General features: G+C 38.4%; 2 protein-coding genes across 2 annotated transcripts; both read left to right on the top strand.

Annotated features, from left to right (window-relative positions):
* Positions 1-22,216: 22,216 nt before the first annotated feature.
* LOC143616660 (uncharacterized) lies at positions 22,217-37,238 on the top strand. Its single transcript, XM_077089428.1, has 10 exons — positions 22,217-22,482; positions 24,797-24,874; positions 33,239-33,551; positions 33,639-33,865; positions 33,953-34,055; positions 35,327-35,427; positions 35,527-35,701; positions 35,789-35,959; positions 36,054-36,154; positions 37,063-37,238. Exons 1-10 carry the CDS (start codon positions 22,225-22,227, stop codon positions 37,111-37,113), a joined length of 1,578 nt encoding a protein of 525 aa, XP_076945543.1. The 5' UTR covers positions 22,217-22,224; the 3' UTR covers positions 37,114-37,238.
* A 7,954-nt stretch (positions 37,239-45,192) lies between these two features.
* LOC143617207 (uncharacterized) lies at positions 45,193-46,059 on the top strand. The gene has a single exon (XM_077089839.1). It carries the CDS (start codon positions 45,193-45,195, stop codon positions 46,057-46,059), a length of 867 nt encoding a protein of 288 aa, XP_076945954.1.
* The last annotated feature ends 26,030 nt before the right edge of the window (positions 46,060-72,089 follow it).

Raw genomic sequence — 72,089 nt, 5'->3', positions numbered from 1 at the left:
TCCACTTCTAAGTATTACTTATCTAGCTTAAACTAACTTGTTTACATATTGAGTTAGTGTTTATAACGATGTTATCACACAACACATAAGTCTAACACATAATTATCACATAATTACTATTTTGACGTTTTTCGTTTATTCACCAATCGTTTGCGTCAACTCGTTTGCGTTTCGGTGCAATTCCCGAAAGACTACACATGTAGTAAGTGTTAAGCGTCATTTAAACCCTAGTTTAAATGTAATGAGGTGTGCGTTATAGATTCAGTGATCTTAAGTTTGAATTGACGGAGTTGAGTTAACCTGAAATTGACGATTGTCACATCATTCCCATGTTAAAGAATTTTCGTCCCTAAAATTTGAGTCAAGTCGTGATGAGTGTCGGAAAAAGTAAGAAAAATTTTCAGTTTGTCATATCATCCCCTAGTAGAAAGAAATTTCGTCCCGAAATTTAATTCATACCTCCGGTGATTTCTGACGGTTTGCCGGGTTTCGCGGTTTTCTGTGTTTGGTCAGCCCTTCAAAAAGGTGAGGATACTTTTTCATCATTTGATCCTCGCGTTCCCACGTGAACTCCGGTCCACGTCTCGAGTTCCAACGAACCTTAACGATTGGAATTTTGCTGTGCTTGAGCGTTTTGGTTTCCCAATCCAAAACCTCGACTGGTTCCTCAATGAAGCGTAACTGTTCATCAACTTGCAGTTCCTCCAAAGGGACTACTTGGGTTTCATCAGATAGGCATTTCTTCAAATTGGATACGTGGAATACATTGTGTACGCCACTGAGTTCCGTTGGTAGGTCCAGTCGGTACGCCACCGGACCAATGCGCTCAGTTATTCGATAAGGACCAACATATCGCGGGTTGAGTTTTTTTCGCTTACCAAAGCGAACCACACCTTTCCAAGGTGAGACTTTGAGTAACACTCGATCGTTCACTTGAAATTCGAGAGGTTTTCGGCGCTTGTCGGCGTAACTCTTTTGGCGATCTCGTGCTGCTGCCATGCGATTTCGGATTTGAACAATCTTTTCCGAAGTTTCGAGTACCAGTTCTGGACCGGTGATTTGGCTGTCACCCACCTCTGCCCAGCAGAGTGGTGATCGACACTTCCGTCCGTACAGCGCTTCAAACGGTGCTGCTTTAATACTTGCGTGGTAGCTGTTATTATACGAAAACTCAACCAAAGGTAAGTGAGGTTCCCAACTTTTTCCGAAATCCAACACGCATGCACGCAACATATCCTCCAGGGTCTGAATAGTTCGTTCACTTTGCCCATCCGTCTGAGGATGGTATGCTGTGCTCATATCAAGTCGTGTGCCTAGGGCACTCTGTAGCGACTTCCAAAAGTGCGAAGTGAAACGAGAATCTCGATCAGAAATGATTGAGACAGGCACTCCGTGTCTAGACACTACTTCCTTCATGTAGACGCGAGTCAATCTTTCCATTTTGTCCGATTCCTTAATCGCTAAGAAGTGTGCAGACTTAGTCAACCGGTCAACGATCACTCAGATGGTATCGCATCCCGTCGGTGTCTTAGGTAAACCCGTGATAAAATCCATTGAGATGTGTTCCCATTTCCACATTGGGAGTTCCGGTTGTTGTCGTAGGCCAGATGGTTTCTGGTATTCTATTTTGACTCTGGCACAAGTCAAGCATTTGCTCACGTAGGTGGCTATGTCAGCTTTCATGTTCGGCCACCAGTAAAGTGCCTTTAAATCATGATACATTTTATCTGAGCCAGGGTGGATAGAATATCGGGACTTGTGTGCTTCATCCATCACCAGAGTTCTCAACTCTCCGAACCGTGGAACCCAAATCCGGTTCTCAAAATATCGGACCCCGTCCGATCTGGTTTCAAGTTGCTTGTTCATGCCCCGCATGAGTTCCGATGGAAGATTATCATCTTTCAAAGCTTCGTGTTGCTCCTCGCGAATCTGGTCGGGTAAGTTTGCATGAATCGTGAGTTGCAATGCTCGCACTTGTCTGGGTTTATCTGTTTCTTTTCTGCTGAGGGCGTCGGCCACTACATTGGCCTTGCCAGGGTGGTACTTGATGGCACAATCATAATCCTTAAGCAGCTCGACCCAACGATGCTGTCGCATGTTCAGCTCCTTCTGATCGTAGATATGTTAGAGACTCTTGTGGTCGGTGTAAATGGTAAACTTGGTACCGTACAAGTAATGCCTCCATATCTTAAGGGCAAACACCACAGCTCCGAGTTCCAAATCATGGGTCGTGTAGTTCTTCTCGTGAACCCGTAGTTTTCGAGAGGCGTAAGCTATAACCTTCTCGAGTTGCATCAGCACACAACCGAGACCTTGTATTGATGCGTCACAGTGTACCTCAAAATTTTCCGTTCCCTCGAGGAGGGCTAGAATAGGGGAGCTGCAGAGTTTAGTTTTCAACAGTTGAAAAGCGGATTCTTGCGCGTCACCCCAATTGTACTTAGTGCATTTGTGAGTCAAAGCGGTGAGGGGTTGAGCGATCTTTGAAAATCCCTCGATGAAACGTCGGTAGTAGCCGGCCAGTCCTAGGAATTACCGCACCTCAGTCGGAGTCTTAGGTGCTTCCCAGTTTTTGATGGCCTCTACCTTACCGGGATCGACATGGATACCCTTCTCGTTGATCACATGTCCTAAAAAGTGAACCTCGCGAAGCCAAAACTCACATTTCGAGAGTTTAGCATACAGTTGTTCCTTCTTCAATAATTCCAGAATTACCCTTAAGTGTTCTTCATGGTCAGCTTCGTTCTTGGAGTAGACGAGAATATCATCAATGAAAACAATCACAAACTTGTCGAGGTACGCCTTGCATACTCGATTCATGAGATCCATAAATACGGCTGGTGCGTTGGTTAGGCCAAAAGGCATAACCGAAAACTCGTAATGACCATACCGTGTTCTGAAATCCGTCTTTGAGATATCTTCTTCGCGCACTCTTAGTTGGTGATAACCAGATCGCAGATCGATCTTCGAGTAGTAACTCGATCCTTGAAGCTGGTCAAACAAATCATCAATTCGGGGTAAAGGATAACGGTTCTTGACCGTCACCTTGTTCAACTCCCGGTAGTCGATACAAATACGGAAAGTCCCGTCCTTATTTCTGACAAATAAGACAGGGGCTCCCCATGGCGATAAGCTAGGTCGGATAAAACCCTTATCCAACAAATCTTGCAACTAAGTGGACAGTTCCTGAAGCTCCGCCGGTGCGAGCCGATAGGGGGCTCGTGCTATGGGTGCTGCACCGGGTGTCAACTCGATTTGGAATTCGACTTGTCGTATAGGAGGGAGTCCAGGCAAATCCTCCGGGAAAACTTCCGGAAAATCTCGCACAATCGGTATATCTTCAATTCGCTTCTCCTCCGCGGGTTTCTCAACAATCTGCGCCAAAATTGCCGGATGACCCTTTCGTAGGTACTTCTGCGCCTTCATGAGGGTAATGACACTGGTGGTCATGCCGCATCTCTCACCTCGGATCGAAATGATCTAGCCGGAAGGGGTAGTAATGTGGACTATCTTGTCGTGACATATAATCTCCGCTCGGTTCTCGGATAACCAATCCATACCGACCACGATATCGAAACTACTAAGCGTAAAAGGAATAAGGTCGATATCAAAGACATGACCTGACAGTCTTAACTTACATCCCGCAAGTACATGAGTCGTTACTATAGTCTTACCGTCAACTAATTCAACAAGAAACTTAGCATCTAACGGAGTTGGAGTTAAGTCTAAGAGTTGGCTAAAGGCTTTCGACACAAAACTCCTATCAGCTCCAGTGTCAAACAATACAGAAGCAAAACAATCGTTCACAGGGAACTTACCAGTCACCACGTACGGATCATTGCGGGCTTGACCCGACCCAATTACAAAAGCTCTTCCTTTGCCATTGCTTCCACCACTACTGCCACTTCCATTACCTCCATTGTTGTCGTTTTGTTTCAGCTTGGGACAATCTTTCCTGAAATGACCTTCCTGCCCACATTCGAAACATCCCTTCGTCGTCATAGGTGGTTTAGGAGCACCCTTTGCCGCAAGGTCTCCTCTACATTCCTTCGCCTGGTGACCCATCTTTCCGCATCTTTGACACTTGACACGGTCACACGGGCCAACATGATGATAGTTGCACCTATTGCACTTCGGATATTTCCCAGCATATCCGCTCGAACCCTGCCCGCTACTGTTGTTATTGTTGTTGTGACTCTGATTGTTAAAGCTCCGAGTTAATTCGGGCTTACGGTAGTGTTGTTGCTGTGGGAGGTTCGAGGATGAGGATCTGGTGTTGTCAAACTTTCTCTTTCCGCTGCTCGGGTTGCTGTTGCTGTTGGTGTCATTACTCGGGTTGTCACGGGCTTTAGCGGTTGAACCCCGAGGTGGTAACGCACCTTGGGTCACAGCTTGATCCGTCAGTTTGTGAGCTAAACGGATCGCTTGATGAATCGTGGCTGGTCTGGAAGACGTCACCATGCCCTGAATTTACGGTGCTAACCCATCAATATACATTTCAATCCTCTTACTCGGCGGATCTACCATCAGCGGACATATTACCGCTAAATCGTGAGAACGGGTAGTGTAGGCTTCGATTTCTGAGTCCACCATCTTCAGTGACCAAAATTCTGACTCTAACTTTGAAATCTCTTCTCTCGGACAATACTCTTCTCGCATCATGTTTTTCAACTCCTCCCAGTTCATAGCGTTAGCCAGTTCCAATCCAAGGATCTGTACGTTCGAATTCCACCAAGTGAGGGCAGAATCCTCAAGGTTCCAGCAGCGAATTTGACCCTACTGGCAGGGGGACAATTACACATCTCAAATGCCGACTCGGCCTTCTCAGCCCAACGCAGGAAGCCTATAGCTCCCTCGGTGCCCTTAAACGAACTGGACTTGTAGTCAAGGTAATTCTTGAAAGTACACGTTCCAGTTGGACCTCCAGCTTGATTCTGAACGTGTGCGGCTAGGGCGGCCGCCGCATGGTCGTTCAGCAGAGTTTGGAGTTCAGCTGCAGTCAAGTTGATGTTACCGCGTCCGTGTCCAGCGTTTCTTCCAGCCATTTCCTAGAATCACAGTATAAAATGTTAAACATGAATTTTTCTTTCATATACAACACACCATACATGTAATAAAAAGATAGGTAAGAAAGAAATAAGAAACAACATCACATCACAACCATATATTAATCTAATTAATAATTCATGATTAAAACCATTGTATTCGCTACAAAGTATTTCCAATCAATCCTTAAAATCATAGAAAATAATAGTTCGGATGGAGACAACCCCTCCATCTAGGTGTCATCATCACTAGATGTCATTATCTGAGGACACCTCTGAGTGTGCCTCCTCCTCAGCCGGTTCTTCCTCCGGTTCTTCTTCGGGTTTCTCCTCGGGATCTTCCTCGGGATCCTCCTCAGGCTCCTCTTCGGGATCTGCCTCAGGCTCGGCCTCAGGCTCTGCCTCAGCTTCGGCTGCGTTCTGAGCAAGTTGCATTTGTAAGACATCGCAACGCTCTAGATCTATCTCGGTTCGGGTCCTTGCTACTTGGAGTTGCTCTTGCAAGTCAATCATCTCGGCTTGCATCTTTCTCATAATCTTCATCTGTTGATCACTAGCCTCTTGCATTTCCTTCATTGCCGCTGCCATGCGGGCAATTTCCTCCTTAGTCTCGGTTCCGTCTTTTAACAGTCCGGAAACGTTCGCTCTCGTATAGCGCATGTAACCCACGTCACGCTCCAAGCATGAAACAACAGCTGCGAGAACTCGCTCTACATGTTCGGTTATGGGTGGTAGGGTGTTGGGATAAGCAGGGTGGTTCGGGTGAGGTAACGGGGGAACTTGTTCGCGATAGACCATACGTCTGATCATATTAGGGTACCAATCCCAGCTAACTTCGTTTTCGTACATGCCTCCGGATAAGCGGTACCTCTTCGGTGCGGGAGCTTCGAGTTCCGGGACTACACGGGGTGGCGATGCGGTAGGTAACTGCGGTTCCTTCCCGTGAGCATGCGTCATCGGATCGGATGATGATGAGGATGGCGGCGTCGACATTCCTACAGGTAAGCCGTGTATGCGCGCGCGTATGAGTGAAAGAGGTAAAGAGATAAGATAACAAAGACTACACAAATCTATGCAGTGCGTATCATTATAACTAATGGGTCGTCGCGGTTATAGTCTAGTATGCATGCAGCTTCTAGTTCGCTATAACCAATGGCTCTGATACCAATCTGTCACACCCTCAAAATCCACTAACGGAGTTTTACCGTCAGAGGGTGTGAACTAACAGGATCAGAATCATTGGTTATAATCAAACCATAAAAACAAAGTTTCAAAACCATGAAAACGTTTACGAGTAATTAAGTGCGGAAGCGTAAAACCATAGAAAACAATGTTACGTCACGCAGGACGACTTAAAACCCAATGATAACAGTTAAAAATAAGTTTGCATAGTTAAAAGTGTTTCAAGCAATGCATGATCCTAAACCGCACGCCCGCCTCGGCTATCTGAGAATAACATACTAAAAGTGTCAACACAAGGTTGGTGAGTTCACAAGTTTAAATAAAAATAAAGCGTTTAGCGTTTGCGTTCAGCGTTTTGCGTTAAGCGTTTTGCGTTACAGCGTTTTGCGTTACCAGATAGTGTTATGTCAATTATATATCTATAGGTAGCTAGCCTATAAAACAAGTATCACTAAGTGTTCGACACCGAAGCTGACTGTTTATCATTTGCCTTGCCACCAGGTCATCCAGACCATGGTATGTGTTTAGCCAAGATTACACCCGCTCGACCTCCAGTCGAGTTTAGCGTTCGGTGGGGTTTGTCAAACCCAGTAGTACTACTCAACAGTGACTCGCTATTATCCAAATATTAACCGGTTCGATGTGAATGAAGGACTTTAGTTAACGCGTTTGCCACTTAGTCTTTACAAGTGATATATAATCTATATTAACAAAATCTTAAATGCGTTTCCGGAGTATGTTATCTCCCCCAAGTGAAAAGCGTTTAAAAAGTTTAAAAAGGGGAAAGTGAAACTCACTGTTTGCGAAGTATTCCCAAAATAATTCACCAAGATGCGCGTCACAGAAAAACTCTCTCTAGCGTTCTAAAACAACAAAGAGATTTTTCTAAGTGTCGGAATATTATCGAGTCTCTAGACCCGGCACATAATACCTATGCACACAACATGTTTCGTGTTTCGTTTGTGAATCGTGTGTGACTTTAACAAATGTATTTGTGATACGTTACATGTGTAAGCAATTATTTACGTGTCATGTATTCATAAAGTACATCACTAGCAATTACTCCCCGTAAGGGCAATTTGGTCAACACATAACAATTAACTAGCCATTATTCCCCACGAGGGCAATTTGGTCAAATCATGACAATCAATTAGCAATTATTCGCCGCAAGAGCAATTTGGTCAAAACATAACAATTATATAGCAAGTATCATGTTTCATGCATTTTCACAAAATTCAGCAGCTAGTTTCACCGAGCCAGAAATTCTACTTGAAAGATTGTACTATCTCACCGATCATAGCATCACAATTAATTTACCAAAAATCATCACAAAAGCATATATGTCTTTGGTTTCCAGAACATATTTTATTATATTTTTATTCCACATAGGTTTCTCACAATCATCAAATCATTACAGCAAACTCATAACAGTCAAATTCATGCGCAACAGAATGTTATTTGAAATTCCCGTTAAACGAAAAATTCAATAAATGCAAGACCACTTGGGTTAGGTTCCTAACTCAATAAGTCAACTTCCAGAAGTGGAACCAACCCAATTGGTCTCGTAGTTCATGAGATATAACATTTACAAAACAACCTAACAGCAGGTCTAACAACTCAGCTTTGCACAATGTTTTTGTAAAATCATAAAATTTAACTTTTACATGTCCAAAAATTGCAAATTTATATTATTTAGAAACTAGACTCAACCTAGTTTACTGTAGTATCAATAATCTCAACCAATTCTCACATTTACACCTCGTTACAGTCAATTAAACATCAATAACACAATCTGTCCCGAAACTGTTTGCATCCAAACTCCACATATTAACTATCTATGGACCATCATGCATTCATATAACACTCTAGACTCCATAATCACTATCCATGCACATAAATTACACATTACATACATGATTAGGGTTTTTGTTTGAACTCAAATCAAAGACACAAGCAATTAACATGTAACAATATCCAATCTAGTTATCAATTCATCATCAAATCAACACAATCATAAGAACTACATACACACATAAAATCGGCCTCTAGGGTTTTCAATTAACCCATTAAACATCGAAATTAAGTATAAAGGATGCATAGGATAGTCGTTTATACCTTCCTAGCACCTTAATCTTCAATCAAAGGCTTGAAATTCTAGTTGTATGTGTGTATATAGGTGGCGGCAGCCGTGAGGGGGGGGGGAGAGAAGTTCCGATCGGGATTTTGTGTGGGAGAGAAATAAAAAGTTAGGGTTTATTATTATTATTATTTATAATAATACTATGTTACACTTTGGCCCCTCCACTTCTAAGTATTACTTATCTAGCTTAAACTAACTTGTTTACATATTGAGTTAGTGTTTATAACGATGTTATCACACAACACATAAGTCTAACACATAATTATCACATAATTACTGTTTTGACGTTTTTCGTTTATTCACCAATCGTTTGCGTCAACTCGTTTGCGTTTCGGTGCAATTCCCGAAAGACTACACATGTAGTAAGTGTTAAGCGTCATTTAAACCCTAGTTTAAATGTAATGAGGTGTGCGTTATAGATTCAGTGATCTTAAGTTTGAATTGACGGAGTTGAGTTAACCTGAAATTGACGATTGTCACATCATTCCCATGTTAAAGAATTTTCGTCCCGAAAATTTGAGTCAAGTCGTGATGAGTGTCGGAAAAAGTAAGAAAAATTTTCAGTTTGTCATATCATCCCCTAGTAGAAAGAAATTTCGTCCCGAAATTTAATTCATACCTCCGGTGATTTCTGACGGTTTGCCGGGTTTCGCGGTTTTCTGTGTTTGGTCAGCCCTTCAAAAAGGTGAGGATACTTTTTCATCATTTGATCCTCGCGTTCCCACGTGAACTCCGGTCCACGTCTTGAGTTCCAACGAACCTTAACGATTGGAATTTTGCTGTGCTTGAGCGTTTTGGTTTCCCAATCCAAAACCTCGACTGGTTCCTCAATAAAGCGTAACTGTTCATCAACTTGCAGTTCCTCCAAAGGGACTACTTGGGTTTCATCAGATAGGCATTTCTTCAAATTGGATACGTGGAATACATTGTGTACGCCACTGAGTTCCGTTGGTAGGTCCAGTCGGTACGCCATCGGACCAATGCGCTCAGTTATTCGATAAGGACCAACATATCGCGGGTTGAGTTTGTTTCGCTTACCAAAGCGAACCACACCTTTCCAAGGTGAGACTTTGAGTAACACTCGATCGTTCACTTGAAATTCGAGAGGTTTTCGGCGCTTGTCGGCGTAACTCTTTTGGCGATCTCGTGCTGCTGCCATGCGATTTCGGATTTGAACAATCTTTTCCGAAGTTTCGAGTACCAGTTCTGGACCGGTGATTTGGCTGTCACCCACCTCTGCCCAGCAGAGTGGTGATCGACACTTCCGTCCGTACAGCGCTTCAAACGGTGCTGCTTTAATACTTGCGTGGTAGCTGTTATTATACGAAAACTCTACCAAAGGTAAGTGAGGTTCCCAACTTTTTCCGAAATCCAACACGCATGCACGCAACATATCCTCCAGGGTCTGAATAGTTCGTTCACTTTGCCCATCCGTCTGAGGATGGTATGCTGTGCTCATATCAAGTCGTGTGCCTAGGACACTCTGTAGCGACTTCCAAAAGTGCGAAGTGAAACGAGAATCTCGATCAGAAATGATTGAGACAGGCACTCCGTGTCTAGACATTACTTCCTTCATGTAGACGCGAGTCAATCTTTCCATTTTGTCCGATTCCTTAATCGCTAAGAAGTGTGCAGACTTAGTCAACCGGTCAACGATCACTCAGATGGTATCGCATCCCGTCGGTGTCTTAGGTAAACCCGTGATAAAATCCATTGAGATGTGTTCCCATTTCCACATTGGGAGTTCCGGTTGTTGTAGTAGGCCAGATGGTTTCTGGTATTCTATTTTGACTCTGGCACAAGTCAAGCATTTGCTCACGTAGGTGGCTATGTCAGCTTTCATGTTCGGCCACCAGTAAAGTGCCTTTAAATCATGATACATTTATCTGAGCCAGGGTGGATAGAATATCGGGACTTGAGTGCTTCGTCCATCACCAGAGTTCTCAACTCTCCGAACCGTGGAACCCAAATCCGGTTCTCAAAATATCGGACCCCGTCCGATCTGGTTTCAAGTTGCTTGTTCATGCCCCGCATGAGTTCCGATGGAAGATTATCATCTTTCAAAGCTTCGTGTTGCGCCTCGCGAATCTGGTCGGGTAAGTTTGCATGAATCGTGAGTTGCAATGCTCGCACTCGTCTGGGTTTATCTGTTTCTTTTCTGCTGAGGGCGTCGGCCACTACATTGGCCTTGCCAGGGTGGTACTTGATGGCACAATCATAATCCTTAAGCAGCTCGACCCAACGACGTTGTCGCATGTTCAGCTCCTTCTGATCGTAGATATGTTGGAGACTCTTGTGGTTGGTGTAAATGGTAAACTTGGTACCGTACAAGTAATGCCTCCATATCTTAAGGGCAAACACCACAGCTCCGAGTTCCAAATCATGGGTCGTGTAGTTCTTCTCGTGAACCCGTAGTTGTCGAGAGGCGTAAGCTATAACCTTCTCGAGTTGCATCAGCACACAACCGAGACCTTGTATTGATGCGTCACAGTGTACCTCAAAATTTTCCGTTCCCTCGGGGAGGGCTAGAATAGGGGCGCTGCAGAGTTTAGTTTTCAACAGTTGAAAAGCGGATTCTTGCGCGTCACCCCAATTGTACTTAGTGCATTTGTGAGTCAAAGCGGTGAGGGGTTGAGCGATCTTTGAAAATCCCTCGATGAAACGTCGGTAGTAGCCGGCCAGTCCTAGGAATTGCCGCACCTCAGTCGGAGTCTTAGGTGCTTCCCAGTTTTTGATGGCCTCTACCTTACCGGGATCGACATGGATACCCTTCTCGTTGATCACATGTCCTAAAAAGTGAACCTCGCGAAGCCAAAACTCACATTTCGAGAGTTTAGCATACAGTTGTTCCTTCTTCAATAATTCCAGAATTACCCTTAAGTGTTCTTCATGGTCAGCTTCGTTCTTGGAGTAGACGAGAATATCATCAATGAAAACAATCACAAACTTGTCGAGGTACGCCTTGCATACTCGATTCATGAGATCCATAAATACGGCTGGTGCGTTGGTTAGGCCAAAAGGCATAACCGAAAACTCGTAATGACCATACTGTGTTCTGAAAGCCGTCTTTGAGATATCTTCTTCGCGCACTCTTAGTTGGTGATAACCAGATCGCAGATCGATCTTCGAGTAGTAACTCGATCCTTGAAGCTGGTCAAACAAATCATCAATTCGGGGTAAAGGATAACGGTTCTTGACCGTCACCTTGTTCAACTCCCGGTAGTCGATACACATACGGAAAGTCCCGTCCTTATTTCTGACAAATAAGACAGGGGCTCCCCATGGCGATGAGCTAGGTCGGATAAAACCCTTATCCAACAAATCTTGCAACTAAGTGGACAGTTCCTGAAGCTCCGCCGGTGCGAGCCGATACGGGGCTCGTGCTATGGGTGCTGCACCGGGTGTCAACTCGATTTGGAATTCGACTTGTCGTATAGGAGGGAGTCCAGGCAAATCCTCCGGGAAAACTTCCGGAAAATCTCGCACAATCGGTATATCTTCAATTCGCTTCTCCTCCGCGGGTTTCTCAACAATCTGCGCCAAAATTGCCGGATGACCCTTTCGTAGGTACTTCTGCGCCTTCATGAGGGTAATGACGCTGGTGGTCATGCCGCTTCTCTCACCTCGGATCGAAATGATCTCGCCGGAAGGGGTAGTAATGTGGACTATCTTGTCGTGACATATAATCTCCGCTCGGTTCTCGGATAACCAATCCATGCCGACCACGATATCGAAACTACTAAGCGTAAAAGGAATAAGGTCGATTTCAAAGACATGACCTGACAGTCTTAACTTACATCCCGCAAGTACATGAGTCGTTACTATAGTCTTACTGTCAGCTAATTCAACAAGAAACTTAGCATCTAACGGAGTTGGAGTTAAGTCTAAGAGTTGGCTAAAGGCTTTCGACACAAAACTCCTATCAGCTCCAGTGTCAAACAATACAGAAGCAAAACAATCGTTCACAGGGAACTTACCAGTCACCACGTACGGATCATTGCGGGCTTGGCCCGACCCAATTACAAAAGCTCTTCCTTTGCCATTGCTTCCACCACTACTGCCACTTCCATTACCTCCATTGTTGTCGTTCTGTTTCAGCTTGGGACAATCTTTCCTGAAATGACCTTCCTGCCCACATTCGAAACATCCCTTCGTCGTCATAGGTGGTTTAGGAGCACCCTTTGCCGCAAGGTCTCCTCTACATTCCTTCGCCTGGTGACCCATCTTTCCGCATCTTTGACACTTGACACGGTCACACGGGTCAACATGATGATAGTTGCACCTATTGTACTTCGGATATTTCCCAGCATATCCGCTCGAACCCTGCCCGCTACCGTTGTTATTGTTGTTGTGACTCTGATTGTTAAAGCTCCGAGTGAATTCGGGCTTACGGTAGTGTTGTTGCTGTGGGAGGTTCGAGGATGAGGATCTGGTGTTGTCAAACTTTCTCTTTTTACGCTACTCGGGTTGCTGTTGCTGTTGTTGTCATTACTCGGGTTGTCACGGGCTTTAGCGGTTGAACCCCTAGGTGGTAACACACCTTGGGTCACAGCTTGATCCGTCAGTTTGTGAGCTAAACGGATCGCTTGTTGAATTGTGGCTGGTCTGGAAGACGTCACCATGCCCTGAATTTGCGGTGCTAACCCATCAATATACATTTCAATCCTCTTACTCGGCGGATCTACCATCCGCGGACACATTACCGCTAACTCGTGAGAACAGGTAGTGTAGGCTTCGATTTCTGAGCCCACCATCTTCAGTGACCAAAATTCTGACTCTAACTTTGAAATCTCTTCTCTCGGACAATACTCTTCTCGCATCATGTTTTTGAACTCCTCCCAGTTCATAGCGTTAGCCAGTTCCAATCCGAGGATCTGTACGTTCGAATTCCACCAAGTGAGGGCAGAATCCTCAAGTGTTCCAGCAGCGAATTTGACCCTACTGGCAGGGGGACAATTACACATCTCAAATGCCGACTCGGCCTTCTCAGCCCAACGCAGGAAGCCTATAGCTCCCTCGGTGCCCTTAAACGAACTGGGCTTGCAGTCAAGGTAATTCTTTAAAGTACACGTTCCAGTTGGAGCTCCAGCTTGATTCTGAACGTGTGCGGCTAGGGCGGCCGCCGCTTGGTCGTTCAGCAGAGTTTGGAGTTCAGCTGCAGTCAAGTTGATGTTACCGCGTCCGTGTCCAGCATTTCTTCCAGCCATTTCCTAGAATCACAGTATAAAATGTTAAACATGAATTTTTCTTTCATATACAACACACCATACATGTAATAAAAAGATAGGTAAGAAAGAAATAAGAAACAACATCACATCACAACCATATATTAATCTAATTAATAATTCATGATTAAAACCATTGTATTCGCTACAAAGTATTTCCAATCAATCCTTAAAATCATAGAAAATAATAGTTCGGATGGAGACAACCCCTCCATCTAGGTGTCATCATCACTAGATGTCATCATCTGAGGACACCTCTGAGTGTGCCTCCTCCTCAGCCGGTTCTTCCTCCGGTTGTTCTTCGGGTTCCTCCTCGGGATCTTCCTCGGGATCCTCCTCAGGCTCCTCTTCGGGATCTGCCTCAGGCTCTGCCTCAGCTTCGGCTGCGTTCTGAGCAAGTTGCATTTGTAAGACATCGCAACGCTCTAGAGCTATCTCGGTTCGGGTCCTTGCTACTTGGAGTTGCTCTTGCAAGTCTATCATCCCGGCTTGCATCTTTCTCATAATCTTCATCTGTTGATCACTAGCCTTTTGCATTTCCTTCATTGCCGCTGCCATGCGGGCAATTTCCTCCTTAGTCTCGGTTCCGTCTTTTAACAGTCCGGAAACGTTCGCTCTCGTATAGCGCATGTAACCCACGTCACGTTCCAAGCATGAAACAACAGCTGCGAGAACTCGCTCTACATGTTCGGTTATGGGTGGTAGGGTGTTGGGATAAGCAGGATGGTTCGGGTGAGGTAACGGGGGAACTTGTTCGCGATAGACCATACGTCTGATCATATTAGGGTACCAATCCCAGCTAACTTCGTTTTCGTACATGCCTCCGGATAAGCGGTACCTCTTCGGTGCGGGAGCTTCGAGTTCCGGGACTACACGAGGTGGCGATGCGGTAGGTAACTGCGGTTCCTTCTCGTGAGCATGCGTCATCGGATCGGATGATGATGAGGATGGCGGCGTCGACATTCCTACAGGTAAGCAGTGTATGCGCGCGCGTATGAGTGAAAGAGGTAAAGAGATAAGATAACAAAGACTACACAAATCTATGCAGTGCGTATCATTATAACTAATGGGTCGTCGCGGTTATAGTCTAGTATGCATGCAGCTTCTAGTTCGCTATAACCAATGGCTCTGATACCAATCTGTCACACCCTCAAAATCCACTAAAGGAGTTTTAACGTCAGAGGGTGTGAACTAACAGGATCAGAATCATTAGTTATAATCAAACCATAAAAACAAAGTTTCAAAACCATGAAAACGTTTACGAGTAATTAAGTGCGGAAGCGTAAAACCATAGAAAACAATGTTACATCACGCAGGACGACTTAAAACCCAATGATAACAGTTAAAAATAAGTTTGCATAGTTAAAAGTGTTTCAAGCAAATGCATGATCCTAAACCGCACGCCCGCCTCGGCTACCTGAGAATAACATACTAAAAGTGTCAACACAAGGTTGGTGAGTTCACAAGTTTAAATAAAAATAAAGCGTTTAGCGTTTGCGTTCAGCGTTTTGCGTTACAGCGTTTTGCGTTACCAGATAGTGTTATATGAATTATATATCTATAGGTAGCTAGCCTATAAAACAAGTATCACTAAGTGTTCGACACCGAAGCTGACTGTTTATCATTTGCCTTGCCACCAGGTCATCCAGACCATGGTATGTGTTTAGCCAAGATTACACCCGCTCGACCTCCAGTCGAGTTTAGCGTTCGGTGGGGTTTGTCAAACCCAGTAGTACTACTCAACAGTGACTCGCTATTACCCAAATATTAACCGGTTCGATGTGAATGAAGGACTTTAGTTAACGCGTTTGCCACTTAGTCTTTACAAGTGATATATAATCTATATTAACAAAATCTTAAATGCGTTTCCGGAGTATGTTATCTCCCCCAAGTGAAAAGCGTTTAAAAAGTTTAAAAAGGGGAAAGTGAAACTTACTGTTTGCGAAGTATTCCCAAAATAATTCACCAAGATGCGCGTCACAGAAAAACTCTCTAGCGTTCTAAAACAACAAAGAGATTTTTCTAAGTGTCGGAATATTATCGAGTCTCTAGACCCGGCACATAATACCTATGCACACAACATGTTTCGTGTTTCGTTTGTGAATCGTGTGTGACTTTAACAAATGTATTTGTGATACGTTACATGTGTAAGCAATTATTTACGTGTCATGTATTCATAAAGTACATCACTAGCAATTACTCCCCGTAAGGGCAATTTGGTCAACACATAACAATTAACTAGCCATTATTCCCCACGAGGGCAATTTGGTCAAATCATGACAATCAATTAGCAATTATTCCCCGCAAGGGCAATTTGGTCAAAACATAACAATTATATAGCAAGTATCATGTTTCATGCATTTTCACAAAATTCAGCAGCTAGTTTCACCGAGCCAGAAATTCTACTTGAAAGATTGTACTATCTCACCGATCATAGCATCACAATTAATTTACCAAAAATCATCACAAAAGCATATATGTCTTAGGTTTCCAGAACATATTTTATTATATTTTTATTCCACATAGGTTTCTCACAATCATCAAATCATTACAGCAAACTCATAACAGTCAAATTCATGCGCAACAGAATATTATTTGAAATTCCCGTTAAACGAAAAATCCAATAAATGCAAGACCACTTGGGTTAGGTTCCTAACTCAATAAGTCAACTTCCAGAAGTGGAACCAACCCAATTGGTCTCGTAGTTCATGAGATATAACATTTACAAAACAACCTAACAGCAGGTCTAACAACTCAGCTTTGCACAACGTTTTTGTAAAATCATAAAAGTTAACTTTTACACGTCCAAAAATTGCAAATTTATATTTTTTAGAAACTAGACTCAACCTAGTTTACTGTAGTATCAATAATCTCAACCAATTCTCACATTTATACCTCGTTACAGTCATTTAAACATCAATAACACAATCCGTCCAGAAACTGTTTGCATCCAAACTCCACATATTAACTATCTATGGACCATCATGAATTCATATAACACTCTAGACTCCATAATCACTATCCATGCACATCAATTACACATTACATACATGATTAGGGTTTTTGTTTGAACTCAAATCAAAGACACAAGCAATTAACATGTAACAATATCCAATCTAGTTATCAATTCATCATCAAATCAACACAATCATAAGAACTACATACACACATAAAATCGGCCTCTAGGGTTTTCAATTAACCCATTAAACATCGAAATTAAGTATAAAGGATGCATAGGATAGTCGTTTATACCTTCCTAGCACCTTAATCTTCAATCAAAGGCTTGAAATTCTAGTTGTATGTGTGTATATAGGTGGCGGCAGCCGTGAGGGGGGGGGGGGGGAGAAGTTCCGATCGGGATTTTGTGTGGGAGAGAAATAACAAGTTAGGGTTTATTATTATTATTATTATTTATAATAATACTATGTTACACTTTGGCCCCTCCACTTCTAAGTATTACTTATCTAGCTTAAACTAACTTGTTTACATATTGAGTTAGTGTTTATAACGATGTTATCACACAACACATAAGTCTAACACATAATTATCACATAATTACTGTTTTGACGTTTTTCGTTTATTCACCAATCGTTTGCGTCAACTCGTTTGCGTTTCGGTGCAATTCCCGAAAGACTACACATGTAGTAAGTGTTAAGCGTCATTTAAACCCTAGTTTAAATGTAATGAGGTGTGCGTTATAGATTCAGTGATCTTAAGTTTGAATTGACGGAGTTGAGTTAACGGAGTTAACCTGAAATTGACGATTGTCACAGGTTGTTATGGATTTTTCACCCAACTACGCATTTTAAAATAAATAAAAATAAAATATTGGAAATTTTTCCCGAATTTAGCCACGAAATCACCGTGAATTCGGGTTTTATAAAAAGGAATGTAACCGTCACATTGGTTACGTTGATCACTTAAAGTTCCAGTTGTATGATATTTGTTCCGTTTTGGCCTATAGGATTGAGTACTATGGTTAGATTATCCTCCAGGTAAGGAATAACGTTTTACCTTGGGTTCTCGGAATCGTTTTGCCAAGGCCCGACTCACAGTTATCTCCCCCTTACAGTAACTACAAGAACATGTCATACTCCTATGCTTTAAGGTGTGGGAGTAAAAACAAAACAACGGAATTCTTAAGAAATTTCCCAAAATAAAGTCAATCTACTAAATTTATAAAGGAATTTAAAATATTTTGAGAGTGAGACATAGTCTCGGAGTTTGTGTGTGCACAACATTAAAATAATAAAATAAATAAATAATCTAAGTAAGCTATAAACACATAATAATAATCACATAAAGCAATCAAGTAGGCACGTATATGGTCCTAAGCATATTTCTGGAACTTTTCTAACCACCTATTTTATAACCTTCGTCTCTAATACCAATCTGTCACACCCCAACCTAAGACGGATATGCCTGGGCGCGAACTGATTGTTCATAGCTCAAAGGTATTATCATAAATAAAAATATCACAATATCTATTAAATTAATTATTTCAAATTTCAAATAATGTGCACAAGTTTCAAATATAACAATAATAATCCCAAACTAAATAATAGATCAAATATTCTTTTTTATATTTCCTAAGGTCTTTCTATGTGTTCTTCACCTTAGCTTCAAATCAACTATTAACCTGCATATGCGTAGAAAATAAAGAGATTTTTCAACAACAAATGTTGAGTGAGATATCACTAGTTTTATGTACAATAATATATATATATATATATATATATATATATATATATATATAATAAATGATAAATGCGCAAAAAAAATAATGCGAGTAATAATCAATCAAACCATGAACAAATAACGTGACTGTCGGTTGACCATGCCTCACGAACAAAGGCTATGGCTACTAAGATGACGTATGATCATACTGGCATGCTAGACTTCTGATGGACCTCTCCGAATATGATAGAGTATAAACGTTTAAACAAGTAGCAATTAGCATTTAATTGAAATACACACAATAATTATGTTTCTGATATTGTGTATATATAAGATATAAAATATGAATTAGATAGGCATATGTCTCCAAAACGTTTAAAAATAGTAACATAAAAGGGGAATGATATCTCACCTTGATAATTAAGCGAATAAACCGAGAGGTAGAATAAACGGGCAAAGTTAACGTGACAAGTTTTCTAATCCAAACAGACCTGAGACTTAAGGATAAAGTTACTAAGCGTAGTCGTATACCGTTAGTCAAAGTGCGTTGGAAATTGAAGCAAGGAGCTAAGTTTACTTGGGAACGTGAAGATCAAATGAAGGAGAAGTATCCGCATCTGTTCGCTACAATTATTCTCTAATTTCGGGACGGAATTCCCAAAAGTATGGGATACTGTAACATTTCGGGTTTTACCGTATTCATATTGTTTTCGTTTTATCATTGTACGAACCTTATTGGATCTCTATCCCTAATATCACGATGCATTTATAAGTATTTAAGTTTCTAATATTCACTTTATGCCCTTCATACTTTACATGTTTTCCATTTCTTATTTTATGCATAAAAAGTTCATTAATCATCCAAATAACAAATTACAAGGACCAAAATCGTCAAAAATCAATTTTGTACCCCTTGGCACCTGAAGCGCCGCGCGAGGGCGGCCTCCCTTGTTGGCCGCACGGCGTGGTGGTAAGTCTGCACAGATTACACACATGATCTCCCTTCTTAACTCGTTTTTAGCATATAAATCGACTATTTTAGGTGTAAGTTGAGTGAGTTAAGGTCCAAGAAAAGGATTTTTAACTAAATAACATATCCACATTCATACCTTACTGATCAAGCACAAAAACTTTGGTTTTTTTCATTGATTTATTCATTAATTTCATATTTAGTTGCTTAAACGAGCATAATGACCATATTTGGTTCGTTTTTGTAATCCCTATATAAACATATCATATTTACCTGCCACAAACTTTACTCTAACCCTACGAGTGCCTCCTACAGTCTTCACCCTCTTTATCATCATAGAACTTCTTGGTTTTGATTTATTATTGAAGATACACTAATAATCGGTTGGCTTTGCATACGTGTGGATCTTTGACTCTTCGATTCTCTTGATTCTTTTACTTTCCGGGTAAGTTGTAAACTGAGTAATTGTCCATTTACATTTCCTAGTCAATAACCTTCAATCTATTTATGAGATTGAAGGGTGTTGACTGGTCAATTTCATTAAAACCCGTTAAAGGGCAAAACAGTCAACAAGTTTGACTTTACGTTTTCTCATACTTCTGGTCGGATTCAATGTTTGGTCCAGAAGACTTTTATTCTCGTAACGAAATTTTAAGGCTTCTGACCAAAACTCAACTTCTGACTCGCTGTTCGGATTCTGGTCAGTACTGACTTGTTTAAATATTAAAATTACTACTCAACCGTTTAGATTGATTCAAGCGGCATTAAGTTCATTTTTACTCATAGTTTTTATTCTCAAAGTTTCATGTTCTGATCATTTACATCGTTTGGCGCGTTAACGGACGATTGCTTATTATATTCTTAATTTTAGTTAACTTGCTTATTATTTAAGGTGAGTTTTGGCATTCCTCTATTTTACTTATTTTCAAACGTTTTGGGGATGTATGCGTACTATTTAGTATTTCGTATTATACATATCTTAAACTAGCAAACGTGATGTTGTGTGTGATTAACCGAATAAACTTGCTACATGATTACTCGTTTACTTTTACGCATTCGGAGAGGTCCAACATATTCTCATTATAGTATGATCATACGACCATCATGTTAACCGGCGCCCGATTCGCTTGGCAATGGTCTCTTGACACTTTACTTGCTTATGGTTTGGTTAAATTTACCGTAATTATGTATGTTTTGCTATCTTTCGTATTATATTATAATCTTGCAAAACTGGTGACATTCTCAGTCAACATATTGTTGACAAATCTATTTTATTTTATACGCATATGCATGTTATCGCTTGAGTTGAAGAATTGAAGTTATGGACACCTAGTCGAGACCCTAGGATTTTTTAAGGAAAATTTATTTTAAGTTTTAATTTGGATTATTATTACTAGTGCTTTGCTTTTGGATTATTTGTTATATTTGGATAATGTGTGCTATAAATGGAATAAATTAATTAATAGGTATTGTCACATTTATTTATGGTAGTTACCTTAAGCTACGAACAATCATGCTCACGTCCCGGCATTTCCACCTTAGGTTGGAGTGTAACATTATTTATCATAATTAGGCCTTATTTATCATCAATAGGCCTAGTTAACCGTCATTAGGTGTAAGTGATAGTCTAGGCAGAGACAACACTTATTCGTTTTTATAAGCAATTCTTTCGGGTTTGTAATTTCATCAACAATATTTTTAGTTATCAATCATCAAAGATGGGAGCAACATTTTATTATTATTATTAATAATATAAACACTTTATTCTTTCTTGTGAACACTGATTTTGTAGATTGGTTGTTTGGTTTCTGGCTGGTTAGTTCTTTTCAGGCCATCATGACCATTTGGTTATTGTTTAATCATTTCATAGGTTAAACTAATAAAGAAGTTAAAAAAAAAAATTAGGTTTGACTTGGTTATGTTTCTAGGGCTTGTACTAGTACTAAGTTAAAGAAAAAGTAGCAAAAGTTGGAAAAGCAGCTAAAACTACAACCTATTTCACATGTCAGCGATTAATTCGTAATAAGTTTGCATTTTGGATCAAATGAGCTACTTGAAAAAAATCACAGTGGTTGAAACCGCAATTTATTGTTAGTAAAATTATGGGATTGAGGATGGGGATAAGATGTGAATGCCCTTACATGAGTTATAATAACTTAGGTTTTTCTATTTAAATTTGATTATAATATATTCAAAACATGTTGAGTATAAGGGTGTTCAGTATTTGAATCGAACTTGAGGAACTTGAAATTCTACTTGGCTTGCATTCGAATTTGAAGGTTCAAGTTTGATTTTCAATAATTCAAATTCGATTTAGTAATCAAATTTGAACCGAATATGAATTTATAACTTTAAATTCAAATTATATAATTTTTTTTATTATAAATAAAGATATTTATAAGAAGATAAATTACAGAAATGCCTTAAGTTCTAAGGACTAAAAATTGTAAGTTCTATCCTTTTGGTTAGTAATTCATGTAATTAGACGTTACAATTTTAAATATTTAAGATGTTATAACTTTGAATAATTTATTGTTCTGTAGGCTTATGCATTTTGTTGTTAAAAGACTCAAATTTATAGTGATTTTTAAATTGGATTAAAAATAGATTTTTTTAACTGAATTTAATTCAAACCCATTCAAATTTCATTTTCGAATCAAATTTTGAATTCGAACAAAATCGAATCGAAATTTACAATATGTTTCAAATTCGAGTTCCGTCTTCAAAATTCAATTCATTGAACACCCCTCGTCGTCGAGTATCATAAAATTATTGAAATGAAAAATTAAAAGACAATAAAAATTGAGTAGTATTTAAAATGATTATTTATTTATTTCCTGAAATAAATAAAAAGAATAATAACATCTAATCATCTATCAACAAATGGAACTATGAAAATGGCTATGGAAGAATAAGCTTGGTTTCTTCAACAACATCAATGAACCTTTAATAAATAATTCCACAAACAAAGCAAACAAAAGAAAGATGTTCATGCTTCAGTCGGATCTCCGATCCGCCATTCAAATAGCAGCAACCTACTGCTATTTCAAACCCAATCGCCACTACGAGCCACCACCTGTTTCCATCCGTACGCCGTCACGCCTGAGACCGGTTCACGCGGCGGCGGCCGTGGAACGAGTCACCGACAAGCCTCCGATCTGTACGGCTGATGAGCTTCATTACGTTTCCATTCATAATTCCGACTGGCGCCTCGCTCTCTGGCGTTACAAGCCGCCTCCGCAGGTCTCTGCTCTCATCTCCAACAAAACCGAACAGAAATTAACCGAAAACCCAGTTAACCCAAAATGGGTTATCTTTTTTTTGTTGCCCTCTGTTTTTCTTTTACTCTTGGTTAACCGAAAATGGGTTATTTTTTTTAACCCTAGTACCCCATTAACCGGAAATGGGTTATCTTTTTTTTTTTGGTTACTTTCAGTTAACCGAAAATGGGTTATCTTTTTCTTTGTTACTCTCGGTTAACCAAAAATGGGTTATCTTTCATTTTAACCCTAGGTTAACCGAGCATAAACCAAAATTGGGTTATCCTTTTTTACTACCTTGGTTAACCGAAAATGGGTTATCTCTTTTTTTTTTTACTCTCGGTTAACCAAAAATGGGTTATTCTTTTTAACCCTAGTTTAACCATGTACCCCATTAACCGGAAATGAGTTATCTTTTTTTTTTTTGGTTACTTTCGGTTAACCGAAAATGGGTTATCTTTTTCTTTGTTACTCTCGGTTAACCGAAAATGGGTTATCTTACTTTTTAACCCTAGGTTAACCGAGCATTAACCGAAAATGGGTTATCTTTTTTTACTACCTTGGTTAACCGAAAATGGGTTATCTTTTTTTACTACCTTGGTTAACCGAAAATGGGTTATCTTTTTTTTTTTTTTTTGCCCTCGGTTAACAGAAATCCAATTTACTAAAAATGGGTAATCTTTTTTTATTACCCTCGGTTAACCTAAAACCCAATTAATTGAAAATGGGTTTTTCTCACCCTCGGTTAACCGAAAATGGGTTATCGTTTATTTCGGGTGATTCAGTGTATGCACATGATATAATGATAATTGAAATATTTAAGACCTCTTACACAACTTGGGTTTAATTGCAGCATGAACTTGTATGAATGTATGTGAATATGAAGAAGGTGTCAACAAATTTACTGGATAAAAAATGTTGAATAATGTTTATTTCTGGTGATTAATTGTGTATCAATCAATCATACCCAGTAAAATCCCACCGACAGCAGAGCTATAGGTAGGGTCTGAGGAGGGTGGGATGTAGGCACACCGTACCTCTATCCAAAGGAATAAAGAGGTGGCTTCCAGAGAGACCCTCGGCTCTAAGAACATGTGTATGAAGCAAAAAAAAGTAAATCAAAGTTTAACAGTTATATAAAAAACTACTACTAATTATAATAATATTAATAATAAGGTCACAGTTTAACCGCAATATAAAAGCTAATAATAATAATAATAATAATAAAATATGTAAGGGAAATACCATTATGGTATGGTATTTCTGGTGATTAATTGTGTGCAAATGATTAATGATATTGACATATTTAGGACATCTTATACAAGGTATATCAGGTTAGATACCCTGGATTCATAACTATAAATTATAATGATAACTAGGTGTATCATGAACACTAATGTTATAGATGACTGATATGATTCAAAAAGGTGGTTTTTGGTGATAAAATCATAGTGGAGATGTTGGGAGAAAAAGAAAATCTAGTTGTTACAGTTCATATGCCATAACTTTTTCTTAGTGGTTGATTGTTTCTAATCTCTATATACCTCAAAAGTTCAAAAACTTGAGAACCTAACAAAAAATCAAGTCTAGAATTTTCTGTTTTTTCTTTTTTATTTTTTCGTTTTGTTTTTTATTAAAACTTTAACCGGTAAATGCTGAGACGAAAGAAGATGTCCATGATCTATGATGCATATCTTAAGGCATAACTCTACGACTCTATCCAACAAGATCAAACATAGAAACTAGGCTGACCCCGCATATATGTGTATGCATACATAAGAACGAACATCCATACACACGCATATATGTATTGTATATATGTATATGTGTGCAAAGGAGTGTTGTATGCAGGCATATATGGATCTATGTATATCTAGGGTCGGGTTATCTGGAGAAAACCTCTTTGTAACTTATGAGAATAGCTTTTATGATTACAGCACGTTTTACTCATTCAAAAACCTCTTCATGCAGTAAGTGCAGCGTATTATTTGTCTATTTTCAAAAAATGGCCATGCTCAAAGATATTGATGGTATGGGCATAAAAGACCGGGGGGGGGGGGGGGGGGGGGGATTTCATGTTTTAATCTGAAATGGGAATAATGCTGAATCTAGTTCTGTATTAACTCAATTGTAATTTTGCTGGAGAATAGATAGTTGGGATGAGTCTGTATTGATCTTTTTATGCCAACAGTGTGTAAAACTATGTGATATTGAATCTACTATAGTTAATTTAGAGATCAATTCAAATATTATGGTTTATTCTGATTATATATGTACTTTGTTTATGCATGATATAGGCGCCTTCAAGGAATCATCCATTATTGCTTTTAAGTGGAGTTGGAACAAATGCAATTGGATATGATCTTGCCCCCGGGGTGAGTTAAAAGTTATATTTCTGCTTGTTCTTCATCCTACTTTCACAGTTTACATTACCAATAATCAGTTTTTTTAAGCCTTAACCATCATGGTGTCATACTCATACCCTTATTTTTCTTTTAGTTTTATAGGTAAGTATTAACAGTCTTTTATTTGTTATATAAGTATTATCAGCAGATAAGTTTTAGTTTAACTTTAGGTTAGGATTATTGTTAGTATGTTGATTAAGTTAAGGTTTTCTGAGGTCATGTAACATTGTTAGGCACTGAACCATATTTTAGTGAACTCACACAAGACTTGGTATTCAATTTCTCCCTATTGATTATATTTGCACATATAGACTATGTGTACTGGTTTTAACTGTCTAGTTAAAATGCCACCTAGGTGCCATGCAGGCACAAATTGAATTTACTAAGACTAGACGTAGTGGTGCAATGCCGGGCGTTAATATAGTGAGTCGGCTGCCAAATCATTGCTAGAGCATTTGCCCGCCATGCCCTTGACTGGTGCTAGTGGTACATTATAATTTTGAATTCCAAAGAAATCATTGCCAAAACACTCCCTTTTTTTTAATTCAAAATAAAAAGAAAAGAAAATATTGGATTCCAAAATCTTCTATTTGTTAGACTTGTTTTTGGAAATTCAAAAACAAAAAAAAAAGAAAAGAATTAATTATAATTTTCACACTATATAAAGTATAAACCAATAACTTTAACCATTTTCACCATACCAAAAAATACTTAACTCTATATTCTTTACATCTCTTGCAATCATGAACCCCAAAGATCAAAATATCCATGTGATGAACGCTTTCGACCCAAGCAATCCGCTTTACGTAAACATACATGCAGCAAATGATCCCAACAACCCGTACTACTTCAACGCAAGCACAAACGAAATCTTAGACCGACCTCTATCCCAATCCCCACAACTGAGACCTATACCCGTAACCCCACAACCAAGACCCAACTTCTTTTTCGACTAAAATGAATCCCAAGATTATATCTCACATGGAAAGCTTGGATTCTAAAATCGACCATGTACTCGAGTTTATAAACGAACAGCAAATCGGCATCGATTTTTCTTTTCTCGATAAAGACTTATCTCATTTACCACCCGAAGATCCCGCTACAAGGAAGAATGAAATCTGTGCTAAATATCATGCCAACGAGTAGTTTTTTTAATAGTATCTTTTTTTTTAATTTCAGGTTCCTGCATTTTTTAAGTATCATTTGTTTTTTCTTTTTATTTCAAGTATCCTTTTTTTATTCCTATGTGCTTGTAACATTTATTTTATTAAATATGTTATAGTATTTTATTAGGTGGTTTTATTATTTAAATTATTATGTTTATTGAATAATAAAATATTAAGTAAATAAAAAAAATGATTGAATAATAATTGCAATTAGTTAAAACCATTACACTTAATCTGAAAAAGGGCTTTAATGAATTCAATTTTTGCCTACATGGCACCTAGGCGGCCATGAATGAATGGTTAATGCCCCTCAAGGGGCATTTTCCACCGCATCATCATCAATTTTTTTAGTTAAAAGCATGTGTAATGAATAACACCCTTTTAATTATTACACTTCAACACATATATGGGCTTTATTGTAAAAATGCCCATACCCTTATAACGCCCCGGGGATGGTGTAGGGGCTTTATCCACCCATATAATGCTCCATTACACATGGCCTTAGTTAAAACCACTACACATAGTCTAAAGCCCATTTTAAATTAAGTGTGGTGGTTTTTAACTCATTGCAATTATTACTCAATCATTTTTTTATTTACTTGATATTTTAATATTCAATTATTATATTAATTTAAATAATGAAACCACATAATAAAATACTAAAAAAATTTAATAAAATTAAAGTTACAAGTATATAGGAATAAAAAAAGGTACTTGAAGTAAGAAGAAAAAACAAATGATACTTTAAAAAAACGCAGGAACTAGAAATTAACAAAAATGAAGAAGAAAACGACTACTCATATATTTGGCATGAATTTCGTTCTTCCTTTGCTTGAATATAGCACAATCTGGTAAATGAGATAAGTCTTTATCAAGAAAGGCAAATTTAATATTGATTTATTGTTCATTTCAAAACTCGGTTGATTTTAGAATCCAAGCTTTCTACAAGAGATAATATCTAGCGATTCCCTGTCGTCGAAGAAGTCGGGTCTTAGTTGTGGAAATATGGGTATAGGCGTTAGCTGTGGGGCTAAGGGTAGAGGTCGGTACATGATTTCGTTTGGGCTTGCGTTGTAGTAGTACGGGTTGTTGGGATTATTTGTTGCACGCATGTTTACGTAAAGCGGGCTGTTTGGGTCGAAAGCGTTCATCGCGAAGATGTTTTGGTTTTTCGGGTTCATGATTGCAAGAGAAAGATGTAGAGAATATAGAGTTGGGTATTTTTTTGGTTAATATAGTGTAAAAATTACAATTTTTTATTTATTTATGAATTTTCAAAAACAAGTATTAACGAATAGAAGATTTTGGAATCCGATTTTTTCTTTGTATTTTGAATTCTCCTAACGGATTGTTTTGGTAATGATTTCTTTGGAATTATAATTTACCTTTTGTAAGCCACTAGCGCCCGCCAAGGGCATGGCGGACAAATGCTCTGCCAATGATTTGGCAGCTAGCTCACTACTATGATGCACGGAAACGGCAAGCATGGACGGGTCCCCGTATCGGGGACGGATACGCCGGAGAAACGTTTCCCGGCCGCTTCTGAAAATCTGGGACGGTTGGTAATACGCTTTCGGGCTTGGGTACGGATTAATAAAGGTTTAAGAAACGTTTCCGGCGACCTGTAGTGAACTCCGGCGGTAAATTCCAGCGACGGAGCACTGTTTCTGCCAGATTTCATAGGGAGAAGGAGAAGAAAATGTGGCTGTAACTGAGTGAAATAAATTAGGGGCTTTTAGGTTTAAACAAGTTTAGTTTTTTTTAACATTTAACCCCTTTATCTTTTACTTGTTTGCAACTACCCCCTAAAACTTTTAAACTTTTACAAAAAAGTGTTTTTTCTGTAGTCTATTCTCTCTAGGTTTGTGTATTTCATTTGTAACCCTAAGTAACGTATTCCATTCTTAAACAATATATATCTATTTTGGGATATGTTTAATATATTTGTATTTTTTATATATTCTTTTTGCCGTACCCATATCTTGAATTTTTGATTTTTGCTGTCTCCCGTACCCGTAACGTCCCCGTATCCTGCTCCCGTACCTGTTCCCGTGCTACTTAGGCTCACTATCTTAATGCCTGCTATTGCACCACTACGTCTAGTCATGCTTTTTCTTGCCTCTTCTAGTAAACCAAAGAAAATATATCATCCACACTCCAGAGAATTAGTGATAATGTTGGGGAATATCTGAATAAAACGGGTATCTTGGATTTCTGAGAGTCGTGATCACATTTTCAGATTAAAGCTATTTGTGGTTCACAAATGAATTGATCGGATAAAACTCATAATTTTGAAAGCAAGAGATTGGTATGATTATTGTGAGAGAATATTGTACCAGTCAATGATCTCGTATGATCAAGAAGAGTATTATTAGGGTTAGGGTCAGTGATGACATGTTTTGATATTCAAAACAATAGACACTTCTGTTAGTTATCATGAAAGCTTATGAACGGAATTTAATTAAATTGCTGATACGATTTTAATGAAGTAACATATGTCCAAAATAAAAAATTTCTAAGCTAACCTTCTCCAGTTTATCAAACTTGCTCGTCATGTCCTTAAACGATTGCCCGTCCGTCGTCTTCACAGCAAATAGTTTTAATCTTTTGTTAGGGAATTTCGAAATAAAACGGGTGTCTTGGATTTCTGAGAGTCGTGATCACACTTTCATATCAAAACTATTTGCTGTGAAGATGGTGAATGGGCAATCTTTGAAGGACATGACTAGCAAGTTTGACAAACTAGAGAAATTCGAAGGTCAGGACTTTCGCAGATGGCAAAAGAAGATGCACTTCCTTTTGACTGCCATGAAAGTGGTGCACGTGGTTGAGTACGCCCAGGCCGGTGGTTGAGGAAGAAGGAAACCTGGAAAAATTTAGGAAGAAATCAAAATGGGAGAATGACAACTACATCTGCCTCGGCCTTATTCTGAACGATATGTGTGATTCGTTATTTGATTTGTATTAAAACATTGAAATCGCTAAGGAACTGTGGGATATACTTGAAGCCAGGTATATAGCAGAAGATTTTTCAAGTAAGAAGTTTCTTGTGAGTAATTTTAACAATTACAAGATGGTTTGAGTCCAGGTCTGTTGTGGAACAATACCATGAATTGTGTTGAATTTTAAGGCAGTTTTCCTAACATAAGATGAACATGGATGAATTCATTTCTGTTTCATCAATCATTGACAAGTTACCCTTTTTTCATGGAAAGATTTCAAACACAATTTGAAACATTTGAAGGGTGAATTAAGATTGGTTGAACTTGGAAGTCATTTCAAAATTGAAGAGGGATTGAGAACATTTGAAACTATTGATGTCAATGATGTTAAACGCCCTGTTTGCGGTGCACGCATACAATGTATATATGTGTGAACCCTCGGGTGGGCAAAAGTGAAATTGCACTAATTTTGACGTTATTTTACTAATCTCGTGAAAATAACGTTAAAAGTGACGGAAGGTTAATCAGGCATCCTGTGGTGGAGTTGATAGCCGAAAGACAAGGTACATGCACCAATCTACCGGTGTGCCGATGGTTGAGTGTTATGTGCCGTATGTCGAAGGCTTGATGCAAAACTACTATCGAGCCGGGGGTCTCACTGGAAGCATCCTCTCTATTCCTACGGGGTAGAGGTAGGCTGTCTACATCTTACCATCCTCAGACCCTACCATAGTCTGCTATTTGTGGGATATACTGAGTACGATGATGATGGTGATGATGGTGATGGTGGTGACGTGGTGGTGGGATATACTGAGTACGATGATGATGATGATGATGATGATGACGACGTGATGGTGATGGTGGTGACGACAGTAAGAGTAAGTACAAAGGGAAACGTAAGTTTCAAGGAAACAACATGGGTCCAAACAAGAAGGAAAACGAGGGCTATTGGAAATGTGACAAACCGGATCTACCTTAAGAGGGATTATCGGGTTGGAAAAGTGAACAATAATGGTTTGAAGAACAAGCATGATTCAGGTCCAAGCGGGTCTAAGGACCAAGGAAAGCAACAAGGTCAGAATTTAATACACAATTTAATTCGGTTGAGAATTTATGTTTCACTAATTTTTGAAGCATGTTTTGTGTAAGATGATGTTGCTGGGTCTGTTGATTCAGGTGCAACTAACCATGCATGCAAGAATTTTCAATGGTTTGAAGAAATTGAAGATGGATCTATTTTAAAAATGGGGAATGCTGCAACCAAACTGATCAAGGGATTAGGCAAAGTCAAGCTTGCTTTTACTTCTAAAAAATGTTTGTGTTAGATATTGTTTTATATGTTCCCTGGATTCGAAAGAATCTCTTGTCTGGTGTTGTTTTAAATAGTTGCGGTTATAAGCAAGTGCATGAAAGTGACAAGTATATTTTGTCAAGACATAGTACTTTTGTTGGTTTCGTTATCTATGTAATGGTATGTTTACGTTGAATGTTGATGTTCCATTTGTTAATCAATCTATTTTCATGGCTTTCACTAGTTCTAATATTATTTTAAATGAATCCGAAATGCAGCGTGCTAGATTAGAACTAGTGGAAGCCATGTAAATAGATTGATTAACAAACGAAACATCAACATTCAACATATCATTACATAGATAACCAAAGTACCATGTCTTGACAAGATATATTTGTCACTTTCATACACTTGCTTAAAATAACACCAGACAAGAGATTCCTTAGAATCTCGGGCGCATATAAAACATTGTCTAAACACAAACATCTTCCAGAAGTAAAAACAAGCTTGACTTTGCCTAGTCCATTGACCGGTTCGATTGCAGCATTCCCCATCTTTAAAATAGAACCATCTTCAATTTTTGGAATTTTTTCAAACCATTGAAAATTCTTGCATACATGGTTAGTTGCACCCGTATCAACCCACCAAGCAACGTCATCTTGCACAAAACATGTTTCGGAAATTAGTGAAACATAATTCTCAATGGAATTAAAATTGTGTATTAAATTCTGACCTTGTTGCTTTCCTTGGTCCTTAGACCCGTGTGGACCTGCATCATACTTGTTATTTGAACACTTATTATTCACTTTTCCAACCCGATAATCCCTCTTAAGGTGGACCCGGTTTGTCACACTTCTAACAACCCTCGTTTTCCTTCTTGTTTGTATCCATGTTGTTGTTTCCTTGAAACTTACATTTTCTTTTGTACTTATTCTTACCCTTGGATGTTCTAACATCCTCAACCATGTTAACAGATTGACCAGCCTATTTTTTAACATCAACAGTTTCAAATGTTCTCAAGTCCTCTTCAATTCTGTAGTGAACTAGTGACTTCCAATTTCAACCAAACTTAGTTCACCCTTCGTGTGTTTGAAATCTTTCCATGAAGGTGTTAACTTGTCAATGATTGATGAAACAGAATGGATTCATCCATGTTTCATCTTGTGTTGGGAAAACTATCCTAAAATTCGACACCATTTATGGTATTGTCCCACAATAGACCTGGACTCAACCATTTTGTAATTGTTAAAATTACTTACAAGAAACTTCTGTCATATACTTGGCTTCAAGTATTTCCTACAGTTCCTTAGTGGTTTCAATGTTTTGATAAAAATCAAACAACGAATCACATATACCATTCAGAACAAGGCCGAGACAGTTGTAGTTGTCAATTCTCCCATTTTGATTTCTTCCTAATTTGTTACATGTTTCCTTCTTCCTTAACCACCGGTATGGGCGTACTGAACAGGTGCATCACTTTCATGGTAGTCCAAAGAAAGTGCATCTTCTTACGCCATCAAAGTCCTGGCATTCGAATTTCTCTAGTTTGTCAAACTTGCTAGTCATGTCCTTCAACGATTGCCCGTTCGCCATCTTCACAGCAAATAGTTTTGAAAGTGTGATTATGACTCTCAGAAATCCAAGATACCCGTAAAGATCAAAACTATTTGTGTGAAGATGGTAAACAGGCAATCGCTGAAGGATATAACGAGCAAGTTTAACAAACTGGATAAGGTTAGCTTGGAAATTTTTTATTTTGGACATGTTGCTTCATTAAAATCATAACAGAAATTTTAATTATATTTCATTCATAAGTTTTAATGATAACTAGCAGGAGCGTCTATTGTTTTGAATTTCAAAACATGTTAACTGCAAAACCCTAATAATACTCTTCTTAATCATACGAGATCACTGACTGGTTCAATATTCTCTCACAATAATCATACTCAGTCTCTTGCTCTCAAAATTACGAGTTTTATCCGATCAATTCATTTGTGTGAACCACAAATAGTTTGATCTGAAAGTGTGATCATGACTCTCAGAAATCCAAGATACCCGTTTTATTTAGAAATCCCCCAACAGGTAACATATAAACAAGTATTCATATATCATGACAACCTACACAAGATCACAAATTTATGAGTTTTCTTTGAGTATCTGTCACGCCTTCGTCTCAAAAGACCTCACCAGAATTTGCCATTAAATCAATTCATCAGATCTCTTTCTGAGGAAAAATTAGATTATTTCAGGTGGGTGGTTGCTTCATGATAATTTGGAAGAGAGGGGGGCTATTTTTAGTGTAGTTGACATGCGAGATATGAACCTGAGTTTGTTTTGAGTTAAACAACATGATTGATTGTTTCTTAAAAATGCATCTGATTGATTATGCTAAATTAGTGAGGGAGGTGATTTGTACACAAGAACTACATGCTATAGCATAACAATCACTCACAAAGGATTGCCGTCTACATATTACCTCCCAAATCCCATTCAATAATGTAGAGTGTTACGAGTATAGAAAGTACAGGGGTCACTTTGTAATTTCGTGATAGTTATGACAGGGATCGTTTTGGTAATTGTTGAATAGTTGGTGTCTGTTTGTAAAAGAGTCAGTTGGGTCGTTAACAATTGAGTCTGTATAATAACGAATGGAACGATCATAATGGATTACGCTTGATATGGTTGAAACCTTCTCTCTCTGTTTCTTTTCGATTCTATCATAGAGATATTGTACACATGTTTATAGTTCTGATAGCCTAACCATAGGGGTTCTCGTTTAGTAGCTATTCTAGTATAGTATTGTTTTATTGTATAAATTCCTGATGGAAAAGACGACAAATATAAAAAAGGGAGGATATCAATGCATCCTTAGCAAGCTTTTAGTTTCTATTCAATATGACATTTTGCTTATTAGACACTTAATTTAATTTTGCAGTCTTCGTTTGCACACCACATGTCAAGCCATGGATTTGACACATGGATACTTGAGTTTCGAGGAGCTGGATTAAGTGCTGAGGTGGCATCCAAGGAAGTCAAACAGCCAGTCAACCTTCCTTCTGAACGGATGGACACAACTTCCAAAAATCCACAAACTGTCACTTCTGATTCTCCTGCACAAAGTAAAGTTTCCTCTGCCGAGGAAAAGAAAGAGACGGTTGAACTTGAATCTGATCAATCACAGTTATTGACAACATTTACAGAATCTTTTAAGCGTTTTTCTGAGCGATTATCAAATCTAATCAAGGAAGGTCAATAAGTAATAGCTTGTTATTATGTTGCAATTAAAGTGTTATAATTATACTGAAACTCACAACATGTTTGTGTATAACTTTCAGGTTCACCAGAAGCCTTACAGAATTCAACTTTAGCTACACAAATAAGAGATTTAAGTCAAAGGCTTGTGGATATTATGGAAGAAAGTCAAAAATCAGTGTCTCCACCGTTCACTGATTTTCTAGATCGGTTTTCTTCAACAGTTGAAAACCTCCAAACTCAAGTTGACCTCCTTGGGAAATACAACTGGGACTTTGACCACTATCTGGAAGAGGACGTGCCTGCTGCGGTATTGTCACAAATCAATTACATTAATTTTTTTACTTTTAAATCAGTTCTATTTCTTAATTAGCCGGGTCTTTATTTTATGAAACAGATGGAATACATCCGAAGACAATGCAACCCGAAAGATGACAAGCTGCTTGCAATTGGCCATTCTATGGGTGGTATTTTACTATACTCCATGCTCTCTCGGAACGGTATGATATGAAATATACTATTATTAATTAGAGGTGTTAATTGAGAACTGTCTGGTATACACACCTTGCGTGCTGCTGTTGCTTGGTTTTAAATAAAGTTTATATTAAAACGTAGGTAGAAATAAGCGTGTCGGTATTTTTGGAATTTGGAAAAACATTATGGTGTAGTGGAAAGAAGATTAAAATATATCATAATTGCCCCTGGTCAGTTTTGAATAAAACTTTATATCCAAACATAGATAAAAATAAGCATGTCATAAGTCATAACGGTGTGTTTGAAATTTTGTTAAACAATATATATTAAAAAGTTATAAGGGAAAAACAAAATATGTCTAAATGTAATGATAATGTGAAAATAATAGTAGCTGTTAAGAGTTGTACTCGGGTCAGTGTTGAAAAAATATAGAAACGTAGATATAAATAAGCATGTTAAAATGGCGTACTCGGAATCTTATAAAACATTATATTTAAAAAGTTAAAAGAGAAAAAAACAAAATATGTTGTAAGAAGTAATTACAAATATTGAAACAGTAGTAGCTTTGTGGAGTTGTACCTTATGCTTGCTGAGCTTGTGAATCACGATTCATAACGATTACTAATTGTATACGTGTGTGTATATATATATAATTTATTCAAATGCCCGCTTTACAGAAAAAATTAAATTGCTACTATAAAGTTACAATCTTGTAATCATTTTTTAACACATTAACTTCTTTAAAACTAGAAAAACAAAAATAAGGTGTCTTTCTTGTTATGATCTAGGATAGCTTTTCTATATGCATCAATTACTATATGCAATGTTTTGTATTGTGAATCATCATCATCATCATCATCGTACTCAGTATATCCCACCAATAGCAAAGCTATGGTAGGGTCTGAGGAGGGTAAGATGTATACAGCCTTACCTCTACCCCGTAGGAATAGAGAGGCTGCTTCCGGTGAGACCCCCAGCTCGATGGTAGTTTTGCATCAAGCCTTGGACATAAGGCACATAACACTCAACCATTGGGACACCGGCCGATTGGTGCATGTACCCTTGTCTTTTGGCTATCAACGCTACCACATGATGCCTGATTAACCTTCCGCCACTTTTAACGTTATTTTCACGAGATTAGTAAAATAACGTCAAAATTAGTGCAATTTCACTTTAGCCCACCTGAGGGTTCACACATATACACATTATATGCGCGCACCCAAGCAGGGCATTGTATTGTGAATCATGAAACTTCAAATATTTGTGTACTGAAATATGGTTATTTTATTTTTACCAGCTTATGAGCAAAGAGAATCCCGGTTGGCTGCAATCGTTACTTTGGGAGCTTCACTCGATTACACTACTTCAAAATCATCACTGAAATTACTGACACCCCTGGTAAATACCCACAAATTTTCATAAAGCCCCTTAAACTTATTAGAAGTTTTGATACAGACCCTCAAAACTTTTAGTAGTTGTGTTTTTTGTGATTTACAGGCAGATCCGGCTCAGGCGTTGAATGTGCCAGCTGTCCCGTTAGGTGCATTGCCGGCAGCAGCTTACCCTCTAGCTTCTCGTCCTCCTTACGTTATGTCGTGGTTAAACCGTCTCATTACTGCACAGGATATGATGCATCCTGAACTCATGGAGAAGTTTGTCATGAACAACTTCTGTGAGTTCCTTAAATATCTTTGAATCTGTTTACTTGATCCGTTAAATATAAAACACAATCCATTTTTATTGTTTGACCAATGAGCAGGTACGGTGCCTGCAAAGCTGCTTTTGCAGTTAACAACTGCCTTTCAAGAAGGCGGATTACGTGACAGAAGTGGAACTTTCTTTTACAAAAATTATATCAACAAAATTGATGTTCCGGTCTTAGCCATTGCTGGTGACCTTGATCTCATTTGCCCACCTGAAGCTGTATATGGTACATCATACTGTCTATTACAAATAAACGTAAAAACATTTATTTTTCTGTTTTCAGTTTTTGTTAACTTGAGTCAATTGGACCAATGAAACAGAAACAATCAAATTAGTTCCTAAACATCTAGCCGTGTACAAAGTTTTTGGTGAGCCAGATGGGCCACACTATGCTCATTATGATCTTGTCGGAGGTCGTTTGGTATGTCATTTGTTATCTTTCCCTTCTCGTAGCACTGGTTAATTATGCCAATTCAGACCCGTTTACTTCTTAATGGGTTGATTCAAGTTATCCGTTATGGAATAATAGTTTTTTGTTCAAAACTTGTGGGCCACATGGGTTAAAGGGCTTAAACAAGTCAAAATTAGCTATATTTAAGAGGTGATAAACACTCGTATATAATGTACCAGTTTCCAAACATGGTCAACACATGTTCTTTTTAGCTGTATTTTTTCAGCATTTTACCCGTTATAAAATACAACTTGAATTAACTTTTTTTTATAGGTGACAATCATGACCCGTTCAAATAATGGGTTAATTTGGGCAAAACTTAATTATGTATGGGTTCATTTGGGTCGCCTTAAATTAGCCAACGGGTCAAAATTGATCACCTTAAATTAATCAGTGGGTTAAATTGGGTTACCTTAAATTAGTCAACGGGTCAAATTGGTTGCCTTAAATTAGTCATCGGGCCAAAACATACCAATTTTTATACAGCGTGACTTAAAAAGTTCCAAATGGGTACTTTTTTTTTCTTTCTAAATTGTTTTGACCCCAACAAAATTAAATTGATACTTTTTCTAACAGCCCGTATTGACCCGATTTCATTTTGCTTAGAACCCATTCTCACTCGTAACCCGAATCCCCCCAACCTGTCCAGTTTGCCAGACCTAACTTCCTCGCTTCACATTAATTAACAATGACCTAGATCTGAACTTTTTTTCCTCCTCAGGAGTTGTTCCAAATTTGGGCCCGACTCATGATGCCTTAATTATCTTGAAAATTCAGGCACCAGAACAGTTATATCCATATGTAATCGAGTTTCTGATAGCTCATGACTCGACCTAGTTTCACTATATACTCATTATATACAAAGATAATTTGCATAGATCTACATTCTTTGGAGGAGTAACCTCAGTAAACACACGGGGGATGAATGACATCCATGGAAATGATGCATATTGAAGGATATATTATTGTATCATCTTCTAGCGTATCTATACACCGAAAGGCGGATCTAGAACGGGTTTGGTGTATCTGAATCCATGCCCAACTTTCTGTAGAGTAAAAATGAAAAAGTACAAAATATTTTTTGGTATTTGAATTATGTATTTATTGTAGTCATGCATGCCATGGTTATAAACCATGGATTGATTCATTGATAAACTTTTGTGATGTATATGGAAACTTCATGGTCATTTACAAATGTTTTCAGAACTGGGCCGGGTCGGCTACATAACCCTGTTTTCTATTTGAACCGGATGGTTACTGGTTGGACTGCTGACCCGCATAATAAATTTATAGTAGATCTATTTGTATTGGATTTAGAATCTGACAAGTGGCAGAAAACAATGAACATCAAGATGCAGTACACATAAAAGACTTGGTTGATCTGCATGAATGTTAATGCACATACTTTCAAGGCACGACTGATGGCAAAATGTTCAATCAAACTTTCATGGTATTAATTACGTGGAAATTTTATCTCAAATGTCTATGCTTAAATCGACTATACTTATTGTCGCAGCCATATATTATGACTATAAATGTGGAAAAGGGATCGTTAAGACCACTTTTCGAAGAAAATTATATATATATATTTATAAACAAACCTGAAAGTTTAAAATAGGTTGGGTTTTCAGGTTTAAAAATTAACGAATATTACATGTGACTTATTTTATAGACAATCCAGGAGCTTTCCTGGAGAAGCTTAAGCTTCTATTAGAGGATGGGCCAGCTCATTCTTTTAGCTCACTCAGACAAGTTATTTATTTTTTATGTAACTTGTAGTCTGCGTTGAACCTGCAAGCCAACACAGTTGCTTTTCCTCAGACCTTAGCTTTATGTCACGTCAGAGATGTTAGACTTTAGCTTTATGTCATATCAGAGGTGACAGCCTGATGTTTACTATAGTGAGGAGCTTCCCTTGCCAGGCCAGCTATGGTAATGACTAATGAAGCTTCAAGTTTTCCAACTTAGCAAATGGAACTTGTGGCTTCTTAGCTGTTTGGCTTCTTTAGCTTGTAAGTGGGTAGGGGTACCCACATCATCATTGTTGTTAGTGACACAAATGCCAAATATAATCGTTCATATGACCTATTGTGCATATTTAAGTGGCTACCGAACATTCAAAGGAATTGAATAGATAATCCTTCACTGTCTAATCAAATAAACAACGTAAAAACAAAGATCTTGATCAAATGTACCATGTATGGGTATATCTCACAAGTTGAACTTCAACTTATCAAGCCTGCATTAAGCCTACACAACCTTTAGCATTAAAGGCACGTAACTTAAGGTCAGTGGCAGATCCATGATGTCTTTCCTATGGGTTCACCTTTTTCAATGTTCAAATTCGTACAACCAAATGTGAAGGTTTTTGGGCAGGTCGGGTCAGAGAATATTATATAATTCGATATCATAATTAAACAATATGTTAGTTTTAAAAAACACATTATAAAACTACAAGGTCAATAAAAATGAAAAAAAAATAAAATTACAATCAATGGGTTGTGAATGCATGATATGTGAATAAGTTTAGAGGTAACCAGAAACGAAACCGTTCATCTTTTAGCTATTTAAAACCCCACTAATAAGTAATAACACGATGATGGCTTACAGGAAAAAAAAACGGTTTAGAAAGACTAGAACTTGAGACTTTTCAAGTTTATAAGAGTATTAGGAACAATGAGTTTACCATTACACCATCTTAAACCTTTTGATATGATTTCGCTTCTATAAATCTATGGATTCACTAAAACTTTTTATATATCGTTATGACGTAAAATTTGAAAATCAGTGGGTTCCAGTGAACCTAGGGAACCCGCATTAGATCTGCCCTTGCTTAAGGCTAAGTTGTGTGGGCGTGTGTGTGTTTATATTGAGCTTAATGTCACAATGGTGAGGCAAACGTCATCGAGAATGATTCGGGGGACACCTTTGGAAAATCTCACATCCCTGATTGAGATATGAACAAAGCTCATCGAGGACGATGAATCCATAAGGGGAATGATTATGACACCCTAGGCAAACCCCACATCAGTAGACAACAGATGTTGGGTTCATTATGAGTATCTAACCTCAAATAACACCAAAACATTTTAGTTTAATGGTAGTGAATGGGTGGAGAACTCCACAGTTTAAGCGCATGTGGGATCATACCATGATGGGTTAATTTCTAGGAAGCCTCCACCAAAGCAATTCTTTGTGGGTAACAATATTTGTGGTATGAGAGGCTGAATGTTACATGAGGTGTGTACGTCGTCCTTAGTTGTCATTCAGGACCAACAAATCTTTCCCATTTATGTTACGAGTTACTAGTTTCATACTATCATGGGCTCATCAGAAAAGTGACCTAACTCCTTACTAGTGGAAGTAGAGAAATGCAAGACTTCTAGTGTACCCTTGCAATTAATCGTTGGAACTGAATGTTAAAAAAATAAAAGAGAAAATTACTTTTTGCATCCCTGTAGTCTGAGGGCGGAGTCATATCGAGTTCCCGAAAAAAAAATTGAACTGGTTGAATCCTCATGGTTCCAAAAGTGACCCGAATGAGTCCCTCTGTTAACTTTCAGTAAATAACATTGTTAAAATAAGGGACAAACCGGTCTTTTCACACATTAAAAGATAAAAAAACCAAAAAAACAAAAACAAAAGACAAAGAAAGAAAGAAAGAAAGAAAGAAAGAAAGCATCGTTCTTGTGACCCTACTCCCTGTTGTCTTCAATCTCCAGCCTTCGTTCAATTCCAATACTCCAATTCCAACTTTCGCTGTAGCCTCGGAACCTGCTGCCGTTGGTCCTTCTGCCGCTGTAGTCTCACAGTGCCTCGGAACCTGCTGCCGTTGCTACACACCACCAAACCCTATTCCCTATAAGATTCTCCAAATTTGTTACCACCATCATGGTTTATACTCAATTGTGTTTTTGAATTCTAACCCTCTACCATAACCAAAATGGTTTTTTTTTTCATCACCACTGCTAGTTTTTGGGTTTATTTACAGTGGGTTTTGTGTGAAGTTGGAGATGCCTACCAAGTGTTCAATGAAATGCCACCGATGATCGAATTATCAAATTGAGGGCTTTTGTAAGTTTTTGTTATATGATTGCCCGAATCGATTAGTTTTTTTTTTTTAAAAGAATGGTTCAATGTATTTTGTTAATAAAGTTTAGTTCGATGAGTTTATTTAAAAACATTCTCTTCGGTTAGTTTTGTTGAAAAAGTAGTTCGGTTCGATTTGTTAAAAAAGTATTTCGGTTCGATTAGTTTTTGTTAGAAAACTAGTTCGACCCGATTAGTTTTGTTTAAATAGTAGTCCGGTTCGATTATTTTTGTTAAAAAAAGTAGTTCAGTTCGATTAGTTTGGTTAAAAAAGTAGTTCGGTTCGATTAGTTTGGTTAAAAAAGTAGTTCGGTTCTATTAGTTTTGTTGTAAAAATAGTTCGGTTCGATTAGTTTTGTTAAAAGAAAGTAGTTCAATTTGATTAGTCTTGTTAAAAAGTAGTTCAGTTCGAATAGATTTGTTGAAAAAGTAGTTCGGTTCAATTAGTTTTTGTTCAAAAACCAATCCAGTTCAATTAGTTTTGCTAAAAAAAGTAGTTCGGATTGATTAGTTTTGTTAAAAAGTTGGTCGGTTCGATTAGGTTTGTTAAAAAAGTTGTTTCGTTCGCTTAGTGTTTCTTAAAAAACTAGTTCAGCCCGATTAGTTTTGTTAAAGAAGTAGTTTGATTCTATTAGTTTTATTTAAAAAGTAGTTTTGTTTGATAAGTTTGTTTAAAAAAAATAGTTTGGATAGAAATTTAAAATGAGGGACATAAAGTGAGCACAACCACAAACGATATGGACTCATATGAATCTTATAAAAGGACATATTGGTAATTTCAGTTTTCTATGGATGGAAACTTAACAGTGAGGACTCGTCTAGTTCATTTTTTGAACCACAGAGATTCAACCTGTTTAATTTTTTTTTCAGGGATTCAATATGACTCCACCCTCAGATTACAGAGACGTAAACAGTTATTTTCTCAAATAAAATTATGAAACAATTCAAATACTGCCTCCTTTCAGAATTTTGAAAATGATTATTAAAGGACTTATCTTTTATAAAATGATAGTAAAATCAACGTTCGTTGGATAAATCTTGTTTAAAATATAAGTCTTAAAAGTCTTCCAATGTGTTTTGGAGTATTGAAAACTCACAAGTATACATTTTGATATAAGAATTGACCATTTGGGAATCAAAATAAGTTTCATTTTTCAAAGACATATTAAACGTGCATTTCCAAACAACGGGTCAAAGTTCTTTCTAAGATGTTAATTCTTGGTTAAAATGTTTAATTGTTTGAAAAAAATTCAAAAAACATTCAGACTTCAAAATAGATAGTGTTGCAAAACTAGAACGACCACCACCGACAAATGAGATTCTTGTAGTTGTGTAATCATTGATTTAATTCAATTGACTAAACAAACACCCGTTTTTTTTTATTTCCTCAAAGTCACAATAATTCATTCTATTCTCCCTCGCATTCCTGCATACAAACGCTACCTAAGTTTTTTATTATAATCATTAATCTTTTTAACACTTCTCGTATTAGAAGAGACACCATAAATTTCTAGAGAGAAAGTGGGTGAGTGCTTTTATTGAAAAGGTGATCTCAACCTCACTTGGCCAAGAGTGGACAACATTAGTGAGATGATATAGTGATTGACTGACTGATTCAGACGAATATCATTGAGAATTTGAGATAAGATGTGATCATAAGTTTTATAACAGTAATCTTTACCACTTCGGTGAATACAAACACGTGGTTGAAGACAAATAAAGTAGATATAAGATATATTTGTTAACATCAACATAAACCGTCGTTGCATTTTTTGTGGTGATATATTTCTAACCTTAACCTTAAGTATTTATAAAATGTTATTTAATCTACACATTTTTAGAGGAAATATTTTCTTAACAAACAATTATACGAAAAGGTAGAAAAGAAAAAAAGTCTTTATATCTAACTTCTTACACATTTTTCATGTTAGACTATCTTCAATGTGTACATACTCTTGCTACCCAATATGACCTCGAAATTATCCACAATTTTAGGCACATTGAAGCCCTCCCGTAGGAAAGAGATCCATAAGGAAAATCCGACCGTCAGAGCACTATTATTTGGGTTCTTGTGCCAGCTTTTGAGCCATTTTCTTTTACTATAGTTTTTTGGTTTTCTTTTTCTTTTAAGTTTTGGAAACAGCTTTACGGGAGAAAGCTATGGTTGAAGAAGATAGCGATGAAGTGTAAAAGCATTCTCATCCATTCTCATATCTTCAAATCTAAAATTACACTAAAAATCAGTAATTTTTCTCTCTTCTATTCATTCTATTCAGTTAAATAATATTTTTATATTCCTTTATCATTACTTTTTCTCTTTCCTCTACTCATAACTAATTTCAACAAATATTAAAAAATTATAGGGGGTGAAGTGCATATTTTCAAATATACAGAAATATCTATTTTCTCTATCCTCTACCCACAACAATTTAAATCAATCACTACATTATAAAAATCTTCCTCAACGATACGATGTGAATGCTCTAAAAATGGGCAAAGGTTTTTTGTTTTATTAGGACTAGACGGGTGTCTGCACGATGCAACGGGTAGCAATTATGAGCCTTCATGGTTCGGTTTAAAATCTTGAAACCGTTTAAACCAATTATCGGTTTGGTTTCACAGCTGGGTTTTACTTTTAGTCGGTTTCAAAATTTTCAAATCGTAGCGAACAGTTTGATTCGCGTTTTATATCCGAAACCGACCATATGAACCAGACCAGACTGTAAACGTTGAATGCATGTAATTTTTTTATTATATGGTATTAGATATGCTTTGTTATATATAGTTGAGTGTGTGAGCAATGCAGCGGAGTATGTACGCAAACATGACATCAAACGTGTAACCGGTGTTACCGTTTCAGTAAGTGCGTGACTTCACAACAGTACGCGCGTAACCTGGTGATAGTATGCTCGTAATGCGGAAATGGAAGCTTAACTGATATTAGTAAGAACGTCACACAACGACTGTATGCGCGCAATCAGGTGTCGGTGCACATGTACGGCTACATTGAGTGTGTCTTGGCCCGCAACCTGTTCTGCCTAACACTGTTCTAACACGAAATTCGTTATGACTTGACCCCTTTCGACCTGAATCCGTCCCGAACCAAATCAAATTAACCTTTTTTGTATCGACCCATTCCAGCCTTAACACCCACCCAACCCGTTTGCCGGTCCTTAATGGTAATCACGTAACACATTAAGTTTTTAAAATGAAAAAAGTATAGCAATATCATCATCTAATTAAAGAGAATAAAATACTTGTTTTTATAGTATAATGTTTTTAAAAAATATTAACGTGTGAAAAAATTATAAACGTTTAAACGTCGTGAGGGTAGTAGGTTTAAAATAAGAGGTATATATGCAACTATTATATAGATTAACAAAATATAATTAAAGTTAAATGACCAAATTTGTAATTATTTTTGAATAAATTTAAAACAACTGTATATTTTGCTAAAAGACAATATTGTCAAAAGACAATTTTACCCTTAAAATGTCTTAATTTTATGCATTATGGCTTGTATTTTAAGTAACAAGTTTGATACCTCTTAAAATTTAATAGGTCCCTCACTCATAATTTATATATAGCATAGATAAGTTTTATATTCGGCCTTTAGTTTCGAAATAAATTTCATAGCCTTGGATATTTTAATATTAAGAAATCCAATTATAAAAAAATCAGTTTTAATGTTCGATAAAAAAAGTAACTTCATGTTCAGTTCTTTTTTTCTTTTATTTTTTACAAATAATTAAATGTGTGAATTGCAAGAAACGCTTGATAAATAAAGAGCTGGTTGTAAAATCTACCTGCCCTGCACAATATATTTTTTAGTTTTCATTCTCATATGCATATTTATATGTACTGAAATGCCACATGTCACCGATGCATCTTTTTAAAATTTTAGGTACATGCTGATCGAGCAAGAAAAGTAAGTTGCCCATGACTGTCTATTGATATCTGGATTGGTAACGGAACAAGAAGCAGGACGAGGTTACATATGAAATCACATTGAAGTCAAAGGTAAGCTACTTGAAATTTTGTTTCAGTCAGCGGGTCAAACTCCTATTTTCAAGTCAAACGAGTTGGTGCACATGTCTGCATGCTAACTATTAATGTGATGCATATTTGTTTACTGAAAACTCACATCTTTGACCTGAATACTCATGCCTTTTGGAGTTGTTTTAATATGGCGCATATGCAATTTTATTTCAAAATAATAAAAGTAGTATAAAATATATAACACATTGTCTCTTTATTATGTATTAAGAAGAGTTTTATGTGTTTACAATCATTTAAATAATAGATAACTTGGGAATGGCTTTCTTTTACAAATTCTGCTCGAGGTTGGCATGTTGTAATAGACCGGTGGGGGCAGTTCGGTCAAAAGTATTGGGGGAGGATTTGGAATCAAGTGAAATAGCTCACTTGTGGTTTAGGTTACATTTGACGTCACCTCCAACATTTACAAGTTGCTTCAGATCAAAAAGTGTATCAACGAGTCAGATTTCATCTAAGCTAATACTTTTAGGTTAATTCAGATCCGGGTCAAAAGTCAAACGAGCCAGCGGGTCAACAGTCAAACGGGTCATGAGTTAGTGGGTCAGCCAAAACAGTTAGAATGATTCTTGAAGAGTGGGACAACTGGAAGTATGATTTGCTTATCTTTAGGAGAAAGTAATGGCACGTTCGTTTTATGCACGTTTATTTCAAGCTTAAATAGTTAAGGTTATCTTCATATTTTGTATTCAGAAATTTCAATTTCACTTTCATTCCCTGTAATCGTTTGTTATTTTGCTTAAGAAAATCTGAAGCTTTTGCTCCAAAATTCCTGTGTTGTTTGAGTAATATACCATTGATTATCCATCAATTGGTATCAGAGCAAGGTCTATTGTATGCCCAAATACCTCAAATTCAAGACTATGTCAGTTGTTACCACCGGAGCTCAAAGTGAAGGCAGCGGCGGTATGCCGTTTCAATGTCTGATCCTAACGTCCACGAACTACAATTCGTGGGCAATCAAGATGGAAGCTATTATGGATGCCCAAGGTGTTTGGGAGGCTGTCAATCCACCAGCCGGAGGGGCTGTGGATGATAAGAAGAACAAGATGGCCAGAGCTTTTATCTTTCAGGCGACACTGGAGGTGGTATTGCTACAAGTTGCGAAGAACAAGACAGCGAAGGAGGTTTGGGACTCTCTAAAGAATCGTTATCTGGGTGCTGATCGAGTTCAGCAGGCTCGAGTCGCTACCCTAAAACGAGAAATTGATTCATTACGTATGAAGGAAGGAGAGACGGTGGATGAGTTTACTGGGAAACTGAGCGAACTGGTGTCAAAGCTTAACAGCTTGGGAACCATTATGGAAGAAGGGGTATTGGTGAGAAAGTTGTTGGATTCGATGCCCGACAATTATCTTCAACTTGTGGCCTCTATCGAGCAATGTTTGAACCTCGATACGATGCCATTTGATGAAGCAATTGGGCGTATGAAGGCGTATGAGGAACGCATTCGGCGGAAGAACACAACTGGAGATACTCAGAGCAAGTTATTTCTCACACAATTAGAGCCAAAGGGAAAACAGAAGTCTGTAAGCCATGACAGTTACAGAGAAGGACATGGACGAGGCCAGGGTTGGTCTGGTTCTGATAGTCGTGGGCGGGGCAGAGGAAGAGGCCGTGGGTTCGGTCGTGGTAGAGGTGGTCGAGAAGGGTCCAACCAAAACCAAAAGGGAAGAACCTGGAATAGAGATAAGAGCCACATAAAGTGTTTCGAGTGTAATGAGTTTTGACACTATGCTAGTGAGTGTCCAAAAGAAAAAGTGAATGAACTTCAAGCAGCACAAACTAATCTTGTTCAAGCCCAAGAGGAGGACCCTGCACTCCTCATGGTCAATGGTACCGAAGACAAAAAAGAAGTGGTTTTGTTGAATGAGAAAGAGTAATGCCAGGCCAATACAAACCAACTACGGGTGAAAGTGAGTGGTACCTCGACAACGGGGCGAGCAACCATATGACCGGAAGTCGGGATTATTTCTTAGAACTTAATGAGAAGATCACTGGAAAAGTTCGTTTCGGGGATGGCTCAACTGTTGAAATTAAAGGAAAGGGCTCTATACTGCTTGAGTGCCAAAATGGTGAACAAAGGTTGCTTACTGGTGTATACTACATCCCAAAACTGTGTAGTAACATCGTAAGTCTTGGCCAAATGATAGAAGTGGGATGCAAAGTAATTATGCACCAGCAACACTTGTGGTTGTATGAAGGAGGAGGGAGCCTTCTCATGAAAGTTGAACGATCAAAGAACCAGCTCTACAAGATAAATGTTAATGTAGGTTCACCAAAATGCTTTCTTGCATCATTGAAAGATGAGGCTTGGCTTTGGCATGCTCGCTTAGGTCACCTCAACTTTCAATCCTTTGAAGGAGATGTCGTGCAAAAGTATGGTAAGGGGTATACCTAAGATCAAGCAACTAAATCAAATATGTGAAGCATGTCTTGTGGGAAAGCAAAGCAGGTCACCATTCCCTACCCACAGTGAGTACAGAGCCACTAAACCGTCGGAACTCATACATGTAGATTTGTGTGGACATATTACACCCCTAACCAAAGCAGGTAACCATTATTTCATGTTATTGGTTGATGATTACAGCAAGTTTATGTGGGTGTATGTGACAAAAATGAAAGATGAAGCTTTATCAGTGGTCAAGAAGTTTGTGGAGGCAGTTGAGACTGAAAGTCCACATCGGGTTCGAAACTTGAAGACAAACTGTGGAGGGGAGTTTACTAGTCAAGATTTTGTGAAGTATTGTGAAGAACGAGGCATTAAGAGACTTCTTACGGCTCCCTATAGCCCTCAGCAAAATGGGGTAGTAGAGAGACGTAATCGGTCCATACTGAACACAACACGAAGCATAATGAAAGCAATGAAAATGCCTCGTGATTTGTGAGGAGAAGTAGTGAGGCATTCAGTGTACATTCTGAACAGGGTTCCAACTAAGTCACTTGTAGAAAGAACTCCCTATGAAGCTTGGAAGGGGAAGAAGCCAAGCATGGAGCATCTAAAAGTATTTGGTTGTCTTGCACACATGAAGATACCATCAGCTCAAATTGGGAAGTTGGATGATGGAAGCAAAGTGTTGATCTATTTGGGAACGGAACCGGGAACAAAATGGTATAGGTTATATGATCCATGTGGAAACAAAGTTCGTGTCAGTAGGGATGTGGTTTTTGAAGAAAACAAGGGTTGGAATTGGGATGAACAGTCAAGGGTAGAATTGTCCAATAGCAAAAAGGAATGGGCGAGTTTCATTTTCTACATGGAAGAAATTAAGTATCAACAGCAGAACTCTACATCAAATGAGTTTCACTGTCTACATGGAAGAAATTAAGTATCAACAGCAGAACTCTACATCAAATGAAACTGAACCCATACTCGAAGCCAGTGGGCCCGTATCAGAACCATCAGAACTGATGTCACCAGTTGTAAACCTTCAGCAAGATAACACATCCCAAAGGTATGATTGCTCACCAAATTCTGTTCATTATGATAACACTCCAATTCAGGGCTTCAGGTCTCTAGAAGAAATTTACACTAGAACTCCAGCAATTGAAGCTGATGAAGAGAACATGTTGATATTTGATGAGGAACCAACATCCCACAATGAGGCTCTTAAAGATGAAAAGTGGCAGAAGGCCATGAAGTCAGAAATTGAGTCTATTGAAAAAAATGGAACTTGGGAGTTAACTGATCTCCCTGGTGGCCATAAACCAATAGGACTCAAATGAATATACAAGTTGAAGAGGGACGCAGATGGTATAATTACAAAGCACAAGGCCCACTTGGTGGCAAAGGGCTATGTGCAAAGGCAGGGGGTTGATTTTGAAGAGATATTTGCACCGGTAACAAGGCTTGAAACCGTGAGGCTTTTGGTGGCACTAGTAGCTCGAGAGGGATGGCTTATACATCACCTTGATGTGAAGTCAGCTTTCTTGAATGGAGAGTTAAAGGAAGAGGTATATGTGGTGCAACCAGAGGGATTTTTGATACCTGGGAAAGAAGAAAAGGTATAACGACTGTCAAATGCTTTGTATGGCCTTCGACAAGCTCCAAGGGCATGGAACACTAAATTGGATAACACACTCAAACAGTTAGGATTTCAAAGATGCAGCCAAGAACCGACAGCATACAAAAGGTGTATGGGGGATTCTGTACTTATTGTGGGAGTATATGTAGATTATTTGCTTGTTACAGGTAACAGCAAAGATGAAGTTGCAAGTTTCAAGTCACAGATGAAAAAACAGTTTGAAATGAGTGACCTTGGGTCACTGTCTTACTACCTTGGGATTGAGGTATCTCAAGATGAAAATTTCATAACCATGAAGCAATCAGGATATGCAAGGAAGATACTTGAAACAACCGGGATGGCAGATTGTAATTCAGCAAAATACCCGATGGAAGCAAAACTGAAGTTAACAAAAGATGAAGATGGTGTGCCTGTTGATGCTACAAATTACCAAAAACTAATTGAAAGTTTGAGATACTTGGTCCATACTAGGCTGGATCTCAGCTTTGCAGTGGGTGTAGCCAGCAGATACATGGAAAGTCCAAAAGAAAGTCACCTACAAGCAGTCAAGCACATACTAAGGTATGTAAAGAAGACGATTAATTATCGTATTAAGTATCACAGGAATGGGGAAAAGGCTATAATTGGGTATAGTGATAGCAGCCACACAGGAGACTCAGAAGACGGGAGGAGTACAACAGGTATTGTATTTTGTTTTTGTGGGTCACTAATCACATGGAGCTCACAGAAGTAGAAAACCGTGGCCTTATCGTCGTGCGAGGCAGAGTTTATGGCAGCTACAGTGGCGGCTTTGTAGGTTCTTAGCTGGATCAACACAGGATTATCTCGTAAAACGAGGATGCGGAATCCCCTACGTATACGAAACGAGTATTTAATCGAGTGACATGTAAAGAAACACGTAACACGTAGGACAAAGGTTACTTGTTATTAGATGTTAATACCAAAAACACCAAACCTTGCTGTAGCTTACAAAACAAACACCCAAAAAATTAACTTCTACGAACGGCGTAAGTTAGGTTTATATAATACGACAACTTCGCCTAACACCCTAGGCGAAGTTGTCCCTAACTTCGCCAGAACATAAGTTCGCCAAAACCAAATAACCAAACTAACTAGTTCATCAAGACATAAAAAGCATCGTAACGATTACAGACACGATAGACTCGAGACAAATGAACTACTGGCATAATGCACCAATAGACTCCCCCTTGGCAATAGCTTCATTTCTCTTACATCTTCGTCTCGTTTTGTAATCCAAAAAGCCGTACCTTCCATCTTCAAGCATGTACACCTTGTCTCACACAAACTGAGACCACCCTTTGATATTTCTTCGCTTCATCTTTCCAAGCAGGAATATAAAAAATCTTCTTTTCGTTTAGTACCTGCAAATCAACTTGAGACAAATTAACCAAGTGCATTGGATCATACACCCTTAAGATCTCCTGTTCATCTTGATCTTCCATCACGGCTTCAGCAGTCTGGCAATCAACATACCACCATTTAAGATCTTTCAACACATCTTGAGGCATAGTCTTCATTGGAACCTCTTTCATACATCGAATCGGTTTGTACTTCATCACCATCCAGGGCTTGCCATCAGCCCGCATTCCCCGTTCTTTATCTTCAATCAACTTCCCTTTTTGAGGCTTCAATAACTCAAACTTTTTCTCCTTAACAACTTCACTCCACACTATTTTACCAACCCAACTAGCAAAATTGTCCCCACTCCTATTAATCAACCTTAAACGAGCCAAATCCTTCACCTCACACTCAAGTAACGTATTGAACGATCTCAACTTCTTAGCAAAATATTGAATCCTATCATATCTTTTCACCACAAACACTTTTAGCTGATCATCATACAACCAACAGATAATACCTTTTTTCGATTCAGCATACCCCTTGATATTATAACTATTCTTGAACATCGTAGGTACCACCGGCTTCTTTGTCTTGATAAACCAATGAGCACGTTCTTGACCAGCACTTGGAATATCATGTTCAACACTATCATTAGGTATCTCACCTTCCTCTAAGCCACTGTCAATCTCAATCTGTTCACCAAGCTTTTCAATCTCACTAAGAGGCAACACATCTTCATCCATATCATCCTCATCATCCACCACAACCGTCTCATCACTTGCACTGCCAGATGGCTCAGTAGACTCCCCCTGAGATGTGGAAGCTCCAAGAGTTTGTTCAGTTCTTGGCAGCTCACCACCTGCATCTTTCGATGCATTGGGATCATCATCTCTGTCCTCTCTCCTCTTGGTTCTCAACTCATCCCCTTTGCAACTGGTCTCCCCCTGAGATGCTAAGAACTGTTTAAGCGTATCAAAAAGTTTACCATGTTCAATAAGAAGAGATGACTGAATTTGGTTCTCAGCCACAAGCCGTTGAATAGCTTGTGTCTGAATGAGATTAATTCTTGACTGATCAGCCACTACAAGTTCTAGAGCCGCTATCCGCTTTGAGTCTGACAATGAAGCATCATAGGCAAATGACATGTGAGAAATGTCTTAAGCATATGGCGGAGGGATACCCAGAGTCACCGGAGTTTCTGATGATGGTGGACTAGTGACCGGAGGAGGAATTGAAACAGAGGACCTAGTAGTTGCCATCACCGTAGATTCAACAAACATAGACACAACCTCAGACGGAGTAATAGTACCCTGTGGTAGAGACACAATCTCTGGCATAGACATCTCAATCGTAGATGGTACGCACGATGGTGCTGACAAAGCCACCGTTGGAACACAAGACGTCACTGGTAATGGATCGGATGAAGAGGGAGGCACTATAGACATACCAGATAACTGTGGAGGGGTAAAATGAACAATACTCGAGCTTTCACCAGCTCTAGCCCTCTTCGATCTACATACCAAGGCATACAACTCCTTTTCATAATCCGACTCACTATCATCCGAATCTTTCCTCCATTTTCCTTGAATCCTCTCTTGTGTAACCAGAACTTTCTGAGCTTCAACAGCCTCATCATTGGAAGAATCAGATAAAGTTTCCTCTGAATCCTCACCAGAGAGTTGAGATTGACCAACTGAACCAACGATCGAGGAAGACAGTACCCCAGAAACTGCAATTGAAGAAACCTGAACTTTAGAGGAAGTACCAAAAATCCCTTGCACTCCCAAATCAACATCAAGATCTATCCCCTCTGCAGCAGATATAACAGGATCTATAACTGGATCATCTAGTAAGGGAGCATCTTGAACGGGATCAACTGGAACTGGAGCAACATGAACCATGGGAGGTGGTTAAGGGACATTAGCTTGTGCCGGAGCAGGATCAGCAAATCCATCCTCTGGTTGAGCAACATAGTCAGGATTCACAAGATACCCGAACAAAGCTGTGTGTCTCGGACGACGATCACGATTACTCCGTGCGCTCGATGATCTACATGGAGCGAAAATTCTCTTGTTTACACATTCCACAAAAGAGATAGGATGACGTTGTGGCAGATTAGGAGCAACATGATTAAGAATCATTTGTAAAAATCTCGGATACATTAAGAAACGCTCCCGATCCGCTGCCCGCCGCTGACGATCAATTTCGTAGAACACCATTTGACTGAAGCTAAATGGTTTATTATATGTCAGCGCGGTCATGGCAGATTGCATTGTCGCACCCATACCATCGGTTCCAGCTTTGCGGCCGGACATGCAAACAATCAACACAAGCATCAAGAAACGCCATTGATCCAATAGAAATCCCTTTCGGCATTGTGAGTCTTCCAACGGACCAGAGTATCCCATACGAAGAAATGCCCCATTCCTAAAGGTGGCTGAGTACTCAGTGGGGTCCTGAGTAGTTTCAGCTCCAAACTGTAGAGCCTCCTGCATCTGATTTGCAGAGAACTGTATCACTTGACCATTGAAGGTAGCACGCATCACTGGAGGTTCCACTCGAAAATCATATTCCACTGTGTTCCAAAGTCTTCTATATTTGGTAAAGAGATCGAAAGTGTTGTAGTGATAGCATGAAAAATCCTTGATCGGATGAGAAACATGATAATCTCCGAGTAATCATCTACCCCACGAGCATCTGGGTCCAATGTCACGTACATGTTGTGACCCGGATAGAATTTTCTCTTATCCCCATCTCCTCCATCACCACCTGTACCACCCGCTCCTGTTACAGCTGCCATACCTGCAAGGCAAACAAGTTAAGTTAGATAAATGTTTAGTCAGTTTGTAACTTCGCTTAGCATGGAGGTAGCGAAGTTGGTTTCGGCGAAGTTGTGACCAACAGATGTCAAGCAGCGAAGTTATAGTAACTTCGCCAAATAAGAACTTCGCCGCATATACAGTGCCGTAATCAAGATCCTTTTCAGTTGCAATTATGGACAATCAGAGACTGACAACAGGTACAAGGATGTCCGATTAAGGTCTCGGAGTGCCAGACATCACTAATACATTCAAAATCTGACGGGTATTATCGACTATTAGGGTTATTCAAGAGAACTCATCAAAAACCTACATTATGGGACTGACTAACAAACGAAACTAGTAAATTATGAATCAGTAGACGTCACTGCACCTTATTATTAGACAAAAAGCAGATTATGTGAGGGTTGATCCAGAGAGATAAGTTTGCCGAGGGTTTAGAGTGTGTGTTTGACCAAAAATGGACCATGTCTGCCTTTTATACTTTCTGAAAAACCTAGTGGCGAAGTTACAACAACTTCGCCGATTTGACAACTTCGCCTCCCAAGCGAAGTTAGTTTTAAAACAATTTGAAAGAAGGAAAAGACCAAAAACGAGTAACCCAAGATTCTATGTTATTCACATAAGACAAATGTATAAAATAATATAAAATAAACATAAGTAAAATAACATTGACGGGATCAAATTTCGGTCTGTAGAGAACCCATCATGTTTAAGAGAAAATCCGAACATGGAATCATACTGATTAAGAGACTGTCACAAGGATCCCTGTTCAGCATTATTATGACATAGAGAAACAGGTTGAAGGCAGGTATAAAACTTAGTATGATTTTCATTGCTTCTGTGATACGGATTAGGTTTAATTAGGCTCAAAGTTTGGATGAACATCACTTAAGGAACTGTGATGCCTCCTATCTATTCTTAAGGCGTATTTGGCTTTCCCCAGATCACCCTGAGTTGACTTCGACCTGTAGTGTCTAATTAAACAATGTACATTTGAGTATGCTTCACAATCCTTACATCTTGCACAAGACTCATTTGGTGCCTCATCCATGTTGTTTTAGACTTTGTGAATTTCAAAGGCAATAAGACATAATAATCCCCCTTTTTTTTAAGAACTATAACAAACACCTGCAAGTCCCGAATCTGGATCACTGCAGAAGGATAACACAATATACGCAGGGATCAAGACACTAAGGCTCTTGTATGACTGGGTAATCACTTTTCTGCCTATCATTCGAAGAGATGCATGTGGAGACATGCACATTTCAAAATGACTCTCCACAGTAAATCGAGCAGATTTAATTTGTATCACATTAACTTTTACGCACCATGGAAAGCTACCGTACCAAACAATGACTGTTCTAAAGTCTTTTAAGCCTAATAACTTCACCCGTTAGGCGCACAAAATCAGCTCATCTATCATTTTCCAAAGGTTGGATCAATTTTCAATTTAACATCAATTTTGAAGCTTCATGAGAAGCTATAGACTGAAAAAGTATATCATTTCCCAAAAAAAAGAATTTTATATTCAGACGCCCCGATCACTTCTAAGTCTTTGGGTAAATGGCTATCCCAAAAATCTAGTGGATTAGCAGGACCAAACACATACAAATATGTGTACCTCCAACTGAGTGTAACCGACATAATTTTCAGCGAAGGAATAAAAACTCATCACAAAACCCCAGTGGCTTTCAGTTATTAGGTTAATGGCTATCCTTTGAATCTACACGTAGATACAAGAACCAAACATATTCAAGAACATGTCCTTCAAACTTGAGCGACCGACATAATTCTCAGCGATAGTGATGTTTTTTTTTTTTTGTAAAGGAAAAAGATGGTTACTCGGGATTGATTATCCCATTAAGCTCAATAAGGTTTTGAAAACGGGACCGGTCAAAAGCTTTTGTAAAAAGATCGGCAAAATTATCCAGTGAATCAACCTTTTCAAACACGATTAATTTCTTCTCAGCACAATCCCGTATGATGACGAATGTCAATATGTTCTGTTTTACTATGTTTTATGGGATTGTTAGTTACTGAGATATCAGCAGTGTTATCAATGCAAATAGGAGTTTGAGTGAAATTCAGACCATAATCTCGCATTTGTTGTTTTATCCATAAAACCTGGGAGCAGAAATTTGATGCTGCCATGTATTCTGCTTCACAGGTGGATATGGCCACTGAAGTCTACTTCTTGCATTGCCACGACACCAATCTTCCTCCTAGAAATTGACAGCCACCAGTTGTTGACTTCCTGTTCTGGTTGCATCCTCCATAGTCTTAGTCTGTGTATGCTACCAGATCCAGTTCTCCTCCTTTTGGATACCAGAGACCCAATTTAGGCTTCCCTTTAAGATACCGCAAAATTCTCTTCACTCCCTTCATGTGTGACTCCTTTGGGTTTGCCTGAAAACGAGCACAAAGACAAGCTGCAAACATAATGTCAGGTCTGGAAGCAGTTAAATACATCAAAGAACCTATAATAGCTCAATACTGAGTGGGATCCACATCTTCATCACTGTCGGAGTCAGCACCTAGTTTGTGGTTGACACAAATCGGAGTGTCAAACGGGGTGGTTTCTTCCATCTTAAAACGTTTAAGCACGTCGTGAACATATTTAGTTTGATGAATGAACATGCCATCCTTCTTCTGATCTACCTGTAAGCCCAAAAATAAAGTTAGTTCACCCATGGCGCTCATCTCAAACCTTTTCTTCATGACCGCTTCAAACTCCTGACACATAGAACTCTTTGAAGCTCCGAAGATGATATCGTCCACATAGACCTGAACGAGAAGAAAATCTTTCCCATTCCACTTTACAAACAATGTACTGTCGATCTTTCCTCTCACAAACCCATTTTCCAACAAATAATCAGATAAAGTTGCGTACCAAGCTCGTGGAGCCTGATGTAGACAATATAATGCTTTACTGAGCTTGTACACATGGTCTGGAAAGTCTGGATCAGGAAAGCCCGGAGGTTGCTCGACATACACCACTTCATCGACCTTACCATTTAGGAAAGCACTTTTAACATCCAGCTGAAACACTTTCATATCATTATGTGCAGCAAAGGCCAAGAAAAGTCGAATTTCTTCTAGTCTTGCCACAGGAGCAAACACCTCATTGTAGTCGATCCCTTCTTGTTGATTAAATCCTTTGACTACTAATCTTGCCTTGTTCCGGACGATTACCCCTTTCTCATCTCTCTTGCATTTGAAAACCCACTTCGTACCGATTGCATTCACATCTCGTGGCTTTTCAACCAAACGCCATACTTCCATTTTTTTAAACTGAGCCAATACTTCCTGCATGGCTTCCACCCACGAGCTATCCTTTAATGCCATCTGATAGTTCTTTGGTTCAATCTGACTGATAAAGCAAGCATACAAGCATTCATTCATAATACCAGTGTCATTAATGCTTGCATACACACATGTGTTTTCTTCCAAGCTCCTTCTTGTTCGCACTCCATCGGAAGGACTACCGATCACATTCTCCAAGGGAAGATTCTTGTGGATTCTGGTGGTTTGGGCAGGACCAACCACTAAGTCTTCTCCAAGATTTGGAGAGATTTCATCTGAATTGTGTTGAGTGTGAAACAGATTGATAAAGTCATCACTGCTTGAGACAACAGGATGTTCAACATTTCTTGACACGTTAGATTGTTTTTCATTAAGTTGTGGACGATGCAGAATTGCCTCATCTTCATTGAGTAGCATCTGAGTTGCCATCCTTTCTTCTGTATCTGCAAAATCAAAAGAAGGTAAATTAAAGGATTTGAATAATTTATCATAATCAAAAGCCTCTGCCGGTCCCATGCTAGGCTTTGGTGATTTGTAACTTGTAATGTCAGTGTTACAAACCACCTCAACCTTATTGTTCGATAGATTAAAGACTCTTCTGTTGGGTGACCCAACTATGTAGCCAACAAGAATACCTTCGTCAGCTTTCTCACCAAATTTTGAGTTAGTCTTTAAGAACGAACATGGGGACCCAAAAGGTTCAAGACCTTTCAGATTTGGCTTTCTACCATGCATTAATTCATAAAAATTTTTATTTAATCTTTTAACAGTTAAAACACGATTAAGGATATAGCATGCCGTGGCAACAGCCTCAGCCCAGAACACCACAGGAAGTTTAGCGTCTGCCAGCATAGTCCTGGCTCCCTCGATTAGAGTTCTATTCTTCCTTTCAGCTACTCCATTCTGTTGCGGAGTATATGGTGCACTAAACTGATGCTCTATCCCTTTCTGCAGACAAAACATGTCCATTTGATAGTTCTTGAACTCTGTGCCGTTATCGCTTCTGATGAACTTGACATTTCCCCCAACAATATTTTCCACTTTGGTAATCAAGTTAATTACCAACTGCACTGTTTCATCTTTAGCTTTCAGAAAATAAACCCATGAGTAACGTGAGTAATCATCAGTCACAACCAAGCAATAGGATGTTCCACCCAGACTTTTAACATTGATAGGACCAAACAGATCCATGTGAGGCAAATCCAAAGGTGTGACAATTGAGTTAATCAGTTTGGAGTGATGTGATTTCTTGTGCTGCTTTCCTTTCTTGCATGACAGACATTGATCTTCAAAGTTGAAATTCTTTAATGGAACCCCAAGTACCAGCTCATTCTTGACTATGTAGTTCATCTTACGTAGATGGATATGACCCATCCTTCGGTGCCACAATTCCGACTCAGATTCTGTTGCTTTTGACAAGAGACATGATTCTTCCGTCTCCATTTTGGTGGACCTCATGTCCATCACGTATGTATTCTTCTCTCTTGGAGCATTCATCACAACCCGAGTTTAAAGAATTTTGAAACCAGGATAAAGCACGAGTGCTTCATCCTTTGTAAAGTGCACAGTGTATTCTTTGTCACAGATCTAAGAGACGCTCAGAAGATTGTGCTTTAACTCTTCCACAAAATTAACCTTCTCCAACTTGATTCTCCCATTAGTAACAGTACCGATTCCAGATATTTTTCCTCCACTCTCTCCTGCAAAACTAACTCTTCCTCCTTGTACAGCTTTCAAATCACGTAACAATTTCTTGTTACCCGTCATGTGCCGGGAACAGCCACTGTCGACAACCCACATGTTATTCACAGTCCTGTTCGACTGTTCCTACACAGTTAAAGAAACGAATTAAAAGCGGGGGACCCAAGCCCTTCTGGTCTTGGGTTGGTCAAACCTGTCAAACGGCATCCAACTCCTTGGTTTCCTACCGTTCCTTTGAGGGAAGTTTTCATTTGATCTGAAAGAAAGATTTCTAGAAAACTGATTATGAGGCCATCCAAACATCCTTGAGTTTCTAGCATTAATGGATTCGAAGTTACCCGTTCTGTGATTAACTGGGAAAAAACGAGGTTGGTTTATGTGAAATCTTAAATTTTTCCAACGATTAAAGTTGGATGCATTAGAATTCTTACTAGTACCAGTTTTAAAGTTCGTTTCATTTTCAGTTTTGGTTGGCCTCAAATTTTTAGATTTCTTCCTTTTCAGCGGACAATTACTGACAAAGTGACCTATCTTGTTACATCGAAAACAACTTTTGTTCGGACTATTAATTTTGTTTGGACAATCTGTGTCTATCCGAACATTATTTTCAGAAGTTGCAATAGAAGATGAAGTTGCTTCATTGACAGTTTGTTTCACATAAGGGGGAACGAATGGGTTTAAAGAAGATTTCTTTTCACTAAAAGTATCACTCTCCCCTCGTCTGAGTAACACAACTTCATCATCCACTTTGCGAATGTTCACAGACTCCTTATTCGTGGAATCTTGATCCACGACTGATGAATTTGTCTGAACCGATTCATTAATATCTTTATCGAGGTTCTCATGATTGTTCAATTTAACGTTGGTGTTGCTTGATTGAACTCTAACGGGTAAATCGATGGAGCTGACATTTCCCGTTACTGTCTGGTCAGGTTTAACAAAAGCAGATGGCTGATTACAAGGATTATAAGCATAGTTATTGTTAAAAGGTGGTGGAACTTCATTGTATCCAATTCCTCCTTTATCGTTAGGAGACTGTTGAACACTTAGGACATGATTAAGCATCATTGAAGAATTCCTAAACTGTTCAAGTTTTCTGTTTAGTTCCACCACTTTCACTTGATAATCTGCTATTCTGTTTGTCCTTTTCAGCAATAAGTTTGGTTTTTTCTTCCACAACTTCATAACTTAGATCAATTACTTGGATTTTCTCAGCTAATGTTGCCTTAAGGCATCTTACGTCTTTTTCACCAGCATTAATTTTGATCGAGTAACTGTTTTCCTTTTGTTTAGAGTAATGATGTTCTTCTTTTACAATTTTTAATTCTTTTTCCAAACTTACATACTGATCAGTTAAAGCAATTAATTGATCAGACAGTTTTTCACATTGTTCACAATGAGGTTCAGAACATACCTCTGAGAGCTGATCATTCACTTATGCCATGTATGCTTGATCCTCCACTGGTTCCTTGTCACATCTTTCACTCACGATATTCACCAGATTTGCTTGTTCAATCACCTCCTCAACTTTGATGTTCCAATTATACCCACCATTATGTTGAGACACCATGGCTTTTATTTCACTTCCATTCCCATTCTGTTGAGTAGGCCTGTTCTGACTCCGTTCAACTCTTTCATTTGTACACTCTCTTGCAAAGTGTCCATTTTTTTGACAGTTGTAGCAACGGACCTTTGACTTGTTAAATCCCGGTCTCTCTCCCACGAACTTTCGTCCAGTCTTCTTCATAAACCGTTTTATCCTTCTTACTATCATCGCCATTTGCCACTGTAGATCCATTTCTTCCATGTCATCAGCATCTATCTGATCATAGTCCTCATCCAAGGTTGCAGGGTCAACTATCTTTCCCTTGATGTAATTCTCATAAGACGCAATGAAAGAGGCATAAAGAGCAAATTGTTGTTCAACAGATTTTACACTTATAGGCATCTTTGAGTAATTTACACTTGAAGGACTAGTAGAAGAATTACTGACTGAGGATTGAGGTTTTGAAGAACCACTTCCACTAGCTACAAAGCATATATCTCCATCCATATTCATCACCACATGACCATATTGCGTAGAATTTGGTTCCCGGCCTGAGTAATAGGCGGTCGAATCTATTTTAGAACTTGAGTTTGTAGAGCCTTTTGCACCATACATTCCCGGATCCTGAACCTGATCAGTAGGCGTCTCTTTTTGTAACATATTAAGCTCATAATTATGTAACTTGTTAACCACCTTCTAAATCAAAGCTATCAAATTCTTTATCTTCTTTCATCAGAACTGTGTACATCTCTCGTCATGGTGGAAGAGCATCAAGAAGTTTTGCCACAATCTCACTCTCAGAATACTTTATGGAGTAGTTGTCCAATTCGGTCATCAAGTGATAGTATCTTATGATGATGTCATCAAGTGATTCATTCTTAAAGTACTTGAATACTGAGAACTGAGTCTTGGAGTTTCGAATTCCGACGTTACCTCCAATGCTTCCCACAATTCTCTAGCCAACTTGTACTTTCTGAAAGTATGAAGAATTTCCTAAGGTAGTGCCATGGTGATTGCAGCTAGCCTCGTACATTTTCTTCTCATCGTCCTCCATCTTATTATATTTTTTTAGTTGCTCACGTCCTTCAAACTCAGTTGTTGGAGGGATATAGCCATCCTGAATACATACCCATATCTTTGCATCTTGATATTTCACATACTGCTCAAATCTGTCTTTCCACGCAAAAAAATCAGTGCCTTTAAGTAACTTTGGAGCTTTAGTCACTAACCCAGCTTCAACTTCCATCTTTACCAGTTCAGTGATATTTATTGACGTCATATTAAACCGAAACGAGAGCTGGAACTAATTGAAATTGTATTCCATGATGGCGAAGATAGTATAACTTCGCCTTGTGTTAACTTCGCTTGGCGCGAAGTTATAATTCACTTCACTTTCTATTAACTTCACCAAGTAACTTTGCCAGAGTACAACTTCGCCGAAACCCTAATGACAGGTGACGGCAATTTCGTTGGATGTGAGATCTGATTTTGAGCACTGTTTTTCTTGTTTCGAATGATTAAAAGGTAGTATGGAGTGCGACGAGGGTAATATGGTGTAGGAATGGACTGAACGAACGGTGTTTTACGTGAAACGATTCCGCGAAAAGTCTAGCGGAGTAATTTTAACACTCGTGTGATAATCCTGAACCACACAATCATGAGCAAATGCTCTGATACCAATTGTAGGTTCCTAGCCGGATCAACACAGGATTATCTCGTAACACGAGGGTGCGGAATCCCCTACGTATACGAAACGAGTATTTAATCGAGAGACACGTAAAGAAACACGTAACACGTAGGACAAAGGTTACTTGTTATTAGATGTTAATACCAAAAACACCAAACCTTGCTGTAGCTTACAAAACAAACACCCAAAAACTTAACTTCTACGAACGGCGTAAGTTAGGTTTATATAATACGACAACTTCGCCTAACACCCTAGCGAAGTTATCCCTAACTTCGCCAGAACATAAGTTCGCCAAAACCAAATAACCAAACTAACTAGTTCGTCAAGACATAACAATCATCGTAACGATTACAGACACGATAGACTCGAGACAAATGAACTACTGGCATAATGTACCAACAGGCTTGCCAAGCTCTGTGGCTCAGGAGTTTGCTAAGTGAAGTAACTGGATGGAAAGAGCAAACTGTACGCATTTGGGTTGATAACCGATCTGCTATAGCACTAATGAGAAACCCAGTGTTCCATGGCAGGAGCAAACACATTCACACGAGGTACCATTTCATTCGTGAGTGTATTGAAAGAGGTCAAGTGGATGTAGAACATGTAAGTGGTGAAGAACAAAAGGCTGTCATATTGACAAAGGCTCTTCCAAGATTGAAGTTCTCTGAAATGAGGGAAATACTAGGAGTGGAAGATCTGGGCAGTCCGGATCAGAATTAAGGAGGAGAATGTCAGGTTAATTCAGATCCGGGTCAAAAGTCAAATGGGCCAGCGGGTCAAAAGTCAAACGGGCCATGAATTAGTTGGTCATCCAAAACAGTTAGAATGATTCGTGAAGAGTGGGGCAACTGGAAGTATGATTTGCTTATCTTTAGAAGAAAGTAATGGCACGTTCGTTTTATGCACGTTTATTTTAAGCTTAAATAGTTAGGGTTATCTTCATATTTTGTATTCAAAAATTTCAATTTCACTTTCATTCCCTGTAATCGTTTGTTATTTTGCTTAAGAAAATCTGAAGCTTTTGCTCCAAAATTCCTGTGTTGTTCGACTAATATACCATTGATTATCCATCAAATACATGATCATGTTTCAGATTATGGATTCAGCCTAGGGTCACACATTGGTTTTGGTTAACATCAAAATGTGAGCTCAATGGTAATTTGGGTATTACAATTTTACTATTATGTTTACATAGTCAATTGTTAAGTCAACATGGTGTAGCTTTAAAGTAAATATCAAACAGAAGGTGAAGGATGGTGCAGTAAATGTTAAGGTAAATATTGGAGAAGATAATAACGACAAAATAATAGGTAACGCCCAGTTTACGAGTTCGATTTCTTGCAGATATGAGAAAGATTTGAATGAAGGCACATCAACTGATCCTTAAAGTCTCTATGGAAGGGTGAGTGTCGATCACTTGATTCAATTGTTTCATGAGTTAATTTTACGTGTTCGCGTTATTAAATGATGATGAAATTAATATTTGGTATGTTTAATTTGAAGAAAAGAAGAGAAAGGATAAATGAGAAACTGAAAGTTATCAAATCGAACCAAGTTTGACATAAGCACTCTTCTTGTAGAAGTTATCTAATATATTAAGTTATTGCATCTTCAAATTACAGGAGGGTTCCGTTATAAAATATAAACTCAATTTTTCGGGCTCCATTTTCAAGGGACCCTAAATCGTTACATTTTTTTTTAACTTTATTTCAATTGTTTACCCTTTCACAATACCATCGGTTCATCTTCAGTCTATACTTTGATCTCGATAAACCAATTACAGTATATCTTAATTTACAATGTTTTGAAACTACTTATTTGCTATACATAAAATCTATGGTATTATCTAAGTTATACCGTTATTGAATTTGGTTTGACTGATCTAACTGGTCTTATGGATATACCAGGTAGCAAATACGTCATCGCCCACGTCCTCGTACGACCCCGCCGCGAAGCGCGGGCTCCTTTGCTAGTCATTATTAACGATATTATTACTACTTATTAATATTATTACTATTATTACTCTGATTAATATTATTACTATTATTATTCTTATTAATATTACTATGAGTATTCTTGTTAATATTATTATTGTTATTAAAAAAAAATATATTTTCCGCTAAAAGTCTTATAAAGTTTTTCTTGCTAAGGATATTTTTATCATACAAGATATTATTAAAATTCTCCCTTGAGTTATAAAAAAAATCACGTTTTTTACAAGCGATTTTTCACAAACTTAACAAATCCCAACAATAATTTCTTTCCCTTCTTTGTCAACGTCAATGAGTTTCGATTAAGAAATCATGACACCGCCTCTATAACAACTTTCATACCACAACCCACCTTTGAGAAGACGAGCATCGCAAGCTACCTTTTGTTTTCCTTTCTTTCTTCATATCTATTACTTTGTTTGGACATTGTCAAATATTTTATCGATTTCTTTCGAAGGTTGTTTATGAAGTTAAAATTGAGTTTGGTTATTCGTTAATTAGTGAACTATTTTCATTCATAGTTGCATTTTTGAATCGATTTACCTTGTTATTTCTCACGGTTTATAACCGATTTCCCATGAACATAATCGTTTAGTGGAAATTGGGACCACATATATGTTGAGTTATCACTTTTACACGAATTGTTTTGGTTATTTTGTTTAGTTCTATTTTCACTCCATGTTTTATTCGAATTATTTTGTTTTCAATGTTTCATCAATTTGACCAATGTTTTATTTGAAAATCAATTATTTATTCCTGATTTCAATGTTTTGTCAATTTGAGACGAATGTTTCACTTTAATCTCGAAGTTTAAATTATTCATTTTGTGATTCTTAATCTCAATGTGGCCTTATTCACATTGATGTTTTATTGGAAATTTTCATTTGTTTAACGAGTCATTATTGACTCCAAGAACATACTCTATTCGGTTATTAAAGTTTCGTTTATCTATCTTATTCTCATACCCAATGTTTATCGACTTATGTGTTTATATTTTGTTAGCTAAATGCTATGTTTATTTACCCTATTATTTTCAACATCATTATTTCATTTATTGAGATGTTCATGATTTCAATCATTTTCATTCATTATTCTAATTATTTGGTGATACTCAAGAGTGTCGCTCATTTCGTTATAAGTTTTGTTAACGTCGTTTATATCATTTAAAATTTCAACGATTTCATTTGGTTATTTTGACCTAAAATTTTTCGTTTGTCCTTGACCCCAAGGGTTCTTTATACATTTTAAAATTTTTGATTCATATAGTTTATTCAGTATTTAAAATTTTTCACATAAAAGTTTGTTATATTTATCGTTTATACCTTAAAACCCACATAATGGGATGGATTATGTGGACCATCCAACGATAAGGGTAATTTTGGGTCGATACGTAATTATCCAAGTCCTCACATGGAAGACATAATAAGTACGTTGTGCGCAATAACTCAAAACCTGGAATGATTTTGAAAGACGTGACAAATGCACTATGATAAGGGCATGGTGGATACACCGCTGGTACATCCTATATATAAGTGTCCTTATCATATTTCCCATTTGTGGCGTCTTTTGGGTCATTCAAAGATCAATGTTATTGTTTTTATTTAATTATGTATATTTAAAATCGTTAAAACCTTTAACAACTATTTGTATTAGTTGTTTTCTTTTAAAATTTTATTTTTATTTTAATTTCGGGACGAAATTTCTAAAAGTTGTGAATCCTGTAACATTCGTTACTTTTAAAACCCGAAACCCTGACCCATTTTAATTTTTTCATTTTTGTTTATTTATGTGTGTGTGTGTATATATATACACCTGTATATATATATTATGATGTCATTATTTAATCTCAAGTTTCATGGCATATGTCATTGTTATTCGCATTAGTTAAACCGACCATTACATAATTATTGTTCATCAATTTATATTAATTACGATGATTTATTGTCATGGTTCGCTTGCTTCCTATTCGCGTTGTTCATTAATGAAATTTTGAGTTTCAACGTGTGGATTTAATCGATTTGCGAACTATCGGGTATAATACGAAAATAACCCAAACATATTAACTTTTAACAAGTTTTTATTACATTTGAAAGAACAAGGTCATGTGTGTCATTTGTTCATTAAATTCAGTTTTAAAATATATTGTAAGTACAGGGTTCAAAGTGTAAGTTATTCAAAATATTAATAAAATAAAATCACCCAGCCGTCCCCCCCCCATCCCCCCCCCCATTACGTTTTTCCGGTGAAAAGATTCCGACGAAGGTGGCGGCATCCGGCAGCCTCAAACACCCCTTAAATCCCGTTCTTTGACCCGTTTAATTAGTGTAACGACCTTAGACCTCGATAAAGATCGTTAATCAATATTTCAATTACGTTATAACGAGTTTAATAGCGCGAAATAATACCTTGACCGCCGGAATTCATGTCCAATTACAATTAAGACAATGGACGTTATACACTACAATTGAACCTATAAATAGACACCTAACCTTAATCTAAACTCGTACCAACCTCCAATTTCATCTAACATACACCCTGTAATTCGTAATTAATCCGTCAAGACTTGTTTTTCCGGCCACCGTGTTCGTCGTCAATTCATAACGATATCATGTAATATTTACATGCTTTTGATTCGTTGTAAACCACAAAACAAAACCCCTAACCTTACTCTGCTTTCCCGTTGTTCACAACATGGGATCACACCTTGGGCCCTTGTTGAGAAGTTTTACAATGGGCTTACTTATGAGGCTCAGGTGAGGTTTGACACAGCTGCTGGCGCTAATTTGATGGACAAGAAGAATGTGACCGAGTGTAACGAGCTGTTTGAAAGTTTCGCGCAGTCTGAGTACGCGAAGAAGCCACGAGGCGGGAGTTTCAATCCCGTCACCAGTACATCCTCATCTGCTCGAGGTGTGCACCAGGTCAATCCGGATACTGGTATGGCTGCTGTTTTGGAGAATCTCATTTGAGAAATAAAAGAGTTAAAGTCTAAGGTGGATAAGTGTGAGATGTGTAGGGGTGGTTATGGTACGCTGGAGTATCCGTTAATAAATAATCAAGATGTTGATTTTGTGGTTGGTCAGAACAGGTTCCCTAATGCTTACAACAACAACAATTAGAACTAGAACAGCTACAAGAATCAGTATCAGAATCAAGGTCAAAGTAACTCGAGTTGGCGTCTGGCCGGTGGACCACCTGGTTTCCAAGCTCCCTATAATCAAAATCAAGGACAGTATAACAATGATGGTTCCAATGGTCAAAGTTCGAATAATGTGCTGGATCTGAGTAAGAAGTTGGACGAGATGATGCAGCAAATCGTGACTAGAGATCAAGCCACTCAAAAGACCCTTGTCGAGCATGATCTGCTTTTCAAGAATCAACAATCAGCTACGCTCAACATGCAACGAACCATTGGTGATATTGCCTGACAATTGAATGAAAGACCCCCGAGACAGTTTTCAGGTTCTACTCAACAGAATCTGGCTGCTCAAATAAAGGCGATTACTACTGGTAGCGGCAGGGTTTTGGGTCCCGAGGTGCGAAGGAATTAAGTTGAAGTGGAAGATGAGGAGGTGATGGATGAAGAGATCGAGATGAAAGTACCGGGAAAAGTGTAGAACACCGCACCAGCTGCACCACAAGTAGAGAAGAAGCCGGTTGAATTCCGGCCATCACCTTTGGTTGATCACTCTCATATCCCGTATCCCGCTCGCGCGAAACACCAGAAATATACGCGGGAGTATGGGCACTTTCTTGATATGTTCCGACAGTTGGAGATTAATCTCCCGTTCATTGAAGCCCTCCAACACATGCCGAAATACGCAAAGTTTTTGAAGGACCTGTTGAAAAGGAAAGATCGGTTGGGGGAGGTGTCATCGATTCCTCTCATGGGAGATTTTTCGGTGGTAGTATTGAACAGCGTGCCCGAGAAGTTGTCGGATCCGGGTGTGTTTACGATTCCGTGTTTGTTTGGTAGTGATGCGATGAGCCATGCATTGGCAGATTTGGGTGCGAGTATAAATTTGATGCCATATTCTTTGTACGAGAAGTTGGAGTTAGGCTAGCTTACACCAACTCGCATGTCTTTATCGTTGGCCGATCGTTCGGTTAAGTATCCATGAGGTATTATCGAAAATTTGCTAGTGAAGGTTGACAAGTTTGTGTTCCCGGTTGACTTTGTATGGAGGCCGATGAGAAGGCTCCCATTATTCTAGGTCGTCAATTCTTACGAACCGCGAAGGCACTTATCGATGTGTATGATGGGAAGATCACGCTTTGGGTTGGTGATGAGAATGTTACTTATGATGTCGCGAGGTCGATGAAGCATCCGAGTGATCAAGATGATTTTAGTGGTCCATGTCACTCGGTTTATTTCATTAACTCTTTTATTGCAGGTGTGGATAGCTGTTTTGACTATATTTATGGTGCTGATCTCGTGGAAAGTAATGGTCTGGTCGATTGTGATGATTTGGGTGAGGATGAGTCGTGTGAGGACGATTCGGTTTGTGATGAGTTGGCTGAGATTTCGGGTTTGCCCGAGATGATAGAGGTGAATGAGATTAGTTGTGAGAGTGAGGCGGGTTCTGAGGAAAAACCCGCTCCGTTGGAGTTGAAAGTACTCCTGTCACACTTGGAGTATGCGTATCTTGATGAGGGCTCGAACTTTCCCGTTATTGTGTCATCCAAGTTAACGGAAGAAGAGAAGTCAAATTTGATTTACGTGTTGAAGCTACATAAGGGGGCGATTGCATGGAGACTTTCCGATATTCAAGGTATTAGCCCCGCTTATTGCACGCACCGGATTTTAATGGATGATGAGTACAAACCGGTGGTGCAACCACAAAGGCGTCTTAATCCGAATATGCAAGAGGTGGTGAAGAAGGAGGTATTGAAGTTGATGGATGCTGGGATGATCTACCCGATTTCCAATTCTCGATGGGTGAGCCCGACCCAAGTTGTTTCGAAGAAAGGTGGTATGACCGTAGTGCTGAATGAGAAGAATGAGCTTGTCCCATCGCGTACAGTTACTGGTTGGAGAGTGTGTATTGATTATCGGCGATTGAATGATGCCACCCGGAATGACCACTTCCCGTTGCCGTTTATTGATCAGATGTTGGAGCGTTTGGCAGGTCAACAGTTTTATTGTTTTCTTGACGGGTTTTCGGGTTACTTTCAAATTCCCATTGCACCGGAAGACCAAGAGAAGACAACTTTTACATGTCCGTATGGCACTTTTGCGTACCGTCGCATGCCGTTTGGACTATGTAACGCTCTGGCTACCTTTCAGCATTGTATGGTGGCCATCTTTCAGGATATTATAGAGACGTCCATGGAGGTGTTTATGGACGATTTTTCGGTTTACGGTGATTCTTTTGATCAATGTTTGGCTAATATTGAGAAGATGTTGAAGAGGTGTATCGAAACGAAATTGATGTTGAATTGGGAAAAATGCCATTTTATGGTGACGGAAGGGATCGTTTTGGGTTATAAGATCTCGAGAGATGGTATTGAGGTGGATCGTGCGAAGATTGATACTATAAGTAGACTTCCTCCACCGACGAATGTAAAGGCGATTAGGAGTTTCTTGGGTCATGCTGGGTTTTATCGGGGATTTATCAAAGATTTTTCCAAAATTACCCGCCCGATGACCCGACTCCTTGAGAAAGACGTACCGTTTGTTTTTTATGATGAATTTGTGAAGGTGTTCGTGTTTTTGAAAGAGAAGCTCGTTAGTGCTACCATTCTTTGTTCTCCCGATTGGAGTTTGCCATTCGAGCTCATGTGTGATGCTAGTGATTATGCGGTTGGAGCGGTTTTGGGGCAAAGGCGAGATAAACATTTTCACCCCATCTATTATGATAGCAAGACTTTGAATGATGCCCAAGAGAACTACACCACCACCGAGAAGGAGCTTTTAGCCGTTGTTTTCGCATTTGACAAGTTCCGCTCGTATCTCGTGCTTTCGAAGACCACCGTTTTCACCGATCATGCAGCTTTGTGTATCCCCACACACAGTAGGCACACGCAACTAATTCTTAGACACTAAGAACAAATTTAATATTAAAAATCATAAGCCATAGGATAACATATGAATATACATATATATCTTTATAAGTCCATCCAAAATACGAACTAATATAAGCAGGTCTACATGTATTCAATTAATACTAGGAGTAATGACATCCTCGAGCCTAGACCATAAGTAATATATATAACCTTAAGGAATTTAAAATAAGTCTAAAATATTCTAAGGCTTAGATTATAATTAATATATAATTTTCAGAAATATATAATTATAAACAAAACTAATGATATCCTCTTGCATAGGCTATCAATAATATATAGTTCTTCAGGAATATATAAAACAATAAACAAGTCTAATAATGCCCTTAAGCATGGACTATCAATAATGTAAACCTTAGGCAATCGATCAACCAAACAACATCACCACATGTAAACTATAAATAATGAGTAGTCTGGAAACTATTACAAGACCCAATAATAACCTCAAGCCTACACTATAGGTAATATATATATAAGTTTCTGGATTATAAGATTATAAACGGGTTTAAAAATATCCTACGGCATAGGATATAATCTAAACATAATTCTAGAAATATACAAATACCATTGAAACTGCACAATATCGTCCAGAACGTTTAAACGGATAAAATCGTACGGAGGTGTGTATGCTAGCCCAAAACGTAAAAAGAGTTAAAAAGGGGCATCATGAACTCACCTGATACGAGGCATACAATCAACAACAAGCTAGAGAATCTCTAATCAAATCCACAATTCACAACCTGTCGGATTGCACACAAAGATTACTAACTAAGCTGTACCGACTCGTTTATCCTACGAGGTGTTCTAACATGACTTGGTTGACCTAAAGCCTCGACCTTACCAACTTCAATTACATCAGCCCTCGGGGCCTTGTATTAACCGAAACAACCCTTAGATAATTCCGGGGACAAAGGATTTCCAAATTACCCCCGGAAGTTGCTTGCTGAATAGAATACGCGCGTTAACGAGTGGTTTATGCACTTAGCAATCAACTCAGCCCCGTGTGGACCAAATTAAGTATAATTATAATCAACAAGTCCACATGACACTACAAGAGTTAAATGGGTCGGTAGTTCGCATGCACAACGCACCAACTTCCCAATAAACGCGAATTCGCGTTATACCGATCCGTTTGAGTAACCGACAAACAATTCAGCCCCAATACTTAAAAAAAAATAATTTTTCCACAGCCCATATATCAAACCGGAGCTACACAAACTGAATTGGTTGTTAATTCTTTCAAACCTCACGCTAAACGCAACAATTTAACAATCTAGACAACCGAACACTAGTTTTCAATCAATCACTAATTGGCCAATCAAACGAAAACCATAGCTCACGATATTAAATTATGTTACACTAGACATACCTAGGAAGATGACGGAGCAAAACCACACTTCAAACAGCCCCGACAAGAACACAATTGGACAGCCACCGGTTAAGCCTAAAACGAACTTATCGATCAATAACGAGTATAACATGCAGATTTTAGCATGCGAAGATGCATTTTATTACATAGGAAAACCACAGAAATAAATTATAAAATTTTTACCAGAGTTTAATAAATTTCCTAGGCTTTTAAAAATATTTTTGTTACATTCTTCTAATGCACAAAAAAATTATAAAAATTCCTCCAACACAGAAAAGTATGTGCAGCTATTTCAGTGCGCAACAAAATGGTTTTATTTTTATAAAAATCATTACCAAACCAAATTAAACGATTTCAATTGAGTTTGACTTCTAACTCAAAATATTAAGTTTCAGAAGTGAAACCAATCAATTTGGAGTTGTCGATAAAGATTTATGATGTCGGGAAGACAGACCAGAATCTGTTATCCCGAATCAGCTTTGACACTCGATCTTATAAAATCATAAAACCATTCAAATCTTATCCAAAAATTACATATTATACCTTATGGAAACTAGACTCAAAGTAGAACAGCATAGAAATAACAATCAATCAAAAATATAAAATTTCATCGAGTTACAGACCAAATAATAAACAAGTACGAATCTGTCAGCAACTGTTTTAATCAAAACTCAAACCCTAACATGTTTATGACATCTCTAGGGTTCAATAAGCGGTTTAATAGTGAAAAAAGAAGTTCCTAGGCCTAGAACCGACCTGGAATTAGATGATTGCACCTTGAGTTGGCTGGATTAATGAAGAAAACAAGGGAGATGGTGCTGGCCTGGTCCAATCGCAAGCTGGAAGAAAAGAAACGCAGCCACCCTAAAATAATTTAAATAAGTTACCACTTTGGTCCTTCTTGTTTGTAAATGAGGTGTCTTGTTCCCAAATATTATTAAATGAACTGTTAGAATGGCAGAAGAGGCCCCTCAACATTTAAAGATCAAAACCCGTCTAACATACAAACTCTACAACATGCAAGCCGTTAAACGCAAATTAGTGGGTGCTACAAACTAATCTATTCCTTTAGGTTATAAGAGGTGATGTTTTGAGCAAAAAGGATGGATAGACCGAATTTTAAAACGTATTACAATGCTATAATTTCGAAAGATGAAACCCCGATTTTTAAACAAACTTTTACAAATGATCAATCCGGTTAACAAAATTTCCGGGCGTTACAAGTTTGGACTACTGGCAAGCTTGGATCATCGAGCATGGTTTATTACCTTGAGCATGGTCTTCGAGAGCTATTTCAGTGAATTCTTCTATAGTGTTGAAAGCTTCGAGCAAGCTACACTTCTCCGGGCAAGAGTGCTCTTCTATCGAGTATGGATTGCCAATCGAGCAAACGACTTGAGCATTCAAGTTTTAGCCAAGTGATCCGAGCATATTGGCGTCGAGCATGCATGCAATAAGAAGATGTCATATGTTCTAAGTATAGACTTCCAGCATGGTTCAGTCCCCAGCAACCTTTACATCCGAGCATGCTGAAGATTGTTCAATAAGTCATAAGGTAGGATTGAAGACATCAAGAAGAATATGCTTGCTCGATGGACAAATTCGAGCAAAGAAAGGATTAGTCAAGAAGGATGAAGCGTGCTAGAGGAGAATTTTTCTATCAGAAAATATTCTAAGTAAAGTGTGCTCGAAGACATGTATCGAGCATGCTGTGCATATCAAGTCTGCTAGAACAAGATATATCATACTAGAAGACTCTGACACTTGTATTTTATTTGTCATTCATTATGTAATGATTAGGGTATTCTAGAAGGAATATCAGGGGCCTATAAATAGCGTCCTAGGTTTTCATTTTTTGTATGTGTGGATAAGGCACAAATTACGAGAGCAA

The sequence above is a fragment of the Bidens hawaiensis genome, unplaced genomic scaffold, assembly GCF_021521415.1.
Source record: "Bidens hawaiensis isolate Kalapana, Puna unplaced genomic scaffold, B.hawaiensis_p1.1 tig00002307_1, whole genome shotgun sequence".
NCBI lineage: Eukaryota > Viridiplantae > Streptophyta > Magnoliopsida > Asterales > Asteraceae > Bidens > Bidens hawaiensis.
The sequence above is the reverse complement of the archived record's forward strand: the minus strand, read 5'-3'. Positions and strand labels throughout refer to the sequence as shown.

What these genes read in the sequence shown, in the direction of transcription:
- LOC143616660 (XM_077089428.1), top strand. Translation starts at nt 22,225, where the DNA reads ATGTTCATGCTTCAGTCGGATCTCCGATCCGCCATTCAAATAGCAGCA. An exon ending in AAGAGGACGTGCCTGCTGCG is followed by an intron (nt 33,866 to 33,952) that starts GTATTGTCACAA and finishes TTTATGAAACAG; the next exon opens with ATGGAATACATCCGAAGACA. An exon ending in ATCTTGTCGGAGGTCGTTTG is followed by an intron (nt 36,155 to 37,062) that starts GTATGTCATTTG and finishes TAATTTGCATAG; the next exon opens with ATCTACATTCTTTGGAGGAG.
- LOC143617207 (XM_077089839.1), top strand. Translation starts at nt 45,193, where the DNA reads ATGTCAGTTGTTACCACCGGAGCTCAAAGTGAAGGCAGCGGCGGTATG.